This window comes from Gymnodraco acuticeps, unplaced genomic scaffold, assembly GCF_902827175.1.
Source record: "Gymnodraco acuticeps unplaced genomic scaffold, fGymAcu1.1, whole genome shotgun sequence".
Classification (NCBI taxonomy): domain Eukaryota; kingdom Metazoa; phylum Chordata; class Actinopteri; order Perciformes; family Bathydraconidae; genus Gymnodraco; species Gymnodraco acuticeps.
Genome location: NW_022992140.1, coordinates 390,535 through 461,309, shown reverse-complemented (window position 1 = coordinate 461,309; position 70,775 = coordinate 390,535). Strand labels below are relative to the sequence as shown.

The following is a 70,775-nucleotide window of genomic DNA, read 5'->3' as shown; positions in this document are numbered from 1 at the left end:
TTCAGTTTAACTTCAATTAATATTTCTTTAACTTTTAAAAAGATTGAAACTGATGGTCATTTGTTGGGTATTTTAATTTATATTTAGTGACTGGAGATATATCATCACAAACTCATCTATTTAAAACCAGTGAGGAAATTTCGAAGGGAGATAGTTATCTGTTGAGAGTTTCCCGTATCATTTCGTTTCCCTTTTTTAATGGCATGATACAATACCTGAAAACAAATCTCATCATTTTGAAGCTGCCCATTTTAATGCACTTGAAAAACCTGTGCATTTCCTTTGTCCTTTCAGCACAAAGAGGGGAGGAAACTGTGTACGATAACGTGAAGGTGCAGAACGAAACAAAGAACAAGGGTAAGTTGTAGAAAAAAAAGCATTCAGGTGTGCAACTGGGAGTACTACTGCTACCACTACTTTACCAATGTCAACGTCTTGCAGACGGGGCATCCTGGTCTAATGAAAAAATGATGGTGAAAAGCTGCACTGTCTTTTCTCCCGTTTGTTATATTTCACACAGGCTCCGCCCTCTACTGAACTCTATGGGTACTACTCTTAATCATGCTGTGTGTGCTTTCACCTACTGAGTTTACGTAAACGTAGCCGGCCAATCGGGGTGAGAATACCTGAATGCGCGCAGGCCCACAGTATATAAAGGCGGCTACACCCGCCGCCCACTATCCTTTTTCTCTTTCTGACGAGCTGACAACCGAAGAGTTAACGAACGAAGATTAGAAGTAGTGATGGGAATTCCGGCTCTTCTTGGTGAGCCGGATCATTTGGCTCGGCTCACCAAGAAGAGCCGGCTCTTTCGGCTCCCAAACGGCTCTTCAGTTTACCACATAATACCTTTTAATTAAATAAAATGTAGCCCTGTTTTGACTAATGAATGATTTATATGTGTACACATATATCACTTAAATTATTCAATACATTCTTTGTACTGAAGTATTCAAAAGTAAAAATGACATGTTTAATATAAATGATTTGCTGTGGCCAAATGTTTTCATTGCATCTATAGACCTGTGTAACTCTCTGATACCACCCAATGAATGCACTGACTTGCTTGTAGAACCACGCTACACAAAGCAGATAGCAACACCTATAAAACTATTTAAAAAAGGGGCTACTGTATCAACATTTTAAAATTATATTTAAAGAAAAGGTCTTGACAAAACAGCAGGGCTCTATTTCAGTAACTATTAGCTATAGAAAAAAAGACATCAAATCTTTGCTGAGCCTAAGGATAATCATAAATAAATAACAGTGAAAATAAATATATTGCAATGCTCAAAACAGCAGCATCCAACCGTCTCTAATCCTTGGATATTACATGTCACTGCATGCATGCACGGAGCAGCTGTAGCGCGGAGATCATCATCATCATTCTGTCTTGTATTACTTAAAGTGGACCTATCATGCTATATTTGAACAATATATTGTAGGGCCATATCTATATAAAGTATATATATGATTCTGTGAACTACAGCTGACCACGCCCCCCTGCAGGAGAGGGGAGCTAGTTGTATTTTGTTGGACGAACGCACTTATTGTAAGTCGCTTTGGATAAAAGCGTCAGCTAAATGCAAATTTATGTAATGGGAGCGTGCTTTGAGATCAGCTGCTGGGCTCTCAGAAGAGGGGGAGAAAACGAGATCTCCCTCCTCCGTGTTTTATTCTTATAGAAGTAAGAAGAGAAGTAACGGGGCAGAAACCCTCCTTTTTACGCAGCGGTCCAGACATAGACATCAAACGGCGACACATATTCAGTGTGCAGTTCAGTGCTTGAATTGGAATGAAAAAGGTGCCAGTACTCTAAAATCAGCAACTTTTTCAAGTCAATTTTATATATACAGCCCACAAACAAGAATTTGGCTACTATAATGCTGGTGGGTTTGTCTCTTTACTACTGTATATTTTAGAAAGGTTCACTGTACTTAACATTTTTTATGATAGGCAGCGGATATGGCTAAAGCTCAGTAAGGTCAATATTAACTGAAAATATAGCAATCAAAGTCTAGATCTTCTGCTGAAGACACATGAAGCAGAGACCTTTCAGGTGAGAGCCCCTCTGGTGGTGTTCAACATTAATGACAAGGAAACAAAGCTCTGGTCAGAAGCATTTTTTATAAAAAGCTTTAACAAAATTAAGTATTTCTGTACATTTTGAATGCAATCTAACTTTCCAACTCAGAAAACGAAAAACGAAAAAGTGCCAAAAGTCTTCTCACATGGCTGAGCTGCTTTGCAATATACTTCACCACTGAAGAATACAAATATGTATAAAGTAAACTATGATGCAATCTAACTTTCCAACTCAGAAAAATGATAAAGAGCATGAACAAAGAACATGTAAAAAACAAATGCAAAATGTGCACAATCTAAAATGAGAAACTGTAACTGCAAGTAACAAAGTCTGAGCCATGGTAAAGAGTTACATTGAACACCAAGCTGATCAGATAACTCCCTGGTTGGTCTGAAGTCCTTCTATCTCCAGGATCTGTACAAATCGGCACATTATGCCAAAAGTCTTCTCACTGGGTGAGCTGCTTTGCAATATACTTCACATTGTTAGAAAAGGCTCCAGAAGGCCTTGGGGACATCAGTATCAGGGGCTGGAGCTGGACAGGCTCTTTCATCAGCACTTCTCCTTCCCTTTGCCAGCCAGGACCTCACATACTGTTCCGGATTGAACTGTCCTAGTGATGGTCCATTACATTTAATGAAAACCAGGCTGGACAGTCGGCTGACAGAGAGAGCATTCCTTTTTGCAGTAAGGATATCGTTCATGCAGCTGAATGCCCGCTCACACTCACTAGTGGAGACAGCGATGGTTCGGACTGCTTTCAGTAGAGGCTCCATGGCAGCAGGTGTACGGGATGCCCTGGTTTCCTTGTATTCGCGAAAGCCCTGAACAGTCTCTCTTCTGTCCACTTTCAGCACTTCGCACAAACGTAGCACCTCTACGTCCCCATACTGTACGTCTAACTCCTCTTCAGGCCAACTTCCAGGATGGATAACTTTCATGTCCTGGATTAGCTGATTGTCCCGGGCCTCCCGGCCATGTAATGGGATTTCTCTTGTGCTGACATGAGAGGAGGTTGTGGAAGTCATTCTGTGTCTCAGATTCATACCATACTGCGGAAAAACTGACCTGCATGAATCTGTACAAGCCTGCCATTCTCACGCAGGGCAACACCCTTGAAGGACTTCTCAGCTAGAGCTGTATGAACTGTAGTCATGTGTGGGCCAGGCATGGTGACCATGGATTCAAAAACTCGTATTTCTCGAGTTAAGAGCCTATCTGCTGTAGGCAGTGTCATCTCTCTTTTTTGGAGTTGCCGAGAGAGGTCGCTGAGCTCTGTGAGCGCATCGTACATCAGTCCCAGATTGCTGACAAACGTTGCAGATGTGAGCACATCATCCAGGCCCTTGTACTTTGCTCTGTCTCTGGAATCCCTGCTCGTGTCGTTTGCAGCATTTGTGAAGTGATCATGAAGCACTCGGTAGTTTTCCCAGACTGCTCTGACGCTCCTTTCACTTGAAGCCACCCAGCGGATGGACAAAACACGCCCTATCACCAGGAGACGCTGTCCGACTGCTTGCGCACACTGCGCTAACTGCCTCTGATTTTTGGGGGAGGCATGGAACAAGGAATAGAGTTTGTCAAAAAAGATCTGGAAATGATTGAGCCCTGAGACCTCCTTGACCACATCCCCAACTGCCAGCTCTAGACGATGATTGGAGCAGTGCCACACAAACATGCTTGGGAATTTACTACACAACTGGGTAGCAACGCCTGTTCTCTTCCCTAGCATGACTGAAGCCCCATCACATGCAAAAGAAACGAAACACTGACCTAAAAAGTCCTCGTTAAAATCTCTTCCAAGACACTCCATTAACGCCTTTGTGATGTCATCAGCCGTTGTTCCATCCAACTCGATCAGCTCCCAAAAAAACGTTTCGGGCTCAGCATCAGCTAATGCTGAGCGTAGACACACAACAAGCACCGTTTTACCACTAATAGTGGTAGATTCATCGACCAAAACACAGAGTTTTCTTTGGTTTTCTGTAATGTCTTTTGCCATTTTTTTCTTCAGCTCATGAGCTATGTGGTCGATGATTTCGCCACAGGTTTTATTGGAGTGCAAAACCCTGCCCACGTTCAGCCCATTCAGTTTCTGTACATTCAAATCAATTGGCATGTCTGTGAATGGCCGGCTATGTTTGCCAATTTTATATGCCGTTCGAAAAAACTCTGATAGTGGTGTCTAATTCAGATGTATGCATAGACTGCACTTGATGTTGAATAGTTTCACGTGAAGCAGATGTAAGGATGTCAGCAGCTTTTACATGGGCTTGTGATTCTTTATGTTCTTTGATTTTTTTTCTCAGGCTAGCTTGTTGTTTGCCCTTGTCAACACCGAAATGAGACACTGCACACTCACCCCATTCAGTTGACAGTTTCAGTCCTTGTCCAGTGTGTATTCCCAAAGATTTGACATCTCTGCATATCCGACATCCTAGCTTCTTATCTTTAAGAAGGAGCCATGCATTGGTCTTGCAAAAATATTGTACCTGGTCCGTTGTCCAGCAGTCAGGTGCATCGCTTTGCCCGGTGTTGGTGGTGGCAGTTGCGCCAGCAGCAGCTAACGTTAGAGGCTCTGGAGGAGGCGGCGGAGCTAGTGCTAATGCTAATGCACTAGAACTTGGAGCAGGAGGATCAACCAAAGAAAGCTCCCCATCAGACACAATTTCCAACACTGGCACAGCATTCTCTGTATTTGAAGTTTCTTCCGGCGACGACCACTGTCTTTTTGCACTTTTATTAATCCACGCTAACATTTTAGAAATGCTAATTTGTGACGTGACTTGCTTTCCTTCTCTCGGGGGCGTGCTTGCTCTGTTCTATCACTCTACATAGCCACCCACTGGGTGGGAGTTGCACTGCATAAACACAACACACGTGCATCTAGGTATGTAAATTGTAAAGCATTAAAACATGGTTTTACTAACAGTTTTCAGTATGTTGTTACTTCGGCATTATTATTATTATTTTGAAACGTGTATTACTATTAAATCACGGTCAAATAGGTTAATTTTGACATAGTCGTTTCCACCACAGTATTTACATGGAGAAGATAAGCCCCGCCCCCTCTCCAGCACGTTCTGTTTGAATGACAGGAGTAAACAGCTGACAGCCGCTGTGAAACTCCAGCGGTTAGAGCGATGAGAATGTCCGTTCGGCACCTCATGACGCATCTACTGAGTACCGGGCGGCTGTATATATATATATGGATGTATAATAAGAACGGCGGGAGAGTGTTGAGTACTGGCACGGTGCATGAGTACCGGAGTACCGCCAGCATGCCGGTACTGAGCAAGAAGTGCCGGTACTCCATGGGTCAGAACCAGAAGTGCCGGTACTGCGTACCGGTGAGTACCGGCCCAATTCCAGCACTGGTGCAGTTACTTTGGCATCAGGGCAGGGATATCTAGATACTTTCCAAGGTTTGACATCATGAAGTGTGCTACTTTTAAAGCAAGCAAAGATGTTTTCAAATCTGTAATCAAAAAGCTCCTCAAAAACACTATCGAAGCAGTTCCTGCCGTTGCTACGTATTCAAACAGTAACAACGGACTATTTTTCTTAGCGGATGCATGTCAATTTAAATAAATACATACGATACAAGTACAACTACTTTTTTAATCAATAAAATCATTTTCTAAATCCATAAAAGCATTTCAATTAATATTGGGAGTCATGTCGTTACTTTGTTGAGAATGTGGCCATGTAGTAAGCGGGATAATGTGCACATTGCACATTGCATAATGTGCCTTCATGCCGATCTAGATCCCTCAGCAAAAAAAACAATAACCGGCTCGTTCGCGGGCGCGAGCCGGCTCCCGTCGTTTCGTTCGCGACCGACACATCACTAATTAGAAGGAAAAATGGACTCACCATTACTGGAAGCTCGGCCATGCACCTGCCCTGGTTTGATCGCGGATGCCGGTCTCCACCACCTCTGCTTAGAGTGTTTGGGGGACCAGGATATGACCGAGGCGGTGCCATTCACGCATGGATGTATAATAAGAACTGGATACAGCGTGGGAGGCGGGGCGTCATTCATTCCTATGAGAGTTGCTCAATAGCGCATGATGACAAAATGGCCCAACTTTTGAGAGAGCGAAACGTCACAGATTACCCGGCATGCCTGAGAAGTACCCGTATGTGCGCTCATAGCGCATGCGCAACTTTAACCACGCCGCTCAAAAGGCACGTTCACATTAAGCACGTGAATTTGCGTACACGTAACAGCACCGCGCGTTCATGACAGCATGGTACTGGATTTATATTAACGAGGCGGCAGTTAGCAGTAAATGATGCTAATTTACACATCAATCGTTATATACTTTTATATTACGCTGACATCAGGATCTAGTGATATCCAAGCAACAGAGCTTCATTTAGCATGATACTTGTGTGGGTTGTACATGAAACCACTTGGTAATATATAAAAATGTATATGTTGAAGCCTGTTATGATCAATTGTGAGTTAAAACTGTATCTAAAAAGTAAAGCTGACGATGGATTACTGTGGTGGAGTTAAAATAACAATTGCCTATTTATTTTTGAAATGTTAAGTAGCCCACAAGTAACTAAAACGTATAATACTTGAAGGAATAATACTTGAAGGAAAGGTGTAAAATGTTCCCATAAATACCAATATCACAGTACAACACCCCTTGTTGTTAAATACCAACCATGTATATATATATATATATATAAAAATATACCGCTAAAACTAATATACCAGGCTGCTAAATCCTCCAAACTGTTACAGGATGTGTATTTTGTGAAATGTGTATTTGTTTTTAATTATAATTTCTTGTTTTGAATCTTTAATACTTTTTTTATGCATACTTTAAGTAACATTAGGCTGTCTTTGGCTCTTTTCTGCTGTAACAATGTAAATGTATTCTGATCTAATTGATGTTTGTCGGTTTGTTTCCCTATATTGCGACACTTATTTGGTTTAAGATTATTTCTCCTTTTTTTACAGACATCCCCAACCATAGTGGAATGCTGTTCTAAAGGACTGCATTGATCCGTGCATCAATACCTTCACCCAGCTTTGAGGCCTCCAATGAATGAACATCATCTTGTGGCTGGGAAAAATGTGAACAAATAAATCTCACAAAGAGTGACTTTCTGGTGGAATCATTATAATATCAAAGACAAGCACTTTAAGTAACAATATATAAAATCATTCAGCAGCAGAGGATGGGGTGGAAACAGCATTTCTAACTAAGATGATTACAATATTACAAGTTAAACAACAAGATGAACATACTATTATTAATTTAAAAAGTACATGGGAGACTTAAATATCCTGCAATATACCATTAGCAGAATAGGAACAAATGTGCCAAAACATTTCTAAAATAAACATAAACATAAACTGAGGGCTTTCTTCCTGAGCCGCTGGGAGTAAAGGTCCTCCATGGATGGCAGCTCCGCCCTGGTGATGTTCTGTGCAGTTTTCACCACCCTTTGGAAAGCCTTACGATTGAGGGCGGTGCAGCTGCCGTAACAGGCCGTGATGCAGTCGTGTCCGTGATGGACACTGAGGAACCTGAAGCTGCTGACTCTCTCTACCGTAGTCCCATTGATGGCGATGGGGGGCGTGTCCCGCTCTTTGCTGCTTCCTGCAATCCACAATCAGCTCCTTGGTTTTGCTGACGTTGAGATGGAGGTTGTTATCCTGGCACCAAGATGTCAGGTTTTCGACCTCCTCTCTGTACGCCGTCTCGTCGCCATCTGTGATCTGGCCGATGACGGTTGTCTGTTACGATCTCAGGCACTCAGGATGTTGGACCCAATTGCAGACAGGGAGACAGAGGTAAAGTATTGGTAAGATACTTTATTTTTCCAAGAAAACACGATGAACAAAAAAAGGTCACTAACTAATCTCAGGATGAGATGACAAAAAATGAGACCAAAAGGAAAATCGCTCACGTAGTGAGGAACAAAACTATTCTTGAGCATAAAAGAGCATAGACCTGACCATGGCAAGAGACAATACAAACTGACACTGAACACTGGGAGACAGGGGAATTTAAACACAGGGTAACTAGACACAGGTGGGAACAATCAGGGGCGGGGCTGACACTGATGAGCACAGGAGACACACAAGGAGTGACAGGTGAAAACAATCAGGAAATTAGACACACCAGGGAACTAACGACAGACATGAAAACACGGAAAAGAGACCAGACAATATACAGGGAGGAAAACATGACAAGGAGAACGGAAAAACACCCACACTTAGACATAGACACGTGACATGACATAATAATCCTGACATTGTGTCGTCAGCACGTAGGCCCATACCAGTTTTGTTGAAGTGGCTGCGCTTCCTCCTGGGCAGCATCCAAAATGGAGAAGAAAGAGAACAGACACACCACAGCTGGGTGAGGCTGGTGAGGCTGGGGAAGATGAGTGAGGGAAAGAGAGAAACAAAACAGGGGGACTAAGATGAGTGAGGGAAAGAGAGAAAAAGACAAGGGGACTAAGATGAGTGAAGGAAAGAGAGAAAAAGACAAGGGGACTAAAGTTTAAGAGAGAGGAAGAACACAGAATGTGAGTGAACAATTTAATTAAATTACACATTTAAAAAAAATAGTGTGAGTAAGTGAAGACATCCTTACAAGGAGGACTGCCCTGTCAAATTTAAAAGTTATTCTTGTTAAATATACATATCCTGTTGAGGCTAGAATCCAAAATGCAGAACCACTCTAGATTGTAGCCTCAAGGGACTGTTTAAGGTTACTTAAAAACATATAATTTCCCAAATTGGTGAAATGAACTCCATCTCTTAGAAATATGCCAGGGCAGTCAAACTTAATGCAAGGATGCCTTACACTCTCTCCACCCAAACCACTAACACATTTACCCATCTCTCTGTTCACCCACATTCTGGCCTTGTTCAGCTTTCCCGGATTGGCTTTCCTCCAGTGACATCTCTCATTGATAGAAGATAGAATTATCTTCATCTCTGAGCAGTTGTCACTGAGGGAAAGCAGGTCCTGCTTCATCGCTGTGACAAGCTCCACACCTTTGATGTTGCCAAGGTTGTTGCCGCCACAGTGGATGAGCAAGACATCCGGGACTGTTCTTCCTCTCAAGGACTGATAGAAAAAGGGAAGAAGGTTCCTCCACCTCAGACCACCCTTGCCAAACCACCACACACGGCAATTTAGACCCAGGTTGCTTCCCATGGTGTGTCTGGCTCTTTCTTCCCCACGTCTAACGTAGCTGCTCCCTATTATCCACACATTGGGACCTAGATAGAATAAAATATATTGAAAAAGGAAAAAAAAGTGTTTACTGGTGATCATCTTTTAGAAAAAGGCGGTACATGTAGTACAGTTGTCATATCATTTTCATCATATTTTTAAGACTACACAAGTTTAATTTGTATAATATATTACATATAACTCTATACTTGTATATAGAATCATGATGAAACTTTATAAGGATTAAGATTATATATTAATATTACATTAAATAATGCATGACGATTTCATGCATTATTACGAATCAGGATGTATCAAGTCACTGACTTTTTGTGATAAGGTCACAATCAACTGATTTCACTTATCAGATGTAAAAATAAGGTACACTATATTTGTTTTTGCCATATGAAAGTAAAGGGTATGCAATCAAAAAATTACTGAAACAAAATGAATACAAATTCTTATAAAAACTATACAGCACCTTGTCCAAGAATGGCGGGAGGCCCACTTTCCTTCAGGATTTCCTCTCTGGATGTCGATCCGGCTATTTCTGCCATCTATAAATAAAGTACAAATGATTAGCTCTTCACGCCTCTTTAAAATAATATGTGTTCTTGAAGATTCTGTATGCATCGTCGTTTACAATGGTAGGGACATTGCATTGGAAATTAGTTGTGAAAAAGATGTCATTTTTAGTTTTTTCATCTCACATTTATAGATTTTAAATACAAATATATATATATAAAACGAATTATAAATGCAAAGTCTGGTTTCTAGAAAGTTAGCTAATGCATACATTTCTAGCATTTTGGTTAACTATGAAAAGTATGGAAAATTACTGTGCAAACACCCAACATTAGCTTAGCCACAGTAGCGGTTGCTGATGAGTAGGTTTGGCTTATTTTACTGTTTTATATGAGAACATGTTACATTACATACAGACATTAAGGAGGCAGGTTAGAAAATAAATATGTTTTCGTCTCTTACCTTTTGGAGCAAACTGTTGTCGGTTGTTAGCATAGACTGTATATAAAGCGTTGTCTCTTTAGCCTCAGTGACGTAACAGTGAACACTGAACGTGACCGCGTGTGAAGGGGGAGGGGCGCGGGGGATTTAGGTCTGGGCTGCGCTAAATTCAGCCTCTCTTTCCAACATCTCCTGTGGCGGCAATCCACATTCTATACTATTCTATACTTCCTTCTATATATGTATGAGCTCTGTATGTGTTTTATTTTCCTTATGACTGTTGTAAGTAAACTTTTTTATTCTATACTTCCTTCTATATATGTATGAGCTCTGTATGTGTTTTATTTTCCTTATGACTGTTGTAAGTTAACTTATTTATTCTATATCTTCTTCTATATTTGTATTTGAATGTATGTCACAGTCCTCTGTTTATTTATTGTTAAGCAACGCAACACATGGTTTTCAACAGTGGAACGATTTATATGAATGTCAACAGCAACATCCCAAGCTTCTTTCTAGCCAATATTCATTATGTTGTATTTGTACCTTCAACTGTAACTGAAAGTTCAATTTGGTGTATTTTGTTTGCAAGTCTGTGTTCAACATACTACTTGGAGTACGCTTAACGCGGCACAAGTCTGTACTGAACATGGACACGCAAAATTCTAAACATGTATTTTTTCATATCTGATACCAAATCTTGCATCAATATTGCCACACTGGAGATGTATATTAGTTATTTAGAGTTTAGTGTTCAATGTATTCAATGTATTCAATGTGTTAAATGTATTCAATGTGTTAAATGTATTCAATGTATTCAATGTATTAAAATAACTATCCAAACATTTTATATGTAAGTTATTTATATGTATGTAAGTGTTGTCTCGTGTGTATGTACTGTTTGTGATCGTTGTTGTGTCCTCACTCGTGGCCTGCACCTTGACGTGGTGAGTGGGCTTTAAACTAAGACAGGCCATTTATGTTTGAAATATCATGCTAACAAACCTACAATTTCAGAATTGAATGATAGTGGTTATATATGTTCATGTCTTGCTGACATTATTACAATTTTTTAAATGGTTCTCCTCTCTCCTGCAGTCAGCTGTGATTCCAGGTGTTCATGCTGCCACCCGCCTCCCCCCCATCCACCTCCTTTCATCATATCCAGTACCAGGAGAGCTAATCCAAAGACCTCATCACACCTCCTCTTCATCCCATCTCCTCATCAAATCCAGATCTTCAGCATCATCATCACCAGTGTCTAGACCCCGGGGGTTTCCCTATATGCTCACGGTTGCATTTCCCCTCTTAGATATACGATTTCAGGATCGGGGTCTAATCGCCAAAGACTTAACATTTATTATATGACATGTGTCAATAAATGTTCTTTAAACAAAATGAAGTCTCTCCTGATTGAACTGTCTGGACCCCATCCTCAACTATAACATGCCTTCAGAGGGCTTTCCTGTTGATAATGTTTGGTGGATTTTTTAATAGAATAATTGTAATCAATATTATATTACCTTTTAATCTATATACATTTTATTAACATTTTTTGTCACTATTTTGTTCACCTTGTTCTACTATGCCAGCCATCAGAGGTATACATTTGTTAACATCTCTTTTAGGTTTCATTTCTTATATTTGTGAATTTCTATATAAAATGCTAATTTCTACCTGAAATGCTTATGTATTTTTAATTACATTTTCGTAAAGCTTTCACTTTTTCAGCGTAATAAATATTATAACTGGTTTTGTTCAGCATTGCCAGCTTCACTGTTGAGCGTGATGTTGTGCCCAGCATTCTCCTGGATCCAATCAGCCATCAGACTCAGGTGCACAGGCAGATACCGATCAGCTGCTGATTAGCTGTGCAGAACACAGGGAGAAGAGAGAAACACAGGAGGGAAGGCAAACCACACAAGTACAGCCTGCCTGGCACGTAACACCCCCACACATATTAATCCAAACAGTATGTTTGGACCTGACAATAAACATTTACAAAGAAAATAATTTCCTGGTTATCTGGAAGATGAGACAAGTAATTGGGCAAATCAGGCAATACCTCAGTATTGCTTAGTCTTGCCCCCTGTGGTGTTGCACTGCGCATCACCAACTCATCCTCATTTAAGCTCAACCTCGAAACTGAAGCCATAGAAGAGACGGTTGTCTCCCACCTGGTGAGCTTTGGAAGACTCACTTTGGTCTTCCCTGGTGCAGTACTTCTTCAGCATGTTGATATGACACACTCTGGTAGGACGTCTGCGGTCAGGTGTTTGAATGACGTTTGTTTCACCGAGCTTCTTATCTACAACATAAGGACCAGCAAATTTAGTAGACAGAGCAGAACCAGGTACAGGCAATAGAACCAACACCTTGTCACCTGGCTGAAACAAGCGCGCTACCGCCTTCTGGTCATAGCGTTTCTTCATGTTCCCCTGGGTAGAGGTCAGAGCTTCCCTAGCCAAGGAGCAAGCATGATGTAGACGATCCTTACGTTTGGCGACATATTTCCGGGATAATGCAAGCTTTTTTCGTTGGCATGATCAAATGCTCTTTAAGAACTCTTAAAGGACCTCTGACCTCATGTCCAAACACTAGCTCAGCAGGACTAAAACCTAGAGACTCCTGAACAGCTTCACGGGCAGCAAATAACACTAAAGGAACACCGTTATCCCAATCTTTATGAGACTCGTGGCAATGTTTTCTTAACATGCATTTCATAGTCTGGTGAAACCTTTCTAATGCCCCCTGACTTTCAGGATGATATGGGCTGGATGTCACATGCTTGATACCTAAGGTGTCTAGTACCCGGGCAAACACCTTAGACATGAAGTTGGTACCTTGGTCTGTTTGAACTACCTTCGGTAGACCAAACATGGAGAAAAACGTCATAAGTGCCTTGGTGATGACCGGGGCAGTGATTTTCCGTAGTGGGATGGCTTCTGGGAACCTAGTGGAAGCACACATGACAGTTAAGAGAAACTGGTTTCCAGTTTTAGTTTTAGGCAAGGGTCCCACACAATCCACAATCACCCTTTCAAATGGCTCTCCCATTACTGGAATAGGAATGAGAGGAGCAGGGTGAATCACCTGATTCGGTTTACCAACAACTTGGCACACATGACATGTTCGACAATAAAGAACTACATCAGACTTAAGTCCTGGCCAAAAGAAGTGTTTTAAAACTCTTTCATACATTTTTGTTACCCCCATGTGACCTGACCACGGATGATCATGAGCCAAGGACATCACCTGAGAACGATAAGCTGTTGGCACGACAACCTGATAAATTGCAAAGGAGTCTGACTCCTCACAGGCATCACTAATCCAGCGACGCATTAATAGGCCATCTTCCATAATGTAAGCCATCTTCTTTGACTTGGCCTCTTCCTGACTGATAACAGAAGAGACATTTAGAAAGTGTTTCATCACTTAACTGGGCTGCCATGAATTATTCCCGAGTGGCAAGCAGTTGTACAAGCTCTGAGCTGTTACTGGGTGATCCTCACTCTGGGCCTGTTGCTGATGAAGGAGCCTGCAGTGTTTAGCAACTAATTCACTTTGTATTGTCTGACCTTTTTGAAAGTGTGTGTGTTGAGAGGTGGAGGAGTTAGGTAAGTCTGGGGTACCCTGTACATTTCTCACCACGTAGCTAACTAATGTTTAGACACACTAGGTTAGCGGATTGTTGCCACCCCTGTATATTGTTTTGTCAAAGTCTTTGTAGTTTAGTTAGTGAGGGTTTTTGTTTGAGTTTTGGTTTCAAAGGATAGATGTAGAGATAGGCCTGGTTTTGTTATGCTTGTTTATTTTGTTTGGCACAATCCTTTGACTCCTCCTCCTCCTCCTCCTCCTCCTCCTCACCAACAGAGTGTTTCAGTTATATGTCTGTTCGGTTCTGGGTTTACTTAAAATAAACCTTTTGTCAATTTTTACGCTGACTCCCTCATTCTTATTGGTTGTATGTTATTGTCTCCAGGTCCCCTAGACCTTAGTGGGGACGTAACAAATGGGGACTCGTCCGGGATCTGAACCCGGGACCTCTCGCACCCCAAGCGAGAATCATACCCCCTGTGTGTGTTGAGAGGTGGAGGAGTTAGGTAACAAATGGGGTCTCGTCCGAGATATCTATTTTACTGAGCTAAAAACAACCAGTAATTGAGAAGTTATCGTAGGTGTTGTACATTGGCTGAAAAATGGGTTTTGACTTACAGGACTTTATTGAAAGTCCAAGTGTTGATAAATTGTATTCCTGTCGCAAAGATGACATGTTATGTATTGCAGCTCACTTTAGCATTTCAGTAGACAAGTATAAAGTAAAAAAAGAGATAAGAGAGAAAATCCTGCAAAAACTAGAGTTAAAGATTCTTGTAATCCCAAGCATGGCAACTCAGCCTAGGGCTGAAGTGTCTATTGAAGATGATAGGGAAAGTGTATTAGCTACACCTAGAGTTGACAAGTTTAGTCCTGAAGCTCCTCCTGCAACGCTTCCTAGGTTTGAGGCTTTCTCTCCGGGTAGCTTAGGTGCAAGTAGTAATGCCAAACTAAGAGTTCGTCCCTAACCCTAACCCTAACTGGTGGAATAGCACCCATTGACTAGAGTGGCCGCAATCGCTAAAAACGCCGCAGCCGCAGCGCAACGCAGCGCAACGCAGCGCAACGCAGCGCAGACGCTCCTGGTGGGATTAGGGGGTAAGCCTGTTCATTTATCCATGTTTAGTTCTTGTTACTAACGTCATGTTTAGGTGTTCGTTATCAGGTTTATCCTAAAGGTTTCATGTTTAGTTCATAGCCCATGGTTAGGGTTAGGGTTTAGTCATGTCTCGTTGTTAACGTGTTCATTTACTGTCACTTGTGTCTTGTCTCATCTGTCATTGCACTTCCTGTTTTATTGACCCCTCCATCTCTTTTCAGAGCTCTTGACGCAGCACTGAAAACACTTGTAATCCACGCCCACCTTCGGACTCACTTCCGGTATAAATAGGAAGAAGGCCCGACAATCTGCTCCCACTTTTCTTCAGCACCCCAGTACTGAAGCACTGTAGAGACACTAAAGAGCAAAAATTCCTCTAAAAAGCTTTGATACCTTAAACATGAGTACACAGGGTTGTGTTAGAGTTTGCTCCTCATGCCAGATGAGGTTCATAATAATCAGACAGCGAAGAGCGGATGTTGCTGTGGCCGAGGGTGATTGGCCAGTCATGGAGTCCTACTCTGTGGACCAAGCCCTGGATATCCTGGATCCGAGTGCCGGACAGGAGTCGAACAACTCCTACCCCGCCTCCATCCACGGATCACTATATGGTTCTCCCCTTCCTCCTCTCCTCTGGACGGAGGAGACAGAGTCGGAGCCGGGTGCCAGCCTGGCAACAGAACATACGGTCCGCTGCTCCGCCACCACAGCTCTTCCGGCGATAAGTGGCATCCTAGGGGAACTCCCGGAGATTATCCGAAAGGCATCCGCCTGCAGAAATCTCCCCGTTCCCCTAGCTCAGGAGTTTTGTCCTCCGATGACATGGCCGGAGTATTCTCATGGGTACAGATGGTCAGGAGTGACCCGATCTGGCCACGCTTCCCGGCGATCAGGAGGTACCAGGAGGGGGTGGCGGCGGACCCTAGGAGCCTGAGTGCTCCGGTGTCCACATTCGTTCCCCTCACTAAGGTGGAGAGGTTCACGGATGTCGGTTTTCCGTCCACACCTCCTCTGGAGCCGAACCTGACGGCTTTCTTTGGGGTGAGGAAGGCCAACACGATTGCCGGACGGCGTCCCGTGTTGGCCACCTCCAAGACAAATATGTCGCCTGCCAGGCATTGGCGGCAGCTAACATCGCGCTGCTGTCCAACTCGGTGGTGACGTTGACAGAACGTTCCACCACCATGTCCTCAGAGGAAGCTGAGGCGATCGGCAAGGCGGCCAGCACGGCGCTTACCCTGAGCGCCTCCGTCGCCTTCTCCCAGGCGAGGATCTCGGCTAGGATGACGCAGATCCAGCACTACCTCTGGCTGAATAAAGGTTTGAAATTAAATTAAATGAAGCAGGGGTCCATACCGGAGGCGGACAGAAAAGTGCTGCTGGAGGCTCCGATCAGCCGGGACGGGTTGTTTGGACCCCAGTTCCACACCTTGGTGGAGTCGATGAAGTCTGCCGCAAAGCAAGCAGACGACATCCGGCAGAACGTCAGCTGGCTTCAGCCTACTGAGCGTCCCTAGTGCCCGCATTGCCTGCAGCGCCCTCAGCGCCCGCAACGCGTCTAGCCACGGCCCGTCCACACAGCGCCGTATGTTGAAGCTTGCCGGCGGGCGTGTCTGAAACTCGACCAACAACCAATCACATGAATCTCCCGCCCCTAACACACAAGCAGCGGTTTGATTGGCTAGAGCTTGTACTGGCATATGATTTGATTGGCTGACGCTTCTGCCGAGGCTTCAAAAGTTGAACATTGCTCAACTTTTGCAGCGAGCCACGCCAGCAAAGCTCCGCGTCGCTTCCCACAATGCAGTTGGGCAAAAAGTGACGTCACCCCATTCAAAGTGAATGGTGAAGCTTTCAATGCACGCCGCTGTGTGGAATCCTGCTGTTTTTAATCTATCTGTTAATAAACAGCAGAGCTCGCTATTTAAGCCGGCTGCCTCTAACCTATGGAATGCCGTTTAAGCCAAAATTAAATACATAAATAATTAAATAAATACACATATATATAAATATGCATATGAAATAAATAAATAAGGCAATACATATATATATATATAAATGTACCTTTAAATACACATTTATTTATTTCAAGAGACTTTTATTTCATAATGCCACATTTATTTCTAAGGTCCATGTTCAGTCACGTGAAGCGATGCAAATGAACTTCTCGACCAAAAGCAGAAGTGCTTAATATGAAGGCTGAGGGATAGACTTCAAAAGAAGAGAGGAAACAACCAGTTCTCCTATTGCGATGTCCAGAGGTTTAATTAGAGCAACACTTCTCCGTCTACGAGTCAGAGAGAGCTCAACAGAGCGGCTGGAGTGATGGCGGAGGGAGAGGAGGAGGTGAACTACGCTTCGGTTGTGTTCAAAGCCGGCAACAATCCTCCACCTGCGGGTACGTTTAGTTATTTAACAACTTTCACTTCCTGCTGGTGATTTTGAATCAGAGCCTCTTTGTTAATATGATCAATGCAATGTTGAATATCAATCCAAAGTAAGTTGCTGTTTTTAATGTCCTGTAATTTAACTGTGAAACCAGAAACATGACAAATCTGCAAATAATGTACCTGTTTTTGTATTTGTTTAGTGTGGGTGAAGAATAGATGTTTAGCTAACCCAGCACATTTGCATTGATGTTTTTCAAAATCACAATGTTGAGTATAAACCTTTCACTACAAATGAACCAAGAAAACGTATCATCGTGCATCTAGGTTTTAATAATATGAGTTTTCTGGGTTCATCAATGCACATTTTTAGTAGAAGTAAGCTTTCTTTGTTCATGTATACTACGTTGAGAAAACACTTTTACATATAGAGTAGTTTGAAACCTTTGAACACCTCATCCTATTTCAGTTTAACTTCAATTCATATTTCTTCTCTTAAAAAGACTCAAACTGATGGTCATTTGTTGGGTTTTTAATTTAGCGACTCACACTGGAGATATATCATCACAACACATCTATTTAAAACCAGTGAGGAAATTGCGAAGTGAGCTAGTTATGTGTTGAGAGTTTCCCGTATCATGTCGCTTCCCTTTTTAAACGGCATGACACAATACCTGAAGACAATCTCATCATTTTGAATTTGCCCACTTTAATGCACTTTGAGGAAAAAACTGTGAATTTTGCATCATCGTACTGTAAGGCAATTCTTCTGCTATATCAAACAATGAAAACAGCCTTTTAAAGTCCTTCTCATTTATTCTCTAAAAACCTGAGCATGAGCATTTTCTTTGTCCTTCCAGCAAAAAGAGGGGAGGAAACTGTGTACGGTGAGGTGAAGGCGCAGAACGAAACAAAGAACGAGGGTAAGTTGTATTAAAAAAAGCATTCAGGTGTTACTGCAACTGGGAGTACCACTGCTACCACTGCTACCACTACTTTACCATAACTATCATTAAAAGGGAACAAGTTCACAAGAACTGTTCTAAAGTTTATATCTGTAGTGCTTTGTCAGTAACCCTAGCACTCTAACAAAGCCGTAACATATTGGGAGTGTGCAGTGTGACAAATGTCAACGTCTTGCAGACGGGGCATCCTGGTCTTATTAAAAAATGATGGTGGAAAGCTGCACTGTCTTTTCTCCCGTTTGTTTTTGACATATCAAAAATAAGGTTATAATCATAGTATGCACCAGTCTTTAGGAGTATTGGTAATGTACTTTATTGGTAATAATACCAGCGCAGAGGGATACCAGCACAGCAGTATAAGCCGGATGATGTGCAGGCAAACGAACCAGAGGTCAGCGGGCAGAAGGTGAGTCAGGGCCGGGCAGAGGGTCAGGCAGAGCAGGCGAGGCAGGATAGTCCAAGGACAGGGATCAGGCAGGTCAGGGACCGGGTAGGCAATCTGGTAACACACGTGTGAAAGACTAGCATGAAGGCAAAGTCGATCTGGCAACGGGTGTGTGTCGGGTGAGGGTTTAAATACTGGCAGAAAAGCTAATGGAAGCAGAAGAGAAAGAGAGTGAGCAAAAACGTGGGTGTGGTTAACAGGTGAGACAGGTGAATGGAAAACTACTGGTGAAAGATGGAGCAGACTGTGACAAAAGTAAGTAAGTATAAACAGCAAACTGTACTTAAAGTAATCAATGTACACGACACAGAAAAGTTCAAAATTAAAGAAAAAACACCCAAAAAACGGTTCTAATTAAAGAAAATAAACTTAAATGTGTGCAGATGCCAATTAAGTTTCTTTATTATCTAGTTTTTCAGTTGTTCATATTTATAACAACACACTATATTTTTGGAATAATAATGCATCTGAATTATTAACTTACTACAAATGTAGTGCAGTAAGATATATGTCCGGCAGGGCTCAGTCAGTACTTGGACTGTGAGCCGTAGGGTTGCCGGTTCAAGTCCCCGACCAGACCTAAATATGGAGTGTGGACTGTTACTTGGAGAGGTCCCAGTCCACCTCCTGGGCCCTGCCGTGGTGCCCTTGAGCAAGGCACCGGCCATCCCCCTTCCCTCCCATTGCTCCCCGGGCGCTGTGCAATAGCTGCCCACTGCTCCTAGTACTAGACTCCTGGTACTAGGAAGGGTTAAAAGCAGAGAACACATGTCACTGTGTGCTGAGTGCTCTGCATGTGTGACCATTGAAGAGGGGTTCATCCCTCCCATTCTATTCTATTCGATATGATACCTTTGAATTGTAGTTGAGTTAAATCATACAGTGGCATGAAAAGAAAATACTCAAGTAAAGTAGAGTACCTCAAATTTGCACTTAAGTACAGTTTGATTAAATGTATTCAGTAACATTCTACCACTGCCTTTTACTGAACTCTATCAAGTGGTTTTGTTGCTTTTTACGGGGGTTTATCTGCAACGTTATTAGCGTGTTAAAAACTGTGAATGACTCGTTTTTAGGAAATCTCTTCCGAACGGTTATTTTGAGATTGAACTTTTATGTTGTACTGCAATAATGTTACAGTGACTAATACTCAAGACCAGTGTTGTGCTAGTTACTGAAAACCAGTAACTAGTTACCATTACTAGTTACTTCATGTCAAAAGTAACTCAGTTACTTTACTAGTTACTTACACCCAAAAGTGATGCGTTACTGTGAAAAGTAACGTTTTAGTTACTTTGAAAAAGGGCTCCCATTAATGCCCTTATAGCATTAGCTGGCTTTCCATTTTTGTATATTCTTTCTCCAGGTAGTTGGAAAAAGTTTTCCGTCCCATATGCCGTGTGCCGCCCGGACATGCTATCATGCTAACTAGCTCCCTGAAAGCGGGTGACTCCACTGTAGCAATAGCCTGCATGTGTTCTACAACATACCGTGCAATGGCTTTATCGACTTTTCCCTGGCTAGCAGTCCCTCGGTTAAAATCCAGCCGCTGTTGCTTAGGTGGAGGTGGAGTGGCGTCGGCTGAGTCTCTGTGGTCTTAGCTACTAGCTTCGTCCCAGCATGTTGTTTTTGCAGATGTTTTAAGAGATTTGAATTACTGGTTTGGGCAGTAGATAGGATCTTTGACCCGCCAAGACACAACTTACATTTAACTAAAACGTTATTTTCTTTGTGCTCGACAAAAGTGAAATAGTGAGAATATCTCCAGGTGGAGAAACTAGACTTGAGCTCCGCCGCCGCCATGATAGTCTTGTTGTAAACAACACAAACACGCCCACAGCGCGTCTCCGCATGTGACACAGGAAGTATCTAAGTACATTTACTCAAGTACTGTACTCATCTCTGTTCGCCTGGCTGTTGACTATATAAAAAAACTAACGCAGTAACGGAGTAACGCACCATGTAATAACGGTAACTGCGTTACTGAATTTAAAAAGTAATGCGTTAGCTTACTAGTTACTGCCAAAAGTAACGGCGTTACAGTAACACGTTACTTGTAATGCGTTAGTCCCAACACTGCTCAAGACCTACCGTAACTCTCACTGGAACACTTTTAGCAAAGTACATGAAGCAGTTTCTCAAAACACAATGGGTTCACAACTCTTTAAGTCGGCCCTTTAACAACAGTCATGTGCCTGTTTAAATATGTGAACAATCTTTCGCTGTCCATATCACTCCTTTTGTTCATTTAGGCCATTTCTCATACAATGTAAGTGATAGGGGACCAAATGCACTCCTTTGTTCTGAACTGTATTCCAAAGTTTGACTGAATAATATAAGGTTCAAGCATCTGAGTTAGTCAAATCAACTTGGTATCCTTTCCTGTCTTTTACCTTTTACTCTCATGAAAAAGAAGATCCATCTGCATTTACCATACTGTATACTGTCCTAGTTGAAAAGTGACACAATATCTGTACTAAGGAGACTGTAACTTTGAAAGGTACCACTCTTCATCTGGAAAGTTAATGTGATTAATTTGTGTTGTTTAGACTCAGCAGGACGTCGGCGCTTTCAGCACTTGGCTTGTTGCTTGGGGATTCTCTGTGTCATTCTGCTGGGTGGCATCATCGGAGTCTGCGTCTACCGTAAGTACACAAAACAGGAAGTGCATTATCTCACACTTAGACATGAGACAAACCGTAAAGAATAGTAGCAGCCGTTTTACCTGTTTACACCATTTGATATCAGTCATGTACATGCCACAGTATGACAGTTTAGAAAGTATTATTATGAGCGTCTTCCTCTTACAGTGTGGTGCAATGATGACGCATCTTTGTAGGCCAACATGGAGGTAGCATCCATTCATGTATTGTGCTTGTTTTCCCAAAGCAACATTATCAATCAAGAAGCCGTTCATGTGGATGAATACATTCATTACCTGCAGCACCATTAGTGGGAAATACAGACAAGTGCATGCACACAAATAATTAAAAGATGAGTAAAGACATATTCTATATTTCTCTTGTTCTTAACAAATCACATGATCAGACCCAAACGACATTGAAAGTCTATCTAATGCCAATCTATTAACACATGTCATGTGTCTTTCATGTTACTGAGCCTCTGTGAAGTTCTGAGTTCATCCCACTCTCTCTACCCACCAGCGCTTGCTATTTCACAAATGTGTGGCTTGAAGACTTCCCCATTTCACTCCTCTCTTAGTAATGTTGACTTCAAACCACAGTGACGAGCAGTTTCAGGCAATGTGAAATATGAATGGGTCTGAGGATTGGAGAAGTCAGAACACTTTGAGACGGACTGAGACATTTTTAGTTTGAGTCTAAAGACCGGAAAACCTAAAGTGAGACTGACAGGATAACGTTTTCCTAAAGAGGCAAATTGACAAACATGATCACCTTGATTAAGAGGCTAATTTTCATTTTGCAGTTACATTAATTCATGAGAGTGGTCCGAACGAGTTAAAAGAAAACTCATCTCTTCTGGCAAACAACACAAAACTCAGCTTAGAAAATGCAAACTTGACGAGTGACAACAAGAATCTGGAGGACCAGTTGGGCAACCTGACACAAGCCTATAATGTCTCAGAGAGAAACGTCAAAGACCTTTCTGCAGGAGTCCAGGAGCTGACAACAAAAAACAAGGAGCTGGAGAACCAGAAGAAGAACTTGAAACAGAAAATACAAAACCTGACAACAAACTGGAATGAGCTCAGCATCAGTCGAGCTCAGTGGAACATCGATTCCTACTGCTTAGGAAACGCCGGTATGTTCAGATCCTATATATTAGGTCATCATTACAATATGTTCAAAAGGCAGGCATGTTGCTGATTGTTTGGACTCTGTTGTTTCAGATAATAAGTGTCAACCTTGTCAGAAGGGCTGGTCACTCACTGAGCCCAGCTGCTATGCGTATAATGACGCTCAGCCTGCTAATCAAAAAACCTGGGAAGAAGCTCGAGGAGACTGCAGAGGAAAGAATTCAGATCTGGCTGTTGCACATGATTCAGATGAAAAGGTAAACCCATTAATATGATGCAATTAGAAAGTAATTGTGTTTTGTGTAGGTTTGAACACACTTTGGGTCTTTAGGTCAGTATGTGTTTATTTACTTATACGGTGTAAATACCTGATATTGGTTTCTCTGTTGTCAGATTGTCATCATCAATAAATACAGCCCAGGTAGTTTAGGAACTAACGGATTCTGGATTGGTCTGAGAGTTGAAGATGGGAAATGGAAGTGGGTGGATGGAAGTGATCTGACTGATAGGTAAGAGATTCATTACTAAACACTTTGAATAATAACATCTATCAGCCTTTCTCTAAACACCATGTTCTCTCCTCAGCTCCTTTAATGCAGAGGCTGCTGACGGTCGCTGTGCAATCTCTGTCCGGAGCAGAAACACATGGGTATCAGTGAGCTGTGAAGAGAAACAACAATGGATCTGCCAGAAGAAGGCTCTCTCTGTTTAAACAAAGCAGTCATACTAAGAAAGTTACTGGAAACTCTTTGAGAAACAGATGAATTACTTGTGAATATAAACAAATTCCAAAAAAAAACAGGTTAAAAAACAGTAATTCCAGAAACGTTTCTCAAACTGGATAAAAACAATAAAACACAAAAGTTAACTCATAATGTGGATTATTTTAAAATCGATGTACTTTCAGTTTGACTTCATTTCTATGGAGCTTGCTAAATTAATGCAAATATGTATTTCTTTAACATGTGATGGTGTTTTTATTAGATATGGATGGTTAAAATAGTTAAACTGTTTAGTGTGAATAATGTTATTCTGTTGTGTTAGAGATGCAACGCTTCAACTCTGCAGATTATTGCAAAGACTATGGACCATGTTATTGTATTGCTTCTACCGGCCAGCAGAGGGCGCTGCATCACTTGTTCTCAATACAAAGTTCCAGAGTCTGTTAAATAACTATTTTCAAGATTCAAAGGTTTATCGTCATGACATTTAGAAACTACGGTGTGATTATGTAATGTATAAAAACATGTGATCTCAGGTTCCTTAACAGTGCAATTAACAAGACATAAGAAATACATATAAAAAACAACAATACAGATAGAAATAGTGCAAGCTCAGGTGTTTAATAGTCTGATGGCCAGTGGGATGAAACTGTCCCTGATGCTATTCTGATGACGCACAGTTTATGGATGATTTGTATCTATCTGTATTTGTGTCTATGAGCAATGTCTTGTTTCACTCTGTTGTCACCAGTGAATAAATGTGCTGCCACACATTGTTGTTTTTGTGTTTCTCTTGAAAACATCAGTGCTTTAATCAAGTCTGGAGAAACAATCTGATTCATGGTGCGACCATTTGGATGAGAATAAGATAGAAGGAGATCAGACCTCAATATTCAGTCACTCTGTCAACATCAGGTGCAAACACTAAGTAAGATGATATGTAAGGGATAATGTGCAGCGACTTGGTCATCATCTTCAATGACCAAGTCGCTGAACATTATCCCGCTTATGACAGGGCCACATTCTCAACAAGGAAACGACATGACTCCCAATATTAATGGAAATGCATTTATTGATTTAAAAAATAGTTGTATTTATTTAAATTGACATGCATCCGCTAAGAAAAATAGTCCGTTGTTACCGTTTTGAACTACGTAGCAACGGCAGGAACTGCTTCCAAGGCGTTTCTGAGGAGCTTTTTGATTACAGATTTGAAAACATCGTTGCTTGCTTTAAAATTAGCACAATTCATTATGTCAAACCTTGGAAAGTATCTAGATATCTCTGCCCTAATGCCAAAGGAACTGGCAACTGAATATGGTTTGATGTCTATGTCTGGACCCGCTGCGTAAAAAGGAGGGTTTCTGCCCCGTTACTTCTCTGGTGTTTTCTTGTCCCAGTTTGAAAAGCAAACTACTTTTTTTCTCCATACATATCATTTGTCCTAGTCGTTTTCTTTCATTTCGCTCGTTGACGTTGTCAATAGGTTTAATCAAGCCAAATAAGGTCAAAGCTATTTGATAGGTTGCAACATGTCTGGGGTAAACTTCACACCATAACCTCAGAGCAGAAGTCGAATAAAGAGCGTCACATCGGAGCAGACGCTCTCTGACAGCCTCAGGTCTGCAGCAGGACTTCAGACCTTTGTCCACGATGAACAGAAGAACTCAGCAGTGTTTAAAATACCAACATTTATTTCAAATGTGATCTTTAAAATTGTGATTTTCAAACTCTGATAAATACAGAATTATAAATGCAATGTATTTATTTCTCTCTGACTAAATTGAGTAAGAAGCTGTCGATGTATCAACACCTCTTATGAAAAAAACTATTTGTTTATTTAAAATAAATGAGATTTTAGTTTGTCTAATGGTTTTTAGTTTCAGCAGAAAGATATTTGTTTTTTTATTTTAAAGAAAATGTCAGCGAGAGAACCGAACAATTCTCTGTGTGGTCTTTAGTTCTGCTTTAGATTCATATCTGTGTCTGGAACATTACTCGTACATTAAGACTTAACACATTTTGTATCTCTCTATGTAGAAGTGCGTTGTTGACTTCTGCTTCTGATCCCTTACATAACTGCAACTGTTTTTAAATATCGATTTAATCCCAAAATCCATCTTTCAGTGTTTCAATGGTTCCTCGTGGATGCTCAACATGCTGGGAGTAAAACAGCACTCAAATATAAATCAAGTGTTTATCTTTCAGAGGAAATTGAAGAAGAAGAAGATGACTATGTTAATGCCTCAAAAGGCATTAACATAGTCACCATTTTTAATGAAAAATAAGATAGAAGGAGATCAGGCCTCAATATTCAGTCACTCTGTCAACATCAGCACCAGCAGAGTTTCAGAGAGGGACAGGAAGTGGAATTGAATCGAATGAAAAACTGCAAAAACTAAGGTGACAAACGCTGATCGACAGCCACACATTGGGGTTGTGGGATTGGTGTCGAGGTCTCTGAGGAAGCATCATATTGGGTATTTTATCTTTATCAAATGAAGCTCCAGTCTTTTTTCTGGTTTTACATTAAAGTCAAAATATTGTGTTTCTGACCATCAAACAAGCCATGTTCTTATGACAAAAACTAACAATGTGTCTATTTTCAAATAAATCTAATTTTAGTTTGTCTAATGGTTTTTAGTTTCAGCAGAAAGATATATGTTTGTTATTTTAAAGACAAAAGTCAGCGTGAGAACCGAACAATTCTCTGTGTGTGGTTTTTAGTTCTGCTTTAGATTAATATCTGTGTCTGGAACATTACTCATACATTAAAGCTTACCCTAACCCAATTTAGAGACAATGGACGTCCACTCTCGGGAGACGTCAGACAGTGGTGCGGTTACCCAAAGTGACAGACCTAATTTTACCTCTATTTAGAGGCAATGGACGTCCACTCTCAGGAGAGAGACCTCCAGCATGTGTCCCTGAAATGGGGACTCTGTTTATTTCACACATCCAGGACAGAGACTGGGGAAATCACCTTTCTGTGGCCCCTCCAAGACCCCCAAAGGACGGACTACAGACCTCCAGCATGTCTCCCTCACATGAGCACTCTGCTTATTTCACACCTCCAGGAGAGAGACCAGCAATGGCACCTCTATTACCTCATTCACACCAACGCAACTCCGGTTCAAGCTCCGTGCTAGAGCTTTTCAGGTTCAGAACCGGTTCTTCGGTTTAGCTCCGGCTCTTTTCACACTGCCCAGAGTCCGACTGGTGCTGCGTCATCGTTTGCGTCATGGCGTAACCGTTTGCGTGCCTGCTTCATAAAGCCAAACCGCGCGGAAACACCTCACAGCTGACACCGACAACAACAACAATGGCCGATTGTGCTCCAGCTTCCTCTGTACCTCTTCGGAAGACCAGATTCCCAGTAGGTAGCTGGTCTCTTCAGTGGACCACTGCTGCTTGTTACGTTTCTCCATCGTTGTGTACAAACTGGATAAAACGCGGGCTTTTTGTTGTTGTTCAGGAATTGATCCCGCCCCTTCCCCTGCCCTCGCCTCGACGTAAGCGTGACGTATGTGGTGCTTTTGCTCTGGCCGGACCATTTTTTGGTGCTCGAAATGAACCGGATTCCGGAGCTAAGAGGCTGCTCCGCTGCGGTGTGAACAGGAAAACCCGGTGCTTTTCAAGCTCCAGCTCCGAACCGGCCCTGAAACACCATTGGTGTGAATGAGGTGTTTGTGGCCCGTCACAGAGCCCCAAAGGACGGACTAATGACCTCCAGCATGTCTCCCTCACATGCGCACTTCCATAACCTTGCACACCGTGAGTCCCCGGCCCCCCGGACTTAAGCACTCCCCCACGGACTAAACCCAGATGTTCACATCCTCCAGAACCTCATGCCCCTGATACTACCAGGGCTCATCACTGCACTTTACAAAAGTGTTTTTAAACGTTTGGAAGAGAGTTTTAGCCTGTCATTTTGCACGATATCATTTAACATTGAACCTCTCCTGGAAATGCACAGAATATGTGTATTTCCAGGAGAGGTTCAAAAACAGTATACACAATATACATAATAAACAGACCTCCTTCCGATGATGCTGCTGCAGCTGCTGCCGCCCTGAACATGGAGCGGATCTTCAATCCCTCCTTTATTCCAGGCGTATTCGCGTAGAACCGGTCTGCAGTGCTTACGTCGTGACACATAAACCTGGCGAGAATCGACCTGCTTTCTGGATCTTGGTGAAGCTTGATATTGGCAGCCAGGGCAGTGCGCAGGATTGTGAAGGTGACGGCTGTTTCTAGCCCAGCATCAGCCCAAGCCCTCTTCAAGTGAGCGTTCAGGTTCTTGGAGGCATACTTCCCCGTTGTGAAAAGGAATAATTCATTCTGAGGACCCGACAAGCCCTCTTTTATCCCCATCCACCGCATGACCCAGCTAAACTCCTTTACTGTAAGCACCAGCTGTGCTTCGCCAAATGTCTTGGCAGTCTTGTGATCCTGCACGTGGATGATGTAGCCCTCAGCAGTGCCCCTTCTGTCCGCCTCAAAGACCCCAGTGTTGGTCATGTTTGCATACACACCCGGACGGTGGCCATACAGGAGGCTCCAATGGAGGGTTAGATAGCCATATAGCAGGTACTGGGTGATTGAGGTCGGATTGCTAGCCATCAGGTCAAGGAGATCAGGGATGCGCTTCTCAGCGGCCGCCATGGCGGCGAGAAGCTCTGCCTGGCTCGGCAGACGATCCAGCTTGTTCCTCTTCACCTTAAACTGGTGGACAGTGACAGACTTTTTCAAGTCACTCATGTTGGCTGTCACCTCTCTGATGATGTGGGTCATATCAGACATGGTGAGCCTGCACCCCCGGAGCTTTGACTCAGACAAGTACCTCAGGAAATGGTTCACATTCTTCAGGAACAACAGCGATGTTGTGACTGCCCGGCCCGACTTTGCAATATACTCGCTCAAGCCACGGACCCTCTTCGTGTCTTTTAGGAACAGCCAATCTGACAGCCGGTTAACACCATGGGCCATGAATACGAGGAAGTTCTATATCCGGCTGACCTTGGACAGACAATTTTCTTTCCGTTTTACTGTCGGTGCGACACCCTCACAATGATCCCTGTATGTCTGAATGTACGTCTCCATGCTTTGAGGCAACGTGATTTCACGCATGGTATTCCCCCGTCCCTTCCCAGTGGACCAGTGATTTGGGGAGAGGGCCAGTTCTTAGCCAGATTAGCTTTCAGCTTATTGTAGACAGACGCACCGGTCTTCTGGCATATAGGGGTCTCACTACCAGAGGCTTCTGGGGACCGCATGACAGTCTTGACCAGGGTCTTGAGAGGGGTCTCACTACCGGAGGCTTCTGGGGACCGCATGACAGTCTTGACCGGGGTCTTGAGAGGGGTATTGCTGCCGGAGGCTTCTGGGGACCGCATGACAGTCTTGACCGGGGTCTGGAGAGGGGTATTGCTGCCGGAGGCTTCTGGGGACCGCATGACAGTCTTGACCGGGGTCTTGAGAGGGGTATTGCTGCCTGAGGCTGCTGGGGACCGCATGACAGTCTTGACCGGGGTCTTGAGAGGGGTCTCACTACCGGAGGCTTCTGGGCAGAGGTGGGACCAAGTCATTGTTTTGCAAGTCCGAGTCAAGTCTCAAGTCTTTGCGCTCAAGTCCAAGTCGAGTCTCAAGTCTTTGCGCTCAAGTCCAAGTCAAGTCTCAAGTCAGGATGGGCAAGTTCAAGTCAAGTCCAAGTCCTAAACTTTGACAAAACGAGTCTTAAACAAGTCATTATGTGCATTTCATCAAATGTAATGACATCCATCAACAGAATAATACTTAATAATCAAACTACTCTTTATTAGTCACATTGATAATTTAATAATCAATTTTCTCTCTGCTGGTAAAGTAACGTGTTTTTTTCTATTTTAAGAGGGATCAGTAAGGTAAGGCTACCGTGACGGTTTGATTCAGAAGGAGTTTAATGTATAAGATCCCTGATGTTAAGGTGACCAGAATGTTTATTTACACTGTGTACAACATGTTATAAGGGACCCACAATCTATCTTTATGCAAGGGATAATGTGCAGCGAGGCGGTCTCTATGGGGAAGAGAACACCTGAATCTAGATCCCTCTGCAGGTAGTACTTTAAGTATATTTTGATGATAATACTTTTTTACTTTTACTTGTAACATTTTGAATGCAGGACTTTTTATTGTACAGGGTTCCTGCAGGTTTCGCCAACTCAAATTTAAGACTTTTTAACACATTTTTAAGACCACTTTGAATATAATTTAAGACCTATTTCACAGCAATAAAGTATGAAGGAAAATTGATATGAAAGAAGAAATACGTCCCATAATCACTTACAAAGTAAATGTATTCATGTTCAACATAAGAAAAATGACTGAACACATGTATGTGTGTGTGTCTGTGTGTGCTTGAGTGTGTGTGTGTGTGTGTGTGTGTGTGTGTGTGTGTGTGTGTGTGTTTGTGTGTGTGTGTGTGTGTGTGTGTGTGTGTGTGTGTGTGTGTGTGTGTGTGTGTGTGTGTGTGTGTGTGTGTGTGTGTGTGTGTGTGTGTGTGTGTGTGTGTGTGTGTGTGTGTGTGTGTGTGTGTGTGTGTGTTGTGTGTGTGTGTGTGTGTGTGACAGAGAGTGACAAGAGCTATATTCAGAGCTCTGCTGCCTTGGCTACACTATTTCATCGTTGCTGTTGTATGATTGGTGTTTAGCTACGGTATTTAGCGTCTACAGCACCTCCGCTTTTAGGGTTGACGTAGACCCAAACGTCGCCCGGAGGTCCCCCGGTGTTGTTGCGGGAGCTGCTGCACTAGCTAACGCTACATTAGCAAAACAAACGCTAATTTATTTTGCAAAAGGTGCAGCGGGCTTCAAACACGTTCCCCCCCACTGGTTTCAACCAAGCACTAAATTAGATGTTTTCCAACCAAATACGGTTGAACTGACACTTCCCCATATTTATTTGTAAGTAGATTCGAAGATAGGCTACATGAGCTGAAGCTTGGTTGCTAGGTTACTAGATGGGTGTTCTTCAATAAAGGGCCGGGGGAAACAAAGTTAGTGATTACTGGTTCCATGTTGATTTAATTCAATACAAATTGTTGGGGGGAACTGAAAGGCTATTACCGTACTGGTTACTTTGTAGCCCGGACATTTCCCCCAAAACACATTTAGACGCTTTCACAAAACACAGAAGTACCTTTCAAATCCAATAATTTTTAAGACCTTCTAAATCATATTTAAGACCTTTTTAAGGCCTTCAATTCAGATAATCAAATGTAAGACTTTTTAAGACCCCGCGGGAACCCTGATTGTAACTTTTTTAATTGTCTGAACTTCTCCCACCTCTGACAATAAATCCTGAGTGGTTACCAAAAAAAAACCCTGCTCTGAAGGTTATTTTCATTTTACAAATCTTGCACTCAGCTTTGCTTTCTCCAATATCATTGAAAAGCAGCAGATGCTGCTTCTTTTTTCGGTTTTCGCTCATTTCTTGACTTTTTCCGACGTGCTTGCATTTAAATCCGGCTCCCCGTCGCTCTGTGCAGCTGGCCTGTACCACTACACATGCTGTGCCCCCCAACCTTCTTTATCATAATGGTATGATCCTAGTGTATCCTCGCATATGATTGGCCGCATGGTGGCCCAGCTAAATAAAGACCCGCCCCTGCCTGCAAGGATTCTCAGCAAGAGTAGGAGCGGCTGGAGATTCTGCTCTCCCCGACGGGAGTCTGCTCTTCAAACGGCAGCTCGCGATCGGCCTGTTGGAGACCTCTGAATTAAAGTATCAAGTCACCTCAAGTCAGAAGGCTCAAGTCCAAGTCAAGTCCAGAGTCATTGGTGTTCAAGTCCAAGTCGAGTCGCAAGTGTTTTGTGATTTTGTCAAGTCGAGTCTCAAGTCATCAAATTGGTGACTCGAGTCTGACTCGAGTCCAAGTCATGTGACTCGAGTCCACACCTCTGCTTCTGGGGACCGCATGAGAGTCTTGACCGGGGTCTTGAGAGGGGTCTCACTACCGGAGGCTTCTGGGGACCGCATGACAGTCTTGAGAGGGGTATTGCTGCCGGAGGCTACTGTGTTTATGCCGGAGGTACTTGAGATTTCCAGCCCCTTAAATTGTATACATTCTTCCTCTTCCTCAAGCACAGCAGCAGTGGCACTCTGCTTCCTGTGTTTTAGCCCCTTTTTCAGCCTGGAGCGCAGGGTCTTCACCTCATTACATTACATTGCATTTATTAGGGCATCCGTCTGAGCCCTTAATGCCACATTTTCCAGCATCACCTGCCTGCAGTCCTCTTCGTCACACTCGGTATGTGGGGAGAAGGGTGGAGGGTGCACCGGGTATTCCTCCTCATTGTCTATATCCAATGATGTAGCCATTCCAATGATGGGATTAGTCTCTTGGAGGTCATGGAGCAACTGCAGGGCCACACTATGCTTCAGCCTTGCCATGACCTGATGTGCCTCATCTCGGGAGAACTCAGGGTGGTCATGAGTTACATGACGGTCTAGTCTCTTCCCAGCATACCCTGTGATGGGACAGGGTTTGGTCCGAACATTTATTCTGCCACTGGCCATTTTAAGAATGATGCCTCTTTCCTCCAAGTTCTGCACTGCATGTTTGTGCTTAAGGTGCTTGTTCAAAGCCAGATAGAAGAGTCTGCACACCGGGCATTCGGATGAAATCCTTACTAAAACAGACACAGTGAATTGTATTTAAATTATTTTCTGTTTCTCCGTTTATATGCGTTAGCGTAACCGGTGATTGCAACAATGGGTCTGATGCTTCAATGCCTGGTACACGGACCAAGGGAGGACTTGGGTTACCACCGGGTTAAATGGTCCCACCTCCGCACCAACGTGGGACTGGTGATGGTAACATTGGGTCCGATGCATCAATTCATGGTGCCCCGACCATGAGAGTGTTTGGGGTGCACCGGAACCAGGCAGTACTCCAGCAGGAAACACGTTTTATGGTCAAAGGAGGAAAGATTTATAGAACCGGGGTAAAGCAAAGAAAGTGTCCGACAATAGTGACTTGTGAGGCGGCCAGAGAGTCTGTCATCTCTCGGTCCTATCCTCCAGGCAATGTGGTACCAGAACTGGGTCAAATTGACCAAAATGTAAAAAAAAGAAGTTTCAATTCATCCATGGAAAAGGGCTGAAAATGATAAAAAATGTATCCGAAAATAGTGCCTCATAACCCGGGTAGAGTCCCCTGACAACTCTCCTCACATTCCTCCAGAGTCGGAAAAAGTCTGAGTTAACTTTTCGGAGAACCAGAGAAAAGGGGTGAAAATGGAAACAAAGTATCCGAAAATAGTGTCCCATAAGGCAGGTAGAGTCCCCTGACAACTCTCCTCACATTCCTCCAGAGTAAGAAACATTTAAAGTTAACTTTTGGGAGAACCAGAGAAAAGGGGTGAAAATGGAGAAATTGTATCCGAAAATAGTGCCTAATAACCCAGGTAGAGTCCCCTGACAACTCTCCTCACATTCCTCCAGAGTCGGAAAAAGTCTGAGTTAACTTTTTGGAGAACCATAGAAAAGGGGTGAAAATGGAAAAAAGTATCCGAAAATAGTGTCTCATAAGGCGGATAGAGTTCCCTGACAACTCCCAGAGACCAGTTCAAAAACTTAAAGTTTGGTAAGAACCATGCTGGGGGGTCTCCATGCAACAATTGTATCCGAGCCAGAGGACAGATGGAGCGGACACATTCCTCCATGAACTGACACAGCCGTTTTTTTTCGGAGTCCTCTCAAAAACAGGGTTTCCGATTTCGTGCAGATGGTAGCTTGAAAATGATGAATGCATTTTTTTTGACGGAGGAGGGGAGGCCTCTATTCCACTCTCCGTTGTAAAATGCAACGGGGGAGTGGAAAAGTGTCCGGGGCTTCAGCCCGAAGCTCCGAAGGGTTGAGCTTTTTTGAGCCCCTCCTCCGTTGGCACTCAGTCGTTTTTTCGAGAATTTTTTTTAACTTCATTTTTGAATATTTTAAGATATAATTGACCGTTTTCTTTACTTTTTTCATCTTTCCACGGGTGGGGGTGCATGGCAGGCCGCCTATGAGCTCCCAAATTTGGCCTGGAACCTCCGGGAATTGTGGGCTAAGCTCCATAAACTGACAAAGTCACCCAGAAATGTCACTTTTATAGCCCAAAAATATATAATACAAATACATTTAAATAGTAAAAGGTACAATTGTGATCCGAATTACCCGGAATTTGATTTATATTGCCCCATGATAGTGAATACAAATCATTTTCATTGAAAAAAGTGTTAAAACGCCTGATTAATATGTTCGTAATGCTGGCAGCAGGTTCACTGCTGTTAGCAGGGTCTCACACTCACAGGCATCTATGCAGAGATCCAGGGTGATGCACAAGGCTTTTCTACCCAGCAATGAGTTTTTGAAAGCTGGGGAAAAGTGCTGTGAATAGAGTGAGAGAGCAGCCAGAGAGAAGCGGGGTGTGAGACTCACAGAGCGCACCCAGAGAGATCCTTGCAGCGCATGGCTCTTGCACCCAGACTGCACCCAGAGAACAGACTGCTTCACAGCACTTTACAAGCCAGGAAAAGTGATTGTATCCTGGGTATACATCTTTTAAATAGTCGGATACCTCCAGGGCGCATCACCGCATTTTACAAGCCAGGGAAGGTGCCTGAATCCTGGATAAACATTGTTTAATTGTTTAAGTGTTTTTAAATGTGTGAAACAGTGTTTTTTCACTTTCAAAACTCTCCCGTCATTGACCGGAGAAATTGGGTCGATGTTGTATTCAATCTGACCGTTAATATTCCAGTGAGACGAAGTACGTACAATGACCGGAGTGATCCCATGTTCATTTTTTCCCAAAACCGGAGCATTCCCTCACCCTTTCTGTGTAGAAATACATTGTTGATTTTTGCTTCTGAAATTATGCATAACTGCAACTTCTTTTAAAAATTGATTTTAACCATAAAATCTATCTTTTAGTGCAATGCTTCCTCATGGATGTTCAACATCAGTAAAACTGCACTCAAATAAAAATGATGTCTTTCAGAGGAAATTGAAGAAGAAGATGATGACTATGTTAATGCCTCAAGAGGCACTGTGGATAAAAAGAGAACCCGTCCAGGTGCATTATGAACACAAAACAATTCACATTTTAAAGTATTTTGGCTGTTAAATGTTGTTGTTTAGATACTTTAACTGAATTCTTATTTTCCAGGTCGGTGGTTTCTCTTCTTCACTTAGAATATTCTTCTGATAGCAGTGTGTTGGCTCATACTGTTAGCGATCGTGGGCCTTCGTTTCTACTGTGAGTTCCATAATATCAGTTTATTGAAGGTGTTTGTGTCGATTTATTGCTTCAAACATGTGAACCCGTTCTCAAGTGTCTATTTTAACCATGTAACCACAGAAAGGCACACAAAGCCCAAAACCTTCCTCTCTCTGTAACTGTAGTTACCTCTATCTTTACTGAAATACCAATCTGACTGCAGAAACACTAAACTTCCCCATGTCACTCATTTCCTAAGTAAAGTTGACCTAAAACTACAGTGAAATTCGGTTTTAGGCGAAGTCCTCAGTAGGAACTAAAGGCCTGGGGTCGGAGAATTGGAAAACTCAAAGAAAATGACATATTTGGCTCCAGTCTTTTTTTGGGGTATTTCTTGAAACCTGAAGAGAGACGGACAAGAAACATCTTCCAAAAGAGGCACATTGACAAAAAACAAGAACACACTATTTATTTCTACAGTCCATGTTCAGTCACGTGAAGCGATGCAAATGAACTTCTTGACCAAAAGCAGAAGTGGTTAGTTTGAAGGCTGAGAGATAGACTTCAACAGAAGAGAGGAAACAACCAGTTCTCCTACTTCGATGTCCAGAGGTTTAATTAGAGCAACACTTCTCCGTCTACGAGTCAGAGAGGGCTCAACAGAGCGGCTGTAGTGATGGCGGAGGAAGAGGAGGAGGTGAACTACGCTTCGGTTGTGTTCAAAGCCGGCAACAATCCTCCACCTGCGGGTACGTTTAGTTATTTAACAACTTTCACTTCCTGCTGGTGATTTTGAAACAGAGCCTCTTTGTTAATATGATCAATGCAATGTTGAATATCAATCCAAAGTAAGTTGCTGTTTTTAATGTCCTGTAATTTAACTGTGAAACCAGAAACATGAAAAATCTTTCTTTTTAGTGAAATTGTTAAAAGGCTGTTTTTGTATTTGTTTAGTGTGGGTGAAGAATAGATTTTCAACTAACCCAGCACATTTGCATTGATGTTTTTCAAATTCACAATGTTGAGTATAAACTTTTCACTACAAATGAACCAAGAAAACGTATCATCGTGCAGCTAGGTTTTAATAATATGAGTTTTCTTGGTTCATCAATGCACATTTTTGGTGGAAGTAAGCTTTCTTTGTTCATGTATACTACGTTGAGAAAACACTTTTAAGTCTAGAGTAGTTTGAAACCTTTGAACACCTCATCCTACTTCAGTTTAACTTAAATTAACATTTCTTTAACTCTTAAAAAATTCAAACTGATGGGCATTTGTTGGGTATTTTAATTTAGCGTCTCACACTGGAGATATATCATCACGAACACATCTATTTAAAACCAGTGAGGAAATTGCGAAGTGAGATAATTATCTGTTGAGTTTCCCGTATCATGTTGTTTCCCTTTTTAAATGGCGTGATACAATACCTGAAGACAATCTCATCATTTTGAAGCTGCCCATTTTATTGCACTTTGAGGGGAAAACTGTGAATTTTTGCATCATTCTAAGGCAATTTTTCTGCTATATCAAACACTTAAAGCAGCCTTTAAAAGTGCTTCTCATTTATTCTCTAAAAACCCTGAGCATGAGCATTTCCTTTGACCTTTCAGCAAAAAGAGGGGAGGAAACTGTGTACGGTGAGCTGAAGGTGCAGAACGGAACAAAGAACGAGGGTAAGTTGTATTAAAAAAAAAGCATTCAGGTGTTACTGCAACTGGGAGTACTACTGCTACCACTGCTACCACTACTTTACCATAACTATCATTAAAAGGGAACAAGTTCACAAGAACTGTTCTAAAGTTTATATCTGTAGTGCTTTGTCAGTAACCCTAGCACTCTAACAAAGCCGTAACATATTGGGAGTGTGCAGTGTGACAAATGTCAACGTCTTGCAGACGGGGCATCCTGGTCTTATGAAAAAATGATGGTGGAAAGCTGCATTGTCTTTTCTCCCGTTTGTTTTTGACATATCAAAAATAAGGTTATAATCAGAGTATGCACCAGTCTTTAGGAGTATTGGTAATGTACTTTATTGGTAATAATACCAGCGCAGAGGGATACCAGCACAGCAGTATCAGCCGGATGATGTGCAGGCAAACGAACCAGAGGTCAGCGGGCAGAAGGTGAGTCAGGGCCGGGCAGAGGGTCAGGGAGCAGGCGAGGCAGGATAGTCCAAGGACAGGGATCAGGCAGGTCAGGGACCGGGTAGGCAATCTGGTAACAAACGTGTGAAAGACTAGCATGAAGGCAAAGTCGATCTGGCAACGGGTGTGTGTCGGGTGAGGGTTTACATACTGGCAGAAAAGCTAATGGAAGCAGAAGAGAAAGAGAGTGAGCAAAAACGTGGGTGTGGTTAACAGGTGAGACAGGTGAATGGAAAACTACTGGTGAAAGATGGAGCAGACTGTGACAAAAGTAAGTAAGTATAAACAGCAAACTGTACTTAAAGTAATCAATGTACACGACACAGAAAAGTTCTAAATTAAAGAAAAAACACCCAAAAAACGGTTCTAATTAAAGAAAATAAACTTAAATGTGTGCAGATGCCAATTAAGTTTCTTTAATATCTAGTTTTTCAGTTGTTCATATTTATAACAACACATTATATTTTTGGAATAATAATGCATCTGAATTATTAACTTACTATAACTGTAGTGCAGTAAGATATATGTCCGGCAGGGCTCAGTCAGTACTTGGACTGTGAGCCGTAGGGTTGCCGGTTCAAGTCCCCGACCAGACCTAAATATGGAGTGTGGACTGTTACTTGGAGAGGTCCCAGTCCACCTCCTGGGCCCTGCCGTGGTGCCCTTGAGCAAGGCACCGGCCATCCCCCTTCCCCCCTCACTCCCATTGCTCCCCGGAAGCTGTGCAATAGCTGCCCACTGCTCCTAATACTAGACTCCTGGTACTAGGAAGGGTTAAAAGCAGAGAACACATTTCACTGTGTGCTGAGTGCTCTGCATGTGGGACCATTTGTTACGACCCGCCTCCCTACTCAATAGTAGTGGCTCGTGAGGCAGTCCGCAACATAAAACAAAAGTACACAACACGTAGGCACTAAACTGTGATCATACATTTATTGCCACAATACTAAATCATTCCATTGGAGGACAGGTAAAACAAACAAAAAGACGGAGGGGACTTGGGCCAACCCCACCACGGGCCGTAGGATCCAGAGCCTTCCTCCGCTACCCAAAATCCAACAGAACCTAACGGGAGAAATAAAGCCGCGAAAACCTAATACTAACACGTCCTCCAGGAAACACCACAAAAAGGCAAAAGAGCTCTGACACAGCAGAGACATCCGGAGTAGTGATCGGCCCCTCCTTCTCCTTCAGTCTCCTCTTTTATGCTCGGCTGAGTGACAACTGGGAACACCTGGGGAAGGCGGAGCCAGGTGTTCCTGCACAGCAGAGAGAACAAAGAGGACAACAAAAGGGGGGGAGTACGTAACACCATTAAAGAGGGTTTCATCCCTCCCATTCTATTCTATTCGATATGATACCTTTGAATTGTAGTTGAGTTAAATCATACAGTGGCATGAAAAGAAAATACTCAAGTAAAGTAGAGTACCTCAAATTTGCACTTAAGTACAGTATGATTAAATGAATTCAGTAACATTCTACCACTGCCTTTTACTGAACTTTATCAAGTGGTTTTGTTGCTTTTTACGGGGGTTTATCTGCAACGTTATTAACGTGTTAAAAACTGTGAATGACTCGTTTTTAGGAAATCTCTTCCGAACGGTTATTTTGAGATTGAACGTTTCTGTTGTACTGCAATAATGTTACAGTGACTAATACTCAAGACCTACGGTAACTCTCACTGGAACACTTTTAGCAAAGTACATGAAGCAGTTTCTCAAAAAACACAATGGGTTCACAACTCTTTAAGTCGGCCCTTCAACAACAGTCAGGTGCCTGTTTAAATATGTGAACAATCTTTCGCTGTCCATATCACTCCTTTTGTTCTTTTAGGCCATTTCTCATACAATGTAAGTGATAGGGGACCAAATGCACTCCTTTGTTCTGAACTGTATTCCAAAGTTTGACTGAATAATATAAGGTTCAAGCATCTGAGTTAGTCAAATCAACTTGGTATCCTTTCCTGTCTTTTACCTTTTACTCTCATAAAAAAGAAGATCCATCTGCATTTACCATACTGTATATTGTCCTTGTTGAAAAGTGACACAATATCTGTACTAAGGAGACTGTAACTTTGAAAGGTACCACTCTTCATTTGGACAGTTAATGTGATTAATTTGTGTTGTTTAGACTCAGCAGGACGTCGGCGCTTTCAGCACTTGGCTTGTTGTTTGGGGATTCTCTGTGTCATTCTGCTGGGTGGCATCATCGGAGTCTGCGTCTACCGTAAGTACACAAAACAGGAAGTGCATTATCTCACACTTAGACATGAGACAAACCGTAAAGAATAGTAGCAGCCGTTTTACCTGTTTACACCATTTGATATCAATCATGTACATGCCACAGTATGACAGTGTAGAAAGTATTATTATGAGCGTCTTCCTCTTACAGAGTGGTGCAATGATGACGCATCTTTGTAGGCCAACATGGAGGTAGCATCCATTCATGTATTCTGCTTGTTTTCCCAAAGCAACATTATCAATCAAGAAGCCGTTCATGTGGATGAATACATTCATTAGTTTGAGACTTTCCTATACTGTACATACCTGCAGCTCCATTAGTGGGAAATACAGACAAGCATGCATACAAATAATTAAAAGATGAGTCAAGTCATATTCTATATTTCTCTTGTTCTTAACAAATCACATGATCAGACCCAAACGACAATGAAAGTCTATCTAATGTCAATCTATTAACACATGTCATGTGTCTTTCATGTTACTGAGCCTCTGTGAAGTTCTGAGTTCATCCCACTCTCTCTACCCACCAGCGCTTGCTATTTCACAAATGTGTGGCTTGAAGACTTCCCCATTTCACTCCTCTCTTAGTAATGTTGACTTCAAACCACAGTGACAAGCAGTTTCAGGCAATGTGAAATATTAATGGGTCTGAGGATTGGAGAAGTCAGAACACTTTGAGACGGACTGAGACATTTTTAGTCTGAGTCTAAAGACCGGAAAACCTAAAGTGAGACTGACAGGATAACGTTTCCTAAAGAGGCAAATTGACAAACATGATCACCTTGATTAAGAGGCTAATTTTCATTTTGCAGTTACATTAATTCATGAGAGTGGTCCGAACGAGTTAAAAGAAAACTCATCTCTACGGGCAAACAACACAAAACTCAGCTTAGAAAATGCAAACTTGACGAGGGACAACAAGAATCTGGATCAAAGACCTTTCTGCAGGAGTCCAGGAGCTGACAACAAAAAACAAGGAGCTGGAGAACCAGAAGAAGAACTTGAAACAGAAAATACAAAACCTGACAACAAACTGGAATGAGCTCAGCATCAGTCGAGCTCAGTGGAACATCGATTCCTACTGCTTAGGAAACACTGGTATGTTCAGATCCTATATATTAGGTCATCATTACAATATGTTCAAAAGGCAGGCATGTTGCTGATTGTTTGGACTCTGTTGTTTCAGATAATAAGTGTCAACCTTGTCAGAAGGGTTGGACACTCACTGAGCCCAGCTGCTATGCGTATAATGACGCTCAGCCTGCTAATCAAAAAACCTGGGAAGAAGCTCGAGGAGACTGCAGAGGAAAGAATTCATATCTGGCTGTTGCACATGATTCAGAGGAAAAGGTAAACCCATTAATATGATGCAATTAGAAAGTAACTGTGTTTTGTGTTGGTTTGAACACACTTTGGGTCTTTAGGTCATTATGTGTTTATTACAGTTTAATGTTTAAATATCTGACAACTCTCTCTGTCTTCCAGGAAGCAATCAAGAAAAACAGCTTTGGAACTAACGGATTCTGGATTGGTCTGAGAGTTAAAGATGGGAAATGGAAGTGGGTGGATGGAAGTGATCTGACTGAAATGTAAGAGACACATTACTAAACACTTTGAATAATAAAATCTATCAGACTTCATCTAAACATCATGTTCTCTCCTCAGCTCCTGGATAGTTCCTCCTACTGACGGTCGCTGTGCATTGTTTTACAAGGGCAGAAACACATGGTCATCAGTGAGCTGTGGTGAGAAACATCAATGGATCTGCCAGAAGAAGGCTCTCTCTGTTTAAACAAAGCAGTCAGACTAAGAAGGTTACTGGAAACTCTTTGAGAAACAGATGAATTACTTGTGAATAAAAACTAATTCCAAACAAAAATATAAAACAGAAAAAGGATAAAAAACAGTAATTCCAGAAACGTTTCTCAAACTGGATAAAAACAATAAAACACAAAAGTTAACTCATAATGTGGATTATTTTAAAATCGATGTACTTTCAGTTTGACTTAATTTCTATGGAGCTTGCTAAATTAATGCAAATATGTATTTATTTAACATGTGATGGTGTTTTTATTAGATATGGATGGTTAAAATAGTTAAACTGTTTAGTGTGAATAATGTTATTCTATTGTGTTAGAGATGCAACGCTTCAACTCTGCAGATTATTGCAAAGACTATGGACCATTTGATTGTATTGCTTCTACCGGCCAGCAGAGGGCGATGCATCACTTGATCTCAATACAAAGTTCCAGAGTCTGTTAAATAACTATGTTTCAGGATTCAAAGGTTTATCGTCATGACATTTAGAAACTACGGTGTGATTATGTAATGTATGAAAACATGTGATCTCAGGTTCCTTAACAGTGCAATTAACAAGACATAAGAAATACATATAAAAAACAACTATACAAATAGAAATAGTGCAAGCTCAGGTGTTTAATAGTCTGATGGCCAGTGGGATGAAACTGTCCCTGATGCTATTCTGATGACGCACAGTTTATGGATGATTTGTATCTATCTGTATTTGTGTCTATGAGCAATGTCTTGTTTCACTCTGTTGTCACCAGTGAATAAATGTGCTGCCACACATTGTTGTTTTTGTGTTTCTCTTGAAAACATCAGTGCTTTAATCAAGTCTGGAGAAACAATCTGATTCATGGTGCGACCATTTGGATGAGAATAAGATAGAAGGAGATCAGGCCTCAATATCCAGTCACTCTGTCAACATCAGCACCAGCAGAGTTTCAGAGAGGGACAGGAAGTGGAGGTGAATCGGATGAAAAACTGCAAAAACTAAGGTGACAAACGCTGATCGACAGCCACACATTGGGGTTGTGGGATTGGTGTCGAGGTCTCTGAGGAAGCATCATATTGGGTATTTTATCTTTATCAAATGAAGCTCCAGTCTTTTTTTCTGGTTTTACATTAAAGTCAAAATATGTTTGGCTGTTCTGTTTCTGACCATCAAGAAGCCCAGCGGTAGCAACAGACACCTCAACTTAACCCAGAAGAACCCGGACACATTTCTACTTTCGGGAAATGAAGGGGAACATCATTTAGACTAAATCGACCATCGAACACATTTCTGACAAGTAACCCCCCCTAGTGTCAAATATCTGAACTGTGACATATATGTCACATTGGGCTTTCATGGTAAAATAACTCTTATTAATGAGGATGATGGTTTAAATGAGTTTGAACATTCTTTGAAGAATAAAGAATATATTAACTAAATATAATTGAATCAGCTAAATTAACTGAGCAGATCATAATCATATTTCTAATTGTGCATAATGTCACTCCGGGTTCACTGTGAAAGTTTAGGGTTAACGTCCTGATGTGACACCAGTGTCACAGCGATGTTTGTCTCATTTGTTTCATATCAATTTGATCAATACATGTTTCCACAACAGGTTAAATGTAATAAAGGAAATGTTATGTAAGCATTTTAATTCTACTTTACCTTTAGCAACAAACAAAAAAGCTTTTGAAATGTAGCTCGTTCCGTCCCATGTGTTAGCCTGGCACATGGACATCTTGGACATGTTGTTATGGTAACACAACATCAAATGACCTTAGGGACCTCATGAGATAAAAACAAGGCAACAGCCGTATAAGGAACTTTCTAGAACATTTAAAGGTCATGTGACACCTGTCATGGTGGGTCCTTATGGGTTAAGCAAAGATACTTAGTGTTTATTCTGTAACATCACGCTAAGCCTGTTCATCTTGCCATGTTTAGTTCTTGTTACTAACGTCATGTTTAGGTGTTCGTTATCAGGTTTATCCTAAAGGTTTCATGTTTAGTTCATAGCCCATGTTTAGGGTTAGGGTTTAGTCATGTCTCGTTGTTAACGTGTTCATTTACTGTCACTTATGTTACGGCCCAGCTCCTGGTACACAACAAAAACCCTAGAGCCGAGACGAGGTGCAGCAATATAACAATAGTTTATTTATATTTAAACAAATGAAGCCAGCAATAGGTCCCCCGAGGCTGGCACAGAGAGAGTGCCAGAGGAATGAGCGCGAGGGACGAATCCGGTTGGGCTCTCTTCAAGTAGGCTTCCTCGACCCAGGTGCAGCTCATCAGGCAAATGCCGGCCCCACAGCACTGGATCGACCCCCCGTGGTGTGGAGAGGTCATCACACTTATGTCTTGTCTCGTCTGTCATTGCACTTCCTGTTTTATTTACCTGTCTCTTTTCAGAGCTCTTGACTGTCACACCATTTGTGTGTTTTCCCGCCACTGTGATTGTCGGCCTCAACCTTGATTGTTTCCGCCTGTGTCCCATGAACTCTTCTATAAATAGTCCTCGTGTCCCTTTGTCCTGTGCCAGTTCGTCTTGTTTCGTACAATGTCAAGAGAGCCAGAGTTTTCCAAGCTAACATCTTCAGTTTCAAGAGCCACATTCAGTTAGTCTTCTTGTACTTTAGTGTGGAGTCGTGCAGATGAGTCCAAGTCTCTGTGTCACTTCCCTGAAACATTTATTAATCACTTCAATGTTGCAGCTGAAACAGAAGGATTGAGTCGTGTTTAAATGATATACTGTTAGATATCTTGTGAGTTTCTTCCTCAAATATAACAATATAACATATATCTGATAAGTGGAGTGGAAGTGTAAAGTAGCAGGAAATTGAAAATTCTCAGTAAAGTAAAGTACATCAAAAATGTTGCTACTACTACAAATTCATAATTTTACCGAAAGCCAATCAGAGCACACTGGGCTTTTCAGAAGGGCTTCTAAGGAGACAAAGTGTTTGTCCTTGTCGTTTTCTCTCATGTTGCTCGTCAAAGTTATCAGTACGTTAATCAAGCCAAATAAGGGCAAAACTATTCGATAGGTTGCAACATGTCTGACCCTGAAGTATTTTAAAACTTCACACCATAACCTCAGAGCAGAAGTCGACTGAAGAGCGTCACATCAGAGCAGACGCTCTCTGACAGCCTCAGGTCTGCAGCAGGACTTCAGACTCTCCTCCAGGATGAACAGAATAACTCAGCAGGAAATGGGTAATTCAATATATTCTAATTTGTGAGTGAGTGTAAAACATTGCTTTTTCCTTTTACCGAGACATTGTCTAAAAATGTTCCTATTCATAGTGTTTCTGATTCTTGACCAGATCTGAGCAACAAAGGGTTTAAAATAACATTTATTTCAAATTTGATCTTTAAAATTGTGATTTTCAAACTCTGATAAACACAGAATTATAAATTCAATGCATTTGTTTCTCTCAGAATAAATTGAGTAAGAAACTGGCGATGTCTCAACATCTTCTTACGACAAAATCTACAAAGTCAGATTTTAGTTTGTCCAATGGATTTAGTTTCAGCAGAAAGATATTTGTTTGTTATTTTAAAGAAAATGTCAGCGTGAGAACCGAACAATTCTCTGTGTGTGGTTTTTAGTTCTGCTTTAGATTCATATCTGGAGTTTAACGTTACTCGTACATTAAGACTCAACACATTTGTTATCTCTCTATGTAGAAGTGCGTTGTTGACTTCTGCTTCTGATCCCTTACATAACGGCTACTGTTTTCAAATATCGGTTTAATCCCAAAATCCACCTTTCAGTGTTTCAATGGTTCCTCGTGGATGCTCAACATGCTGGGAGTAAAACTGCACTCAAATATAAATGATGTGTTTATCTTTCAGAGGAAATTGAAGAAGAAGAAGATGACTATGTTAATGCCTCAAGAGGCGCTGTGGATTCAAAGAGAACCCGTCCAGGTGCATCATGAACACAAAACAATCCATGTTTAATATTCTCAACAATGGGATTTATGTAGCAATCACAGTGTTCAGAAAAGGGAGTAAAGAAAGTTGAAAGTGTGAATATTTAATTGTCTCTTTTTGTTCTACATGTATCCTAAGCATCTGTGGCTGTCATGTTGTTTAGGTTTTTTAACTGAATTATTATTTTTCAGGCCGGAGGTTTGTTCTTCTGATAGCAGTGTGTTGGATCGTACTGTTAGCCATCATGGGTCTCCGTATCTACTGTGAGTATCTTCTGAGTGAAAGTCAGTTCAACAGTTTGTATTAGATGTGACCTGAAGCTCTGTAACTCCGTCTGTTGATCCAACAACATCTCCTCTCGTTTGCTGCAAAGATTCTGCAATAGGAGGCTGAAATGTGTGTTAAGGGAAGTGTGTGTGTGAAGGGGGAAGTGTGTGTGTGAAGGGGGAAGTGTGTGTGTGAAGGGGGAAGTGTGTATGTGTGAAGGTGTCTGCTTGTGTTCTCCATCATTTGCAAAAGGCAGTGGTTTGAAATGTCAGAGCTGTTGTAAGAAGTCTACAATACAGAGGAGACCAGTCACTTTCCAAATGCATGTAGCTCGTTGCTTTGTGAAGCAAACATGTGAACCCTTTCTTCAATGTTTATCAAGAACATTCAAACACTCAGAGACACAAGCCTTACAGCCCAACACCTTCCTCTGTCTGTGTCTGTAGTGACCTCTGAACTTTCAGGAAACAATGCCGAGCTGTACTCACGAATCCAGGAGCTGGAGACACGGGAGAACAACTTGAAACAACACAACACAAAACTCAGCTTAGAAAATGCAAACTTGACGAGGGACAACAAGAATCTGACGCACCAGTTGGGCAACCTGACACAAGCCTATACTGTCTCAGAGAGCAACAACAAAAACCTCTCTGCAGGAGTCCAGGAGCTGAAAACACGAAACAAGGAGCTGAAGACCAAGAAGAACAACTTGACACAGAAAATAAAAAACCTGACAACAAACTGGAATGAGCTCAGCATCAGTCGAGCTCAGTGGAGCATCGATTCCTACTGCTTAGGAAACACCGGTATGTTCAGATCCTATATATTAGGTCATAATAACAATATGTTCAAAAGGCAGGCATGATGTTGATTGTTTGGACTCTGTTGTTTCAGAGGATAAGTGTCAACCTTGTCAGAATGGCTGGTTACTCACTGAGCCCAGCTGCTATGCGTATAATGACGCTCAGCCTGCTAATCAAAAAACCTGGGAAGAAGCTCAAGAAGACTGCAGTGGAAAGAATTCAGATTTGGCTGTTGCACATGATTCAGAGGAAAAGGTAAACCCATTAATATGATGCGATTAGAAAGTAATTGTGTTTTGTGTAGGTTTGAACACACTTTGGGTCTTTAGGTCATTATGTGTTTATTACAGTTTAATGTTTAAATATCTGACAACTCTCTCTCTGTCTTCCAGGAAGCAATCCATAATGACAGCTTTGGAAATAGAGGATTCTGGATTGGTCTGAGAGTTGAAGATGGGGAATGGAAGTGGGTGGATGGAAGTGATCTGACTGATAGGTAAGAGACACATTACTAAACACTTTGAATAATACAATCTATCAGACTTCATCTAAACATCATGTTCTCTCCTCAGCTCCTGGATAGTTCCTCCTACTGACGGTCGCTGTGCATTGTTTTACAAGGGCAGAAACACATGGTCATCAGTGAGCTGTGGTGCAACACATCAATGGATCTGCCAGAAGAAGGCTCTCTCTGTTTAAACAAAGCAGTCAGACTAAGAAGGTTACTGGAAACTCTTTGAGAAACAGATGAATTACTTGTGAATAAAAACTAATTCCAAACAAAAATATAAAACAAAAAAAGGATAAAAACAGTAATTCCAGAAACGTTTCTCAAACTGGATAAAAACAATAAAACACAAAAGTTAACTCATAATGTGGATTATTTTAAAATCGATGTACTTTCAGTTTGACTTAATTTCTATGGAGCTTGCTAAATTAATGCAAATATGTATTTCTTTAACATGTGATGGTGTTTTTATTAGATATGGATGGTTAAAATAGTTAAACTGTTTAGTGTGAATAATGTTATTCTATTGTGTTAGAGATGCAACGCTTCAACTCTGCAGATTATTGCAAAGACTATGGACCATTTTATTGTATTGCTTCTACCGGCCAGCAGAGGGCGCTGCATCACTTGTTCTCAATACAAAGTTCCAGAGTCTGTTGAATAACTATGTTTCAAGATTCAAAGGTTTATCGTCATGACATTTAGAAACTACGGTGTGATTATGTAATGTATAAAACATGTGATCTCAGGTTCCTTAACAGTGCAATTAACAAGACATAAGAAATACATATAAAAAACAACAATACAAATAGAAATAGTGCAAGCTCAGGGGTTTAATAGTCTGATGGCCAGTGGGGTGAAACTGTCCCTGATGCTATTCTGATGACGCACAGTTTATGGATGATTTGTATCTATCTGTATTTTTGTCTTTGAGCAATGTCTTGTTTCACTCTGTTGTCTCCAGTGAATAAATGTGCTGCCACACATTGTTGTTTTTGTGTTTCTCTTGAAAACATCAGTGCTTTAATCAAGTCTGGAGAAACAATCTGATTCATGTTGCGACCATTTGGATGAGAATAAGATAGAAGGAGATCAGACCTCAATATCCAGTCACTCTGTCAACATCAGCACCAGCAGAGTTCAGAGAGGGACAGGAAGTGGAGGTGGATTGGCCAAAAGAAGAGCAAACACTAAGTAAGATGTATGTATGATGATAAGATGAGATAATAGTGTTTAAACTCATCGATGCATCAGTGTCCATCAATGCTGCTCAGTTCCTCTAACCCTTATGTTGTGTTCAGGTCTCCTTTAACCCACGGGGGTCAAACTCAAATACAGAGTGGGCCAACATTTAAAAATGGGTACCAGTCGAGGGCCGGACTGGTTCAATGTTTATTGCAGAACTTATTGAAATGAACTTATTGCACATATTAAACCTGGAACTAACAAAGCTTCAATGATCGCCTATAAAAACAACATTAAACATTAAATAATCAGTAGCATTCATTTCTTATGGCTCTATCTGCAGCTTTTCCAGAGTCATTTCTTGTGAGTACATTTCCCCACAGGCCAACAACAGCTTCAAAAAAACTATTCCCCTCAAAGAACAAACCAAACATGCCCTGTTGTCGTGAGAGAAAGTGCAGAAGGAAACATCCATTAAACTCAGTGTGCTGCTCTGTGATGCTAGTTCAGATACTTGGCATCTCATCTTGGGAGCAAGGTCATCAATGTTTGGGCTCAGGCTCTGAGCTGAGGGAGACCCTCAGGATGGAGTGAAGGTGTGCTGCAATATACCGGAGGGCCAGATCTAATAGTAATTAGAAATTATTCTGTGGGCCGAAATTAAATCCACCACAGGCCTGATTTGGCCCCCGGGCCTTGAGTTTGACAAATGTGCTCTAACCCTTATGTTGTGTTCAGGTCTCCTTTGACCCTTTTCAAGTTAACATTATATAATAACTACCTCTAGTTTTGATCAGAACAAGGCTTCATGATATCCTCCACAACAGCTCTATGAACACTAACTGATTTTGACCATTGTAGCCAAGTCTGTATAGTCTCTACAGACTTATAATAGTCAGGAGAAACAATCTTATTCACGATGATGTAACATGTTTTAAAATGAACCAAAAGTAAATCAATATTTAGTCTCTAGCAGAGTTCCAGAGAGGGACAGGAAGAGGCATTGAGAGCATTTTGGTGACTAAACATACGTTTTTGGGGCCTAGAAATCCATGGAGATCCACATTGCAGTTAATATGATTATATTAGGAAATCCAATATGTTGGACGTGTGACTCTATTAAAACCCGGTGAAAGGGCCGCACGTTTTCAAGTTCCGGTTGAGACTATTTGGGAAGTATCAACATGACATGAGAACAGGAGATTAAAAAGATGCCATCTCCACCTCGAAGCAGAAGTCGACTGAACCGTCACATCAGAGAGACGCTCTCATCAGGACTGCAGCAGGACTTTGTTCAGGACCAAAGGAAACATAATCGAGGATATGGGTAATTAAAGAATATTCCAGAGTGTGTGTGTGTGTGTGTGTGTGTGTGTGTGTGTGTGTGTGTGTGTGTGTGTGTGTGTGTGTGTGTGTGTGTGTGTGTGTGTGTGTGTGGTGTGTGTGTGTGTGTGTGTGTGTGTGTGTGTGTGTGTGTGTGTGTGTGTGTGTGTGTGTGTGTGTGTGTGTGTTGTGTGTGTGTGTGTGTGTCTAAGATATAACCTATGATATGTTTTTCTTTGTATATATAGTCATACAAGGAAAACATGTTGGTAAAGACCAACATGTTTTCCTTGTATGACTATATATACGTAAGTTGCTTTTGAGGCTAGACCACTCCCTAGCAGCACATTATTTTAAATATCCAAATTGATATAAGATTGAATCTTTAAAATTGTAATTGATCAGCTCTGCTGAACATAGAGACATCATTTTTGGAGAGTGAATTAGGGAAGAAGCTTGTAGTTTATCAATATGTTAACCACACATGATGATCTATTGTACTAAATACTAAATGTGCTTCATTTTCAACAATAACATGAACAAATGTTTTATTTATAAGATTTGAGTTTGTCTAATTGGTCTTTAATCTCGTTTTAAAAAGTCAGCACGATACACTTCTCCGTGTGTTTTTAGTTCTGCTTTTCTGCTCCTGATGCTTTGCGTGACAGCAACTGATTTAACATCGTTGAGTTTGATTATAAACTCCATCCTTTAGTGAAATGGTTCCTCATGCGTGCTGAACATAATGGGAGGGCAGCTGCATATCTGATGAAACAGTATGTGTTTATCTTCCAGAGGAAATCACAGGAGAAGCTGACTATGTGAATGCACCAGAAGGCCCTGCGGATAAAAAGGCAACGCGTCCAGGTGAGCTGTGAACACAAGCAAACATGAGATTTATTCAACAGTCATATTATTTAAATAAAATAGTGATGAAGGTTAAACATGTGAATATTAAATCATCTCTTTTTATTTTATATTAACTGTTAATTCATGTTCAGTTACGTTACTCAGTCCAGAGGCCGCTTTTATTCAATGCATTTTCCACCAATAGCAGTGTGTTTGCTGATAGCCATTATACAATCCATATTTTGTCCAATGGTTTTTGAAGTTTGATCATATTGGGAGTTACATTCACATCAATGCACACAATGCATACTTAATAATAATAATAATGTCTTGTTTTTCCTTACTGCACATCATGTATTACAATTCTATTCATATGATTATAACCATATGAAATGTTATTAAAATTCCCCCTATATGTTCACCTACCTGGTAATAAACCTGTTTCTGATTCTGATAAACTTCATAAAAACACATGACGTCTATATTTTTCAGAGGACACCAAAAAAGGATCTGCACCAGAAGGCACCGTGGATACAAAGGCATCCCCTCCAGGTGCATGATCAACACATTTCACTATTTAATACTGTTAACACGTTTAAAATAAACATGAAGGTAAAACAGTGAGATAGTGACAAAGGTTGAAATGGTTTAGCTATTTTCGTGGTGTGTTTATAATGTATTGAAAGCAGGGGTACTCAAACTTTTTTGTTAAAGGTCCCCTTGTGAATTTTATACAAGGTCAATGGTCCGGATCAATGCCAGTTTGAGAAGCCCTGCCTGTTAAATCATTTTAGGCCATAAGACTGCTAAACTCCTGAGCTTGCACTATGTGTATTGATTTGCACTGTTTTAAGTATTTTATATGTTTATATATTGCATGTTTTAACCAACTTGCGACCTCAGTTTTTAGACTAAACTGTATCTGTGTATATGACTTTAAAACCTTCGAAACCTTTGTTTAGGTTTTTTAACAGAATGCTTGTTTTTCAGGCTTGAGGTTTGTTCTTCCGATAGCAGTGTGTTGGATCATACTGTTAGCCATCATGGGTCTCCGTATCTACTGTGAGTATCTTCTGTGTGAATGTCAGTTCAACAGTTTGTATTAGATGTGACCTGAAGCTCTGTAACTCTGTGTGTCGATCCAACATCTCCCCTCTCGTTCGCTGCCACACATGTTGCAATAGGAAGCTGCCATGTGGCGTGAAAGTGAAGCGTGTGTGAAGGTGTTTGCTTGTTTTGCTAATTGTGCAAAAAGCCGCAGTTTAAAGTTGTTCCTGTTCTTCAGTAAGCTCCGTGACTTATCCTTCCTGATGTTCAAGCTGGCTCTGTGCAAATATGTATTTCAGTGTTTGATATTTCAAGTACTTGAGATAACAAACGCACTGTAGACTGCAGAACGTTCCATAGTATAGAATATAATGTTGCACTAAACAAAGCAGTTGTTCACGTGTTCATATGATAACTTTACTATTGATTCAAGATGGATTCAAACATGTGAACCCATTCTTCAATATCTATTAAGAACATTTAAACAGAAACACCTCCCTCTGTCTGTCTCTGTTGTGACCTCTGAACTTTCTGAAGACAACGCCAAGCAGACTGCAGAAATCAAGACGCTGACATCAAGAATCCAGGAGCTGCAGACACGGGAGAATCTCACGGTCAGCTGTGACAACCTGACACAAGCCTGTACTGTCTCAGAAAGCAACGTGAAAGACCTGAATGCAGAAATCAAGATGCTGACATCACAGAAGGATGGCTTGACAAAGCAAATACAAGAAATGGAGACGAACTGGAATGAGCTCAACGTCAGTCGAGCTCAGTGGAGCATCAATGAGTACTGCAAAGAGGATGAAGGTATGTTCAGGAACCATCAACGAGGATAAATAAGCTTGACAATATCTATTGTAAAACAATATGCAAATGTCTCACGTTACTAAATGTGACCTTGTCTTCCTGACAGAACTCTGTGTGGTGAAAACAGAGGAAAGGCATTCACTGAATCATTGCACAGAGATATAGGGTGACCACTGTAGAAACAGATCAAATTCTTAGTGCTTGCAATATGAGAACTGTATGGCAGTATACTACCATACGAGCATATGGGTATCGCGCGTTAAACCCTCTGATTTCTCTAAAGACATTTCTTTACAACACCACACCAGTGGCGTAGCCAGGAATTATTGTGTGGGTGGGCCTGGAGAAATGTAGGTGGGCCAGGGGGAGACATATTAAGCGTGGGGTCTGAGCTGAAACTTCATTAATGATTTTAATGATTTTTTAATGCACTAATAGAACATAAGCATAAATTAGCAGTGAAAACAAAAACATAGGCACGGCGGCCTCAGAATGTGTGTAAAACTGACATCCACATAGGGATGGGTATCGTTAAGGCTTTAACGGTACTACTACTTTTATCGATAGCGCGCATGCTTAGCTCCAGGTTCAGTACCAACCACATCATAAAGTACGCGGACGATACAACAGTGGTGGGACTCATCAGGGACAACAACGAACAGGCCTACAGGGAGGAGGTGAAACATCTGACAGACTGGTGTAACACCAACAACCTGATCCTGAATGTCGATAAAACAAAAGAGATCATTGTCGACTTCAGGAACAAAAAGCACTGTCACCCACCACTCCACATCAACGGCACAGCAGTGAAGACTACAGACAGCACCAAGTTCCTGGGGGTGCATATCACAAGCAGTCTGACCTGGTCCACTCACACTACATCACTATTTAAGAAGGCACAGCAGCGCCTACACTTCCTGCACAGCTCCCCCTCCCATCCTCACCACGTTCTACAGAGGAACCATAGAGAGCGTGCTGACCAGCGGCATCTCCATCTGGTCGAGAGACTGCAACGCCAAAGACTGGAAGTCTCTGCAGAGAGTGGTTAGGACAGCAGAGAAGATCATCGGAGTGTCTCTCCCTCCCATCAGAGACACCGCTCAGAAACGCTGCCTGACAAAAGCCCAGAACATGTTTAAAGACCCCCACTCATCCTCACCATGCTCTGTTCTCCCTGCTGCCCTCCAGCAAGAGGTTCCTGCAGCATTAAGAGCAGAACAGCCAGATTCTGCAATAGCTTTTTCCCCCATGCCATCAGACTGCTGAACTGCAAGTAGACCAGTAACACAGAGATTACATTACGCTGTGTAAAGAGCACATATTTGTTATATAGTATGTCTATTTTATTTATAGGTATAGTACATTTTTATATTTTAAACGCACACTTTATCTTTAATTTTATCAGCACCACGTCACTATTATTTATTTATATGTACAATTTTAGCAAGTTTTTATATTGTCCTGTTCCTGTAAGCCAGTACAGCGATATTTCGTTTTAATAGTACACTCTGTGTCTTGTTGAAATGGCAATAAAGTATGTCTGTCTTATCGATCCGGTCCTTTAACATTACTTTTATCGGTTCTTTTGGAGAAAAAAAATAAACTAAACAAATTGTGAACAAAACTAACATTGCTTTTTATATAATTAAATACATAATATTTCACATCAAAAGAAACAACGTTTTAACAAATCGTATTAAATAATGTGATGACAGAATTGTAAACAGAATAGCTGAAACTTTAACTAAATAAATAACTCAGTTTCCTCTAATCATTAACCCATGTTTGAATAATGTAGTTAACTCGGTGTGTTGCTGCTAGCATACATAACACCTGACGTGGAAACGTTACTCGTGGATGGAGCTACAGAGCTGCTAGAAAGACAGTAAACCCGGTGCATTCCTCCGTCTGAATGTGGAGCACTTTTGATAAATGTTTAGACAAATTGCTCGTGTTACCGCCCTTACATACTAAACGCTTATTCCACTTTTGGTAACGAGTATTGTCCACATCGACACGGCTATAGTTTAACCACACCTCGGAGCGCGTTCTCTCTGCCATCTCCTCCGTGTGTGTGTGTGTTGCTGTATGTAGCAGCTGCGTGTGTGTAAACTGCCCCGCCCCCTCGCACACAGACGGGAGAGATATCTCTTAAACGGAGTTGGCGACACTTAAACTGCAATGTAATGTTGGGTGTAGCAATAATACATACAACATATATCGGGGGCACAGGTTGTTTATCCTTGACAGTCGCACAGTGGGCACACACTGAGTGTTTTCATATTCAGTAAATGTGTACACGCTAAACTGCAGACCTCAAGAAGAAATAATACTTTCATTCACTCACGGCAAAAGTTACTTTACTTACTATAAAAACTCACGGTAAAAAAATGCACTCCTTATTCCATTGTCATGAAGGTGGAATCTAACTATATCCAGAATACGTTTTATTGGATCCAGGCTAGAAACATGTTTATTTCTGCTGTAAAGTTGGGCATTTTAACATGGGGGTCTATGGGAATTGCTCCTTTTTGCATCCATCCCCTGTCGGCCACTAGATGAACTGCAGTTTGTCGAACTTCCTTCTGGGCTTCCCGGCTCTGCGCTATGAAGCGCTGATTGGCTGTGGGTGGGCCAGACGTGCATGTGGGTGCGGGCCCACCCACAGCTACGCCTCTGCACCACACATGTATTTGTTTTATTAACCTCCAAAATACAAGTAAATACTAGAAGTTTTAACTTGTGGTTAATCGTGATTAGTCGTTTTAGTGAATATCGTGATTAAAACTTGTTATCGATTGATATCAGTTTAAATGTCATTATATAATGTGTTTGTGTTTGCATTATGGTTTACTCAGTTAATTATTTTTAACAGTACTTTAAAGTGCCTTGTTGTTAAAATGAGCTTTATTTTTTGCCATTTAACAAATATATATCCCAACAAATAAATAATAATGATCACAATTACAAAGCAGTCATGTGGATAATGGGTTGGTCTCTGTTGTTTCAGTGAAACAGTGTCGACCTTGTGAGATGAACTGGAGATACCGTGAGCCTAGCTGCTATTCGTTCAATGATGTTGGGCCTACAAAGCGGTTAACCTGGGAAGAAGCTCGAGAATACTGCAGAGCGCTTAATGCAGATCTGGCTGCCGCACATAATCTAACTGAAAAGGTAACACAATTATGTAATGAAAAAGTATCTATCTATCTATCTATCTATCTACATTCCATACCTATACATCTATGTCATAACATGTTGATTTGAGTATTGTATTTAAATACCTGATGACTGTTTCTATGTTGTCAGAACATCATCAATTATTACAGTATATCAACTGATGGAAGCTGGATTGGCCTGAGAGTTAAAGACGGGAAATGGAAGTGGGAAGATGGAAGTGATCTGACTAATAGGTAAGAGACACCTTACTAAACATTTTGAATCATAACAATCGTTTAGCCTTGATCTAAACTTCCTGTTTTTCCCTCAGCTCCTGGGTAGACCCACCTACTGAGGGTCACTGTGCAATCTCTGTCTTGCGCATACAAACATGGTTATCAGTGAGCTGTGATCAGAAACAACAATGGATCTGCCAGAAGAAAGCTCTATCTGTTTAAACACTGCAGTCTACTTACTCTTACATTTTCTTTTCTTTGACTTTTTCAGAGATGCAGTAACCTCATTGATCAAATCAGTATATAGAACAGAATTTGTTTTAAATGCTGCTTTATGTTGGCCAATATCTTTGGTTTTAACATAATTAGCTCAGAGCTGTTTTCTTAAGCATTTGTATTGTGATGTCATACATTTTAATATGTAGAGATGAGAGTTATATGTGTGATTTATCTAGAAGCTAATTCTTGTTTGAGTCTATGATGTTAAATACAATTGCTGTCACACAGTGTTGTATTTATTTCCTCACAAATCAGTAACACACAAAAATAACACAAATTCATCATCAACATGTATATTAGCAGTATATTGGCTCTTTATTAGTCATTATAAAACACTTATTAATGCCTTATTCTACATGACCGCACAAACCTAAGGCCAACAGGGTGGGTGGAGGGGGTCTGGAGGACGGGCTTGGGCTAACAGCGGAGGACCCGGAAGGGGTCTCGGGCGGACGGCCCGGGGGCAAGGCAGAGTTCAAAAAGGGGGACTCGGGCGGACGGCCCGGGGGCAAGGCAGAGTTCAAAAAGGGGGACTCGGGCGAACGGCCCGGGGGCAAGGCAGAGTTCAGGGTGGGGCGAAGGCCAAACAGCTCCAGAGGCCGGGCAGGACCCGGTGTCGGCCGAACAGGAACCGGAGCCGGTAGGACCGGCTTCGGCAGGATCCCCCACGGAAGAGGACCAGGAAGTTGGCAGCACCCCCGGCGAGATAGATGATGGCGGGGCCTCCAACGGAACTGGACAAGGGGTTGGCAGTACCCCCGGCAGGACAGGTGATGGCGGGGCCTCCAACTGGACTGGACATAGAGCTGGCAGGATCCCCAGCGGAACCTCCAAAGGCACGGGACATAGAGTTGGCAGGACCCCCGATAGAAGAGTAGTCGGCGGGACCTCCAACGGAACAGGACAAGGGATTGGCAGGACCCCCGGCAGAAGAGTAGTCGGCGGGGCCTCCAACGGCACAGGACTTAGGGTTGGCAGGACCCCCGGCAGAAGAGTAATCGGCGGGACCTCCAACGGGACAGGACATAGGGTTGGCAGGACCCCCGGCAGGAGAGTAGTCGGCGGGACCCCCAACGGGACAGGACATAGTGTTGGCAGGACCCCGGCAGGAGAGTAGTCTGTGCGACCCCCAACTTGACAGGACATAGGGTTGGCAGGACCCCCGGCAGGAGAGTAGTCGGCGGGACCCCCAACGGGACAGGACAAAGGGTTGGCAGGACCCCCAGCGGAACCTCCAACGGTACAGGACATAGGGTTGGCAGGACCCCCGGCAGAAGAGCAGTCTGCGGGACCTCCAACGGCACAGGACTTAGGGTTGGCAGGACCCCCGGCAGGAGAGTAGTCGGCGGGGCCTCCAACGGCACAGGACTTAGGGTTGGTAGGACCCCCGGCAGAAGAGTAGTCGGCGGGGCCCCCAACGGGACAGGACAAAGGGTTGGCAGGACCCCCAACAGAAACTCCAACGGTACAGGACCCCGGCAGAAGAGTAGTCTGCGGGACCTCCAACGGCTCAGGACATGGGGTTGGCAGAACCCCCGGCAAAAGAGTAGTCTGCGGGACCTCCAACGGCATATGAGTAGGGACTTGAGTGGGAACTCGAGAGAGGGCTTGAGAGGGAACTCGAGAGGAAACTTGAGAGTTGACTTGAGAGGTGACTTGAAAGGGATCTCGAGAGGGAACTTGAACGGAGACTCGAGAGGTGACTTGAGAGGGAACTTGAGAGGTGACTTGAGAGGAATTTCGAGAGGGAACTCGAGAGGAGACTCGAGAGGGGACTTGAGAGGGAACTTGAGAGGTGACTAGAAAGGGAGCTCGAGAGGAGACTCGAGAGGAGACTCGAGAGGAGACTCGAGAGGGGACTTGAGAGGGAACTTGAAAGGTGACTAGAGAGGGGACTCGATAGGGAACTCGAGAGGGGACTCGAGAGGGAACTCGAGAGGAGACTCGAGAGGGGACTTGAGAAGGAACTGGAGAGGAGACTTGAGAGGGAACTCGAGAGGAGACTCGAGAGGGAACTTGCGAGGGGCCTCGAGAGGGGACTCGAGAGGGAACTTGAAAGGTGACTAGAGAGGGGACTCGATAGGGAACTCGAGAGGGGACTCGAGAGGGGACTTGAGAGGGAACTTGAAAGGTGACTAGAGAGGAGACTCGAGAGGGGACTCAAGAAGGAACTGGAGAGGAGACTTGAGAGGGAACTCGAGAGGGGACTTGAGAGGGAACTCGAGAGGAGACTCGAGAGGGAACTTGAGAGGGAATTCGAGAGGGGACTTGAAAGGAAACTTGAGAGGGGACTCGGGTAGGAACTTGAGAGGGGACTCGGGTAGGAACTGGAGAGGGGACTTGAGAGGGAACTTGTGTCGGTCGGTACGCCGACAGGACACGGGGAGCTGGCGTTGGCTGGAGAGCCAACAAGAGACGAGGTGCTGGAGTTGGCCGGTACGCCGACAAGACTCGGGGAGCTGGTGATGGCTGGAGAGCCAACAGGAGACGAGGTGCTGGAGTCGGCCGGTACGCCGACAGGACACGGGGAGTTGGCGTCGGCTGGAGAGCCAGCAGGAGACGAGGTGCTGGAGTCGGCCAGTACGCCGACAGGACACGGGGAGCTGGCGTCGGCTGGAGAGCCAGCAGGAGACGAGGTGCTGGAGTCGGCCGGTATGCCGACAGGACTCGGGGATCTGGCGTCGGCCGATAAGTCAACAGGTAACGAGGAGCCGGAGTCGGGACCATGACTGCTGGGGCCGGTACTTGAGCCGGAACCATGGCTGGAACTGGGGCCGGAACCATGGCTGCTGGGCCCGGGACTTGAGCCAGAACCATGGCTGCATGGGCCGGTTTTGGAGCCGGAAACATGGCTATAAGATCCAGTTCTGGAGCCGGAAATATGGCTGTAAGGTCCGTAGCTGAAGCCTGGATCATGGCTGTGTGGGCCGGTTTTGGAGCCGGAATTGAAGCCGGAACCATGGCTGCTGAGGCCGGAACTGGGGCCGGAACCACAGCTGCTGGACCCGGAACTGGGGCTGGAACCATGGCTGCTGGGGCCAGAACTGGGTCTGGAACCATGGCTGCTGGGGCCAGAACAGGGGCCGGAACCATGGCTGCTGGGGCCAGAACTGGGGCTGGAACCATGGCTGCTGGGGCCTGTACTGGAGCCCAAAACATGGCCTCCGGGGCTCGGGCTGCTAGGTTGGGAGTTGTGAGGCAGGGTGCTAGCATGCCTGGGGCTAGCAGGCCGGGAATCACACACCGAGAGGAAGTCGAAAATCCAGCCAGGTAAGAACTTCACTACCCCTGGCTCCTCCATAGCCATCTGGTGTGCCTCAGCCATAGCAGCCTCTCGCTGCTGAACCCTGACCGCTCCTATCCATCGATGAGCGCAGACAGACAAAGAAAAGGTAAAATCCAATAGTTCCTGCTCAAACGGATCTGCTGGGCCCATATCTCAGGTCGGTTCGTAAAGTTACGGTGTGTGTAAGATGCAGGACCCAAATGCAGATTAAAGTGACAAAAAACTCCTTTATTTCAAGGCTATACCATTAAATAAAGACTAAACAGAACACTCCTGTTGACGGTCACTGTGCAGTGTTTTACAAGGGCAGAGACATATGGTCATCAGTGAGCTGTGATAAACCACAACAATGGATCTGCCAGAAGAAGGCTTTAACTCTCTCTGTGTAAACAAAGCAGTCATACTAAGAAGGTTACTGCTAACTCTTTGAATTAAGAAAATGAAATACATTTACAGGCCTATAAATGTAAAACTATGGATTATCGTACTTAAATACAAAAATACAAATAAATACAAATTCCAAATATTTAAAAAGATGTTACCTTGTCAAACGAAAAAGGAAATAAATAACATTAATTAAATAAACTTTGCATAAACTCAATACACACAATAATATAATGTGGATTATTATAAAATCAATGTACCTTTTAGTTTGAATTTCTATAGGCTTGCAAAATAAATGCAATTTTTTATTTCCTTGACATATTTATGTTGTTTTTATCAATCTGGATGGTTACACATGGATTAAGGATCTATTGGATGAGAATGGAGATATGGAAATAATTCACTGAGGTAAGCACTGGCTGTTAATAGAGACTGCAGTTTGCATTCAACGCGGATCACAGCCAGGTAAGCCTTACCGCTGAATGTGCACATATTCACAGCTGTGTGTCTCCACTGTATAACTCCGCTCTGCCGCATGGAAGTCGCGCTGCTCTGTTGATGTGGCCATATAGAAATGTGATGCTTTGAAGGAATTGTCTTCCGATCTTCGAGTGTGTTGCAATCAGACGAATGCACTGAGGAAGCTTGAATAAACTGACGGAGAAAATGAGTCAAATAAATGTTGACGTTGAAGGTGTTGAAATGGACTATGGGAAAAGAGAACGCACACTCACTGCGAAGGCATTGGTAAATAACATCGACAAACTTCAACGGGAACGTAAAACCAGTGTGAACAAAATAAAAGCACTCATAGCAGAAATAAAAGGACACATGAGAGAAAGGGGAAATGCCTCACGTGTGCAAACTCATTTCGAGAAATTAATTCAACTGGGTGAAAAAGCCATTATTTCACATGAAATGTTGATTCCTTTACTCCCAGAGGATGAACTGAAGAAACAAGAGGAATGGTTTGCCAGTATCTTGGAATACAGTGAAAGCTTTCAGAGGGACATTAAACAGTGGTTAAAGGAGCCACAAGAGGATTTTACCACAATAACTGCTGCTGTGCTGGATATTCCAACTACAGATGACATGCAAGAGGATGTACAACCAAGTGACAGTGTGTCAAACGTGGAAATCGGAAGAAGAGCAACCCGATCACAAAATTCTGCTTTGGGGGAAAAATCTGCAACTTCTACTGCTTCGTCTGCATGCCGTAAAACAGAGGCTGACTTGGCAGCTTTAATGGCAAGAAATAAACTATTAAAGGACAAACATGAACTGGAGGAAGAGGAGGAACGAATAAGGAGCAAACTTCAGATGGAGGAGGAACGAATTAGGAGGAGAAAGGAGCAACTTCAGATGGAGGAGGATATTGCAGCACATGTGGCTAAATTAGATGTGTTGCAAACAGGGAGCATCCTAAGTGGGAAAAGTTCAAAGACAAGGCATTCGGATGGAATGAACTCTTACATTGAACAAAGAAACACTAAACCACAAGTCCTCTACACTGCTAAGGACAATATAAATGCTCCACAAATGTTGCTAAACCAAAGGGGGGCTAGCATTGACTTCTTCGATCCAACAACACGGCCTAATGAGAACATTTCACCTTGGTTCCTTTCCTCAGAGCCAGTATCCCAGAAAAAGTCCACTTTGAAACCACAAATGAATTATTGAGATAGCTTGAACGCAAGTGAAGATCAAAACAACATACTGGGCATTATGAGAAAACAAAATGAAATAACCACCCTGTTAATACAACAGCAACGCCTTTCATCCTTGCCAAAGAGAGAGATTCCAGCTTTTGATGGCGACCCGTTAAAATATCACACATTTATGAAGGCTTTTGAGAATGGTGTTGAGAAAAACACAAACAGCTACAGTGACCGACTCTACTTTCTGGAGCAGTACACTCAGGGTCATCCCAAAGGACTTGTTGGAAGTTGCCAGCACATGGATCCAGAGAGGGGATACATCAAGGCTAAAGCTCTAATCTAGGAGCAGTTTGGAAATGAGCAGAAAGTGGCATCTGCTTATCTGCAAAAGGCTCTTTCATGGCCTCCTATAAGAACAGACGATGTTAAGGCTCTGCAAGACTACAGCTTCTTCCTTAGAGCGTGTGCAAACGCAATGGAAGAGGTGCAGTATTTGCATGAGCTTGACATGGCTGTGAATATGATGATCATAATAAGAAAGTACCTTACCATTTCAGAGACAAGTGGAGAACGTTAGCCTGTGAGCTGCAGGAGAGGAACAGCCGCAGAGCAACATTCTTTGACATCACACACTTCATTGAGAGACAAGTTAAAATCTTAACCGACCCAGTATTTGGAAACATTCAAGATGCTCCCTTCATAACAACAAATACTGCTTTAAACAGATCTCAGCCTCGCTCACATTTCGTAGGAACTAGCTTTGCCACCACTGTAGCTCTTGTAGAAAAATAAACTCAGACAGATACTGAAGGGAAGGAACACATTCTGACAAGATGGAGGACATGTCTGTGCTGCGGAGGAGGTCACACCTTGGACTCGTGCCATCAGCTTGAAAAGGGAACACACAAAGAGAAGATAGGCTTCCTGATGGAGAAAGGTGTTTGTTTCGGCTGTTTGTGCGTAGGGCACATTAGCAGAAACTGCAATAAGCGAATTTCCTGTTCAAAATGTGGCTTCAAACATCCAACCATACTTCACATCCCTTCCAATGAAGCAAGACACAATCCTGCTCAAGCCAAGAATACATCGGAGCTATCAGTGGACAGCGCACTGGTTTCAAGTGGCCTTACAGGGGCTGGTGATGACAACTGTAAACTTCCCATAGTTCCAGTGCAAGTCAAGTCAACGAAGGGCAGCAAGATTGTCACCACCTATGCTTTCTTGGACCCAGGAAGTACAGCAGTGTTTTGTACAGAGGGTTTAATGCACGAGCTCGGCCTAACTGGAAAGAAGGCGCAGATTCGTTTACGAACCATAGGCCAAGAAAGGGTCGTAAATAGCCATATTGTGTTCGGACTAGAAGTGGCTGGCTTAAAAAATGACAATTTCTTTGAACTGCCACAAAGCTACACCCAAGAGTGCATGCCTGCCAGCAGTGGGAACATTCCTAGACAAGCGGACCTACAGAGATGGCCTCATCTGAAAAATGTTGGACTGTTGATAGGAACCAATGTTGCTAAGGCCTTGGAACCATTGGAAGTCATACGCAGTGTGGAGGACGGACCCTATGCAAGCAGGACAATCCTGGGCTGGACAGTGAATGGACCACTTAAAGGAGTGAGTGGGAATGCAATGAACTTTGACAAACCAGAAGTATCTGTGAACAGAATCTCGGTTGTGAATTTGGATGGACCTTGGCAACAGCAGTTCAGCGCAGACTTCCCTGAATGCAGATTGGAGGAACAAGCTGGAATGTCAAGGGAGGATCTCAAGTATAAGAAGTTTGCAAAGAGTGTTTTTTTCAGCAAGAGTCGAAGAGGAAGTGTAAAAAGAAAAGTTTTAAAGATGAGAAGAAGCCTCATCTCAAATCCCAACAAAAGCCCTCTCCTTCAACGGCTGCTCAGAAAGGCCCCGCTGCAAACAAAGAAATGGAGAACATGAAGTGGACCAACGTGCTCTACAAGGCCGAAGGACTCAAAGACAACGAGGACATGCTGAGCTCCTCGTTAAAGGAGTGGGGCGATCAAAGCGAGAATATCGTGGAGAAGATGAATAAACGGAAGAACATCCGACATCAGTGACATCTTTTCCACAGTATTGACTCTTTTCGACTGACAGACTTAAAGGACACTAAGGATTATCTTTGACTGAGCCAAGGCGGTGGTACCTTTTGGCCTAACTGACTTGTGACTCGTACACAGAAAAGAAGAAGGAAAACTACACATACATCAACTGCATGGACTTGATTACTAAGTTATAATTGTCACATGTCTCCCATTTGAATTGTTAGTAATTATTACGTATACTATCCTAATAATTAGAGGCTGGCGTGTCGGAGCCATGATCGCTGTTGATTGGTTGGCTTGGGTCACATGGGTATGGGTGGCACTCATTATAATCCTGTTCACCTGTATGAGGTGTGAGTGTGTGGAAGAGAGGGTGACACGGGGCCGTTGTACTTTTTTGTTGACCGCAAGATTACAATTGCTTCGATTATAACAATGTATATGTCTGAGAACAGAGTTTTTTCATTATACTACGAAACAGAGCTTTGGATATCAGCAAGTACTTTTTTAGCGTGTCATACAACAGCAAACAGGCCCGGCCTCAGCCTCTCAGCGACTTAGTTTGTTTCCTGCTGTCGCTACACCATCCAACAGTTAATCAGTACAACCAAACATTTTATTCTGGTTAAGAAGATGGTTGGTTTCACACGACAACATATTCTAACATCAAGTCTGAGCAGAAACATTGGCTTTTTGACATGTCATTTTTGTGTTCATGATATTTGTATCATGTTGTTGCATCTGCTTTATAAAGTATCATAACCATCATGCTTTGGGTCATTACGTTACTTCTCAGTTCCACTTTGCTTAGAAGCTACTAGCCTTACTTCTGTTTAAAGTCTCTTTGCAAGTTGGAGTCAGCTCTCTGAAGATGTGTTGCAGCAATGCGCTGTTTTCCAGTTTTCGTCCTGAAGCTTTTTCTCTTATTGAATTGGAGTTATTTTTACAAAGAGACTTGACGTCAAGAGAATAATTCAGTTTGCATTGTCTGTGAATTATATTAGTTTTTTCTTGTATATCATTGTTTGCTTATCCTATAAAATACAGCAGATGGTATTTTCACGCAGAGTGAGATGTGTACATTTAATAAAACAGGAAACTATTATTCATTTAGAGATTGAACAGCAAGTGCAGAAAGTACTAAAGGTTGGGGGTGGGGGGCGGGACTTGTCACTTCAAAACCACGGTGTGATCTAGACTCTGAAGCCTGTCAACAGTTAGGCCTGGGGTATGGGATTTGTTTTCTCAAGTTGTTTATCTTTATAAAAAAGAGATGGTGTTAGACCCTATGTGTTAGACACTGAAGCGTGTGTGAGTTCATCTGGACATGTTGACAGGCTTCAGAGTCTAGATCACACCGTGGTTTTGAAGTGACAAGTCCCGCCCTCCACCCCCAATCTTTAGTACTTGCTGTTCTGTGTGTGTGTGTGTGTGTGTGTGTGTGCGTGTGTGTGTGTGTGTATGTGTGTGTGTGTGTGTGTGTGTGTGTGGGGGTGTGTGGTGTGTGTGTGTGTGTGTGTGTGTGTGTGTGTGTGTGTGTGTGTGTGTGTGTGTGTGTGTGTGTGTGTGTGTGTGGTGTGTGTGTGTGTGTGTGTGTGTGTGTGTGTGTGTGTGTGTGGTGTGTGTGTGTGTGTGTGTGTGTGTGTGTGTGTGTGTGTGTGTGTGTGTGTGTGTGTGTGTGTGTGTGTGTGTGTGTGTGTGTGTGTGTGTGTGTGTGTGTGTGTGGCTTTAAGGTTTAGAGGAAGGGAAATGCTTTGAAATACTCTACGGACTGTGGTCGCCTGACCTGATTATTAACGTGTCTTTATGTTCTTCATTTTCACCATGATAAACATCTTTGCCTACTCTTGTCTTCTTTCTGGTGAGTTCATTTTTTATTATTCTCTTCTGTTTGATTTTTTGTTTATTTGCTAAATAAATAATTGAGTAGTTCTCTTTAAAAAAGTTAAACGTTGTCGATACAAATAGTTAATTCAATCAATGTGATAAATAATGTACACATTTGACTTCATTTGAGCATTGACACTTAAATACCAATAATACAACATGTTTAATGTTTCCTTTATTTCCACTTGTAGCTCTGAGTTTTGTGGAGATGAAGATTCTCAGCATAAGAGGCTGTGTTGGGGAAAGAGTGACGTTCAAATGCTCAGACTGGAACACTGTGCTTGATGCAAGATCTTATGATAAGTACTTTTGTAGACGTCCATGCACCGAACGCAAACACATCATCATCAAAGCAGCATCTGGAAAGACTACACAAGGAAACAGAATTCAAATATTTAACAGAGGAAATGATTTATTTGTGACCTTCACTAATCTGAAAAAGTCTGACGCTGACACATATTACTGTAGAGTGAAGAGGAATGGTCCTGATCCATGGATAAAGGTGGTTCTTAAAGTTACAGATGGTAAGTTGATGCTCTTTAGTTTAAAATCAATCCTTGATAAAAAGTAATAACTGTTCAAATAGTTGCTAAATGAATGTACTTTGTGTCTATCATTTTCAGCTGCGTCTTACGGTCCCAAGAGAACTCCAGAAACAGTGGACACATTTACAACTCTGCCACCAGCAGTGTCAAACAGCTCCACTCTGCCTTCAAACAGCTCAGATAATATCACTGATGTGTCTGCATCGAACACGACCCTGAATACTCCGACACCTTCTGCACCAGCAACACAAGCAGCCGGTGAGAAGTGCACTTGTGTACATTTGATCAAATTGTAATGCTGAGTGTATACATAATATTTTCAATGCTATAGTTGAATGATGCTCGAGCTGTTCAGAAACCCATCCATTTAAAGTCTCTCTTTTCTAACGTGGTGCTTGCCCTTAAGTCTCGATGCCTTATCAGTGAAATGATGTTATAGTATTATTCATTACATGGACCATAGTGATTGTGAGGAGTGAACTGCATTTGATCAATCTCTTAATCCCTCCTTTCCTCTCTTTGGCAGGAAGTGTACCATATTTGATTGCTGGTCTTATTTTTACATTCGCCTTAGTGATGGTCGTGCTGCTGCTTACCAGGAAGCTGATGAAGAGAGGACGGAGTAAGACACACAAACCGACTGCCTTCAATGCTGGTTCATAGTATAAGAACAATAATATGTAGACCTCTAAATACCGGACAATATACATTAAATATAAGAACATAGGATGCACTGCAGTAAGTGTAAGCACGTATCCAGGAAAGCCACTGTTCTGTAAACACAGAATTACTTAACATCAAATGATCATTATTTTGGTCAGGTTTATAAACGAATGCATTTTTCCCAGGAGGCCTTGATGTCAGCTCCCCACACGAGGACATATACAATGTGAGTTCATGCCATTTTGAATCTTTAAATATGTTCATGGCTGTTTCTGTTGGATCTTCCACACATGCTTAAATACTTCCTCAGCTGGTTTTTTCATCCTGTTAAGAACTTCTTGATCTCTGGATCAAGTAACACAAAAAAATCCCAAATAATAACGTAAATATAAAATATTGTATTTTGTTTTAATGAATTTGCTTACTTGGCTGCAACAGGAGACATCGATACATATTTGTGAAAACTGCAAATACTACAACAAATATGATTGCTTTCAACTAACCTCGTACAGTTGTGTGAAATCTGTTGAAATAATACATTTGAATAAAGTCAGCATTATAGTTTTTCAGTGTGTATCTCTATAGAAATGTCATGGAAATCCATCCAATAGTTGATCAGATACAAATTATAATTGTATTCTGGCTAAAAGAAACATGGTTTCACAATACAAGGAGAGTTACATTTTAAAGTCTGAGCAGAAACATTGACTTTTTAAAATAATGTTGTAGTACTTGTATTCATGATACCGAGAATTTGCAGAGAGGAAAAACAAAACACGTGTTCGTTGACACTTGAGCTACTTGTTGCATCTGCTTTATAAAGTATCATAACCATATCATGCTTTGGGTCATTACGTTACTTCTCAGTTCCACTTTGCTTAGAAGCTACTAGCCTTACTTCTATTTAAAGTCTCTTTGCAAGTTGGAGTCAGCTCTCTGAAGATGTGTTGCAGCAATGCGCTGTTTTCCAGTTTCATTTACATCTGGAAGAAACACATGTTCTTTTCCTCTGTTTAACATGGTTACCATCTCTCAACACAAGTCATCCATGTTATGTTCCCACAGAGTGCACGGCCTGATGAAGTCTACCAATCCCTCCACCCGTTGACAATGGATGAAGACCAAGTGTACAGCTCTCTCACAGAGGGGTCTGCTCTCCACACAACTTTAGACGACCACTGCAGCAGAAAATAATGATTCAATCTTTATTATATGTGAGATAAATGCAAACATTTCACCTCCGTCCTGAAGCTTTTTATCTTTTTGAATTGGAGTTATTTTTACAAAGAGACTTGACATCAAGAGAATAATTCAGTTTGCATTGTCTGTGAAATGAAGCTCAGCGTAAGTTCAACCAGGAAGACCGTCTATTCACTATTCCTACGTAACTACTCTCTCTCCTCTCAATAAGTGATCGGGGCGTCACTCTCCAGCTTAACCAATCACTTCGCTCTAAGCCTATCATAGCGCTCTGCCAAACCTTTTAAATCTGCTCTCCCCTCTGACAGCTGTCATTTCAGGTGACTCCATGCAACCCTCATCCACCCCTTTTCACCTCCTGTCCCTCTGAATCCAGGTTCAAGCTAGCTAAGCCCCTCCCCTTCAGACCGAACCCAACTATCCATTCACCACCACCAGGGTCAAGCTAAGCCCCTCCCCTTCAGACCGACTCCAACTATCCATTCACCACCACCAGGGTCAAGCTAAGCCCCTCCTCTTCAGACGAAACTCAACTATCCATTCACCACCACCAGGGTCAAGCTAAGCCCCTCCCCTTCAGACCAAACCCAACTATCCATTCACCACCACCAGGGTCAATCTAAGCCACTCCCCTTCAGACCGACCCAACTATCCATTCACCACCACCAGGGTCAGGCTAAGCCCCTTCCCCTTCAGACCGAACCCAACTATCCATTCACCACCACCAGGTTCAAACTAAGCCACTCCCCTTCAGACCGACCCAACTATCCATTCACCACCACCAGGGTCAAACTAAGCCACTCCCCTTCAGACCGAACCCAACTATCCATTCACCACCACCAGGGTCAAGCTAAGCCACTCCCCTTCAGACCGACCCAACTATCCATTCACCACCACCAGGGTCAAGCTAAGCCCCTCCCCTTCAGAGCGAACCCAACTATCCATTCACCACCACCAGGGTCAAGCTAAGCCCCTCCCCTTCAGACCGACCCAATTATCTATTCAGCACCACCAGGGTCAAGCTAAGCCCCTCCCCTTCAGACCGACCCAACTATCTATTCACCACCACCAGGGTCAAACTAAGCTCCTCCCCTTCAGACCGAACCCACTATCCATTCACCACCACCAGGGTCAAGCTAAGCCCCTCCCCTTCAGACCGACCCAATTATCTATTCTATTCACCACCACCAGGGTCAAGCTAAGCCCCTCCCCTTCAGACCGACCCAACTATCTATTCACCACCACCAGGGTCAAACTAAGCTCCTCCCCTTCAGACCGAACCCAACTATCCATTCACCACCACCAGGGTCAAGCTAAGCCCCTCCCCTTCAGAGCGAACCCAACTATCCCTTCACCACCACCAGGGTCAAGCTAAGCCACTCCCCTTCAGACCGACCCAACTATCTATTCACCACCACCAGGGTCTAGACCCCAGGGGGGTTTCATTTGATCGGTTCAACCCTCCCGAATGATACTTCCTGCACAACGGGGCCTAATCGCCAAAATCACCATTACATTCATTTGCGTATCTTTGCAATAAATATGTATTCTTACATCAAAACCGTCTCTCCTGATTGAATTATATTAGTTTTTTCTTGTATATCATTGTTTGCTTATCCTATAAAATACAGCAGATCGTATTTTCACGCAGAGTGAGACGTGTGTCCATCACATTACTCCACAGAGCTTTGATCTTTTTTGTACACATTTCTTTTTTTCTAGTTTCCAATCAAACATAATTTTGAGACTCCCTAAAATGCTGCTCTGAAGTCAGTTGTGGTGGACACAAGCAATGGCTCATAGATTCAGATTTGTTTAAGCAACACACCTTTATGGTTATTTGTTATGCACTTGCTGTTACGAACTCAGAAACTCAGGGTATAGGACCCAAATGCACGACCCAGGAGACAGAGGTAAAGTATTAGTAAGCTACTTTATTTTCCAAATATGAACAGGAAAAGCACAATCTAATCTATCAGTGCTTCTCAAAGTGTGGTCCGCGGACCACTGGTGGTCCGTGAGCGCCCCCTAGTTTTCCGTGAGTATATTGGTAACATTTCACATTTAAAATAGATAAATACATTTAAGTTTTCCGCACTCTCGCGGGAATATCTCCGCAAAGGAGCGAGCTTAAGTTTCACTTTCAATTGCATGATATAGCCCAGCGCAACACCTTCGTCACACATGTTGCCACTTGCTTGTATCATTTTCAGGCAATTTGTAATTTGTTCTAGAAAAGCGATGTGATTTTGGATATTTGTGGAGTAAGGTGGTCCGCGAGTGTTTTTTATTGGTTAAGTGGTCCTTGGTATGAAAAAGTTTGAGAACCACTGCGTCTAGATGAGATGACAAAAATGACTACAAAAGAAAATCGCTCACGTAGTGAGGAACAAAAACATCTCGTTATCAATGAGAGCATAGGCATTCACTGGAGAGCATAGATCTGTCTGAGGCATAAGACAAGACGAACTGACCAAGAACACATGGGAGACTGGGGAATTTAAACACAGGATAACAAGACACAGGTGGGAACAATCAGGGGCGGGGCTGGTGCTGATGAGCGCGGGAGACACAAGAGGTAGATGATCAGGGAGCCTGGAATGACAGGTAAATGGTGAGTGACAAAACAATACAGGAAGTGGAAAACAATACAACCATAAAACATCATAAAATGAGACTCTCTCAACATTTCTGTCGGTGCACAACACTTGCATTGCAAAGCTATGCTATTTGGTCAAACGTGATTTAAACCTGTCACATTGAGGGGGCTCAGCCCATAGTGAGGGCCCCCTCAAAGTGTATTTTAGAAATTAAGAAACGATATCTTGTTGTGTTTCTGGTTAGAGTTAGGCATGGGGTTAGGAATTTGTTTTCTCAAGTTGTTAGATTCATTTTAAATCACTTGTGTATTTGTTCAAAACCTTTTCTCTTTTTTAACTTTATAAAAAAGAGATGGTGTTAGACACTGAAGCGTGTGTGAGTTCATCTGGACATGTTGACAGGCTTCAGAGTCTAGATCAGTGGTTCCCAAACTTTTTGTGCCCAAGGCACACCAAAGGACAAGTAAAAATCTCAAGGCACACCTATTGTGCAAAATAGCCCTTATAACACGTGTTATCACTCATATCATGTAAAATATCTGTAAATATGCATAATTATTTACTAATGCCAAATAAAATGTGACAAAGACAACTATATTACTCATGAAATATTTATTAACGAAATATTTCAGAAATTAATTTGAAACTTTATCAAATTAGGTTTCATCAAAGCAGCAACACACTCATTTAAACCAGACAGGTCACACAATTAACATTTCAGCAATCAGCATTGAAACATGTGCTATTGTAAATATTGTTGCCGACTTACAAATCAGTGAGATACATGTGCCTGTCGGGGCGCGCAGAATTTTGTAATCCTTGGTGGCACTGAGGAGAGGACCACTCGCAAGTCCTGTTCAACAGAGAGCCGTGAGTCCCGTGACCTCCTGTTGTTCTTCATGTAAATCAGAGTAGAGAACGCCAACTCCAGAGATGGGGTCGTTACTACTTTTTTTTAATATATTACATATTACTTTAAAAAAAAGTAATATATTACACTACTTCGTTACTATCTACATAAAGTAACTCGTTACTTTACTCGCTGAGCACGTACGAACTTGCACATGCCTGAGTGGCAATAACTTTCCTTACCAGCAGGCAGCGGTAGTGTGTATTTGTCATTCAAAACAGGCAACAACTGGAAGACAGAGAAGAAGAACAGACGACTTGATATAAACAAACAACAAATAGCGTGTGCGGTAGCTTCACCTTAGCATGTGTTCTTTGCAGGTGTGTGTTGAGGTTTGACCACGTGGTGTTTACAGCAGTGGATAACAGCTTCTGGCCTGGACACAGTTTGCACCTCACCGTCACATTCCTGTCTATTCTTCGGACGAACTCAAAATAATGGGCATACCTCCACCCCTCGAAAGTTATCGCTGACTCAGCCATGTTTAT

At 42.4% G+C, this 70,775-nt stretch overlaps 4 protein-coding genes and 1 long non-coding RNA gene across 10 annotated transcripts; 4 read left to right on the top strand and 1 right to left on the bottom strand.

Moving 5' to 3' along the window:
• Positions 1-9,263: 9,263 nt before the first annotated feature.
• Positions 9,264-10,329, bottom strand: LOC117538291. The gene is made up of 3 exons (XR_004567829.1): positions 10,288-10,329; positions 9,809-9,857; positions 9,264-9,347 (listed from the first exon to the last, which is right to left on the bottom strand). It is a non-coding gene; the product is annotated as an uncharacterized LOC117538291 (long non-coding RNA).
• Positions 10,330-17,196: 6,867 nt separating this feature from the next.
• Positions 17,197-40,776, top strand: LOC117538287 (C-type lectin domain family 12 member B-like). Of its 4 annotated transcripts, none has more exons than XM_034203886.1 (7): positions 17,197-17,360; positions 18,210-18,272; positions 21,309-21,404; positions 22,207-22,542; positions 22,631-22,794; positions 22,931-23,046; positions 40,554-40,776. In XM_034203886.1, the coding sequence occupies exons 1-7, from the start codon at positions 17,288-17,290 to the stop codon at positions 40,678-40,680; spliced, it is 975 nt and encodes a 324-aa protein (XP_034059777.1). In that variant the 5' UTR covers positions 17,197-17,287; the 3' UTR covers positions 40,681-40,776. The 4 variants fall into 4 exon arrangements, with proteins under 4 accessions (XP_034059777.1, XP_034059779.1, XP_034059778.1 ...); XM_034203888.1 differs by lacking the exon at positions 40,554-40,776 and adding an exon at positions 23,123-24,032 and having other exon boundaries at positions 22,393-22,542; XM_034203887.1 differs by lacking the exon at positions 40,554-40,776 and adding an exon at positions 23,123-24,032 and having other exon boundaries at positions 22,366-22,542.
• A 4,090-nt stretch (positions 40,777-44,866) lies between these two features.
• LOC117538284 (C-type lectin domain family 10 member A-like) lies at positions 44,867-47,186 on the top strand. The gene is made up of 5 exons (XM_034203882.1): positions 44,867-44,906; positions 45,336-45,695; positions 45,784-45,947; positions 46,085-46,188; positions 46,265-47,186. The coding sequence occupies exons 1-5, from the start codon at positions 44,867-44,869 to the stop codon at positions 46,389-46,391; spliced, it is 795 nt and encodes a 264-aa protein (XP_034059773.1). The 3' UTR covers positions 46,392-47,186.
• A 1,387-nt stretch (positions 47,187-48,573) lies between these two features.
• LOC117538290 (C-type lectin domain family 1 member B-like) lies at positions 48,574-55,089 on the top strand. The gene is made up of 9 exons (XM_034203896.1): positions 48,574-48,712; positions 49,504-49,575; positions 50,050-50,109; positions 50,548-50,619; positions 51,142-51,178; positions 51,302-51,414; positions 54,425-54,588; positions 54,724-54,827; positions 54,905-55,089. Exons 1-9 carry the CDS (start codon positions 48,709-48,711, stop codon positions 55,029-55,031), a joined length of 753 nt encoding a protein of 250 aa, XP_034059787.1. The 5' UTR covers positions 48,574-48,708; the 3' UTR covers positions 55,032-55,089.
• A 9,047-nt stretch (positions 55,090-64,136) lies between these two features.
• LOC117538288 (CMRF35-like molecule 5) lies at positions 64,137-67,234 on the top strand. Of its 3 annotated transcripts, XR_004567828.1 has the most exons (7): positions 64,137-64,343; positions 64,561-64,893; positions 64,993-65,172; positions 65,441-65,536; positions 65,763-65,803; positions 66,643-67,153; positions 67,216-67,234. XR_004567828.1 is itself a non-coding variant. In XM_034203891.1 (6 exons), exons 1-6 carry the CDS (start codon positions 64,289-64,291, stop codon positions 66,769-66,771), a joined length of 786 nt encoding a protein of 261 aa, XP_034059782.1. In that variant the 5' UTR covers positions 64,137-64,288; the 3' UTR covers positions 66,772-67,184. The 3 variants fall into 3 exon arrangements, 2 of the variants coding, with proteins under 2 accessions (XP_034059782.1, XP_034059781.1); XM_034203891.1 differs by lacking the exon at positions 67,216-67,234 and having other exon boundaries at positions 65,489-65,536; positions 66,643-67,184; XM_034203890.1 differs by lacking the exon at positions 67,216-67,234 and having other exon boundaries at positions 66,643-67,182.
• The last annotated feature ends 3,541 nt before the right edge of the window (positions 67,235-70,775 follow it).

Bases quoted from the DNA above. Each gene is read 5' to 3' on its own strand.
- LOC117538290 (XM_034203896.1), top strand. The intron at 49,576-50,049 runs GTGAGCTGTGAA...TATATTTTTCAG, and splicing joins TAAAAAGGCAACGCGTCCAG to AGGACACCAAAAAAGGATCT. The intron at 54,828-54,904 runs GTAAGAGACACC...TTTTTCCCTCAG, and splicing joins GGAAGTGATCTGACTAATAG to CTCCTGGGTAGACCCACCTA.
- LOC117538288 (XM_034203890.1), top strand. From the start codon at position 64,289: ATGTTCTTCATTTTCACCATGATAAACATCTTTGCCTACTCTTGTCTT. The intron at 64,894-64,992 runs GTAAGTTGATGC...TATCATTTTCAG, and splicing joins GGTTCTTAAAGTTACAGATG to CTGCGTCTTACGGTCCCAAG. The intron at 65,804-66,642 runs GTGAGTTCATGC...ATGTTCCCACAG, and splicing joins CACACGAGGACATATACAAT to AGTGCACGGCCTGATGAAGT.
- LOC117538287 (XM_034203886.1), top strand. From the start codon at position 17,288: ATGGCGGAGGGAGAGGAGGAGGTGAACTACGCTTCGGTTGTGTTCAAA. The intron at 21,405-22,206 runs GTAAGTACACAA...TTCATTTTGCAG, and splicing joins CATCGGAGTCTGCGTCTACC to TTACATTAATTCATGAGAGT. The intron at 22,543-22,630 runs GTATGTTCAGAT...CTGTTGTTTCAG, and splicing joins CTACTGCTTAGGAAACGCCG to ATAATAAGTGTCAACCTTGT.
- LOC117538284 (XM_034203882.1), top strand. From the start codon at position 44,867: ATGGGTCTCCGTATCTACTGTGAGTATCTTCTGAGTGAAA. The intron at 44,907-45,335 runs GTCAGTTCAACA...CTGTGTCTGTAG, and splicing joins TGAGTATCTTCTGAGTGAAA to TGACCTCTGAACTTTCAGGA. The intron at 45,696-45,783 runs GTATGTTCAGAT...CTGTTGTTTCAG, and splicing joins CTACTGCTTAGGAAACACCG to AGGATAAGTGTCAACCTTGT.